At 41.7% G+C, this 72,089-nt stretch overlaps 1 protein-coding gene across 1 annotated transcript; it reads left to right on the top strand.

Annotated features, from left to right (window-relative positions):
• Nucleotides 1-40,638: 40,638 nt before the first annotated feature.
• LOC118486468 lies at nucleotides 40,639-70,507 on the top strand. Its single transcript, XM_035982944.1, has 8 exons — nucleotides 40,639-40,789; nucleotides 40,898-41,295; nucleotides 41,620-41,900; nucleotides 42,018-42,130; nucleotides 42,389-42,678; nucleotides 43,132-43,410; nucleotides 70,026-70,256; nucleotides 70,310-70,507. Exons 1-8 carry the CDS (start codon nucleotides 40,639-40,641, stop codon nucleotides 70,505-70,507), a joined length of 1,941 nt encoding a protein of 646 aa, XP_035838837.1.
• The last annotated feature ends 1,582 nt before the right edge of the window (nucleotides 70,508-72,089 follow it).

Here is a 72,089-nt window from a genome sequence, read left to right as displayed (position 1 = left end):
TATATACTGACAATCTAAGTGAATTGTTTAGAACTTAAAATGAAATGAAGCTTAACGGTGTTGGTGATTTGTCTCATAAACTGATATGATCCTCTTACACAAACTCACAAAAATATTGTTTGTAAATATTTCTTTTCATTTAAAAAAAATCAAAAAGATTTTTAGTGTGTTTTAGCATAAACTTTTAAAAAAGTCAAAAAGATTTTTGACAACTGGTGTTGAAAAGCTGATTATCAAAGTTCCAAGTGCTAAACATGATGAATTTTAGTGAGGGGATGTCTGTGGTTGAAAACAAATGTGTTTTGATCAAATCTTCAAGTAGTTCATCAAGATTATAGTTAAATTTGAGAGGGAATCTGAATACTTAAATTTTTAAAATTTTTAAATGTGTGAAATTTTACTTTGAGGTAGAGATTACGCAGGTTTGAAGAAGAGCCAGGTGACGATCCTGAGATGAAAGAGAACCAGGTCACGATCTTGAAACAACATCAAAGGAAGTTTGGATATAGCAGAGCCAGGTTAATCGACCCTGAGAAGCTTGTGATTAAAGAGCCAGGTTCCGATACCTAAGGATTCTGTGGACAAAGTTTGAACCAGGCAACGATCTTGACCTGTGAAAGCCAGATTACGATCGTGAAACTGATGATGCTGATGAACTTAAGGAATGCCAGCACATCATAAGGGGGAGTCTAAAGGTATTCGAGAGAAGATTAGAAAGAGTGAAGCCCAGAGACTGATCAAGATTGAAGACGTAAAGACTCGACACCAAAGACTCGTCAACATCTGAGGGGGAGTCTGTTAGTGCATGCATCTGTTGACTTCGTCTTGTATCGAGTCTTATGCTAGATATGTTAGATTAGGGCACATAGATCGAGAAAATAGGAAGTTTATGAATGTACTAGACCTGATTTCGCTTGAGGATGCTTATTCCGCTTGAAATGACATTGGTCATTTTCAAGCGGAATCACAACATTCCTTATTCCGCTTGAGATGCTCCTGTCTCTTTCAAGTGGAATCTCTAGGCTATATATAGGAGGTTCGAGCGAAATCAGTTAGAATAGTTCTGAAAAATCATACCGAGGTGCTGCCGGTTTGATTCTTGCATGTAATCAGTGTTATATCAATCAAACTAGTGTTTAAAGTGAATTTCGAGCTGTGTCTAAGTCAGTTTCTTAGTTTCCGCCTCTAAAACAGATCAAAACTTATCTGAACGACTCGTTTGGGTCAGCTACACGATCCTACAGAAACCCCCCCCCCCCTTTCGAGACATCAGCCTGTCGATCGAACCTTTTGGGTTAGTTGTTACATACTCATGCTAACTTTTAATTGATGATTGTGTTTATGTTTACTATATGTTGATCGTAAACGTGAGAAAAACTATGTTGTGTTCTTGTATGTTAATTAATGTGCCCTAGATAGGAGAATCGTTATGTCGATGATTGTATTAGGTGAAATTGACTGACTTAAAGCTCTCGTGAATCCACTTAGGTTAACCGCTTGACCTTTTGACCACTATCCCCATTTGTAATTGGGCCGATAACTGACTTTGATAGAAATCACAACAATATTCACATGCTAAATGCCCGACAATCTCATTCATTTCATGCAACCTACTTCAAAGCCTAATGATTCACATAAATTGATGGGTAATAATGACCAACAAACAAGCAATTCTTAGTTAAATGGGCTGCGAGAACTTCAATAGAATAGTAGGTAATGGTTTGATTAGTCAAAGGGACAACCTTGAACAAGTAAATGGGCAGCCATGTGTGTTGTCAGATTTATGAATCTGTTATTAATGTTATGAGACCTAAATGATGTGAATGTATTCATAAAAAGTATGTATTGTTTGATTGTGTTGTAAAGTGGGCAGCACAATTCAAAAATAATATGCAACGTGATTTGTGCTTAGGGATATTCATGAATGACATGTAAGTCTTGTTGTCACACCCCGACCACGTAAAACAACAAAACGTGGCGGAAACGTCGGGGAGTGTTGTAACAGAATCATTGTTTCACAACCATGGAATAAATAGTTTCGTTTTATTGAATTATTGAACTAAATGTTTTGATACAAATTAGATAAATACAACTATTATCCTCCAAGTTTTAAAGTCGCTAAGGCCTTGTCCATTCCTATGTGAGAATACACCAATATCATCATCAAATGCCATCAACTAATGTACCTGAAACACATGTGAAAATAGGTACGTCAGCATAAAAATGCCGGCGAGTACATAGGTTTTGTATGAGTTTCAGATTCATGGCTCGTTTTACATATTGCAATACTTATTTAAAAACCTTGTTTTGAAAAGTATAGTATTGCGACACAAATAACCAACTCAAATCAAATTGGTTATATTTCATAAAAAAAAAATCTCGTAGCCATGATTCTTAACCCCAAAACATTTGTTTAATTAAATCCAGATTTGTAAATCGTTTATGGAATAAAACTCGAATAGTATAATATATTGTTGGAAAACCTTGTATTACAACTTTGTTTTGTTTACCATTGCCCAAGTGATCTAGATAACGCAACGATATATAATGTATTAAAAGCACTTATATATAGGAAGTACCAGCGGCGTATCCACCATGCTTTTAACACATTATACCCGCCCCGTTACCTAATCACTTCCCTAACCCAACGGTTCAAACAGATTCAAACAGTTCGTGTCAATCAACGGTTACAAACGGTTCACATAGTCAAATAGTCACTAACGGTTCACATAGTCAAATGGTTACAAACGGTTCACATAATCCAACGGATCATCTAGTCAACGGTTATAAACGGTTCACATAATCAATGGTTACTAACGGTTCACATAGTCAAATGGTTACCAACGGTTCATATGATCAAATGGTTACAACGGTTCAAATGATCATATGGTTACAACGGTTCAAAATGTAAAACAATGTGTCCATATGCTGGATGAGCATATGCGACAAAATGTAGTATATGGAAATCAATGTGCTAGCATGTTACGTGAACATACATAGCAAAACACAATGAAATCGTGTACTAATAATGTACTATTGAACATAGTAAGTATATGATATAAAAACATGGGAAACATGAAAGTATCAAGTAGGTACATGTGTTCCACCCCAAAACAGTTTGAAAACAGTAAAAGAGGGGACTATGTACTCACCTGAGGGTGCTTAGAAGTCTTGAACAACAACCAAGCAAAGCTAGAGTGATCAGGGAATCAAACGGCACCCTATATAGGTAACTATGTAAATAACCGGACCTAAATCGGGAGATAGGATAGAATGAGGTTCTATAAATCAAATGAGTAATTGAACTCATATGGTATGATTTAATAGACCCTACATTCTGATTGAAAGGCCTACCTAAGTGCTTTTGACCCGTTTCGACACGTTATGGTAACATAAGCTACTATAAGGCGTCGTTAGCGTAAAACTATGTTCGGATGGTTAACTATGTGCTATGCCAAGTCTTACATGCCCAATTATCCCTAAACATGTTACTAAATCAGATTACTTGTCAAAAATATGTTCACATAGGCAAAATACGGATTTTAGCTTCAAAAGGGTATTTTGGTCATTTCCTATGGGCATACAAGCTAACAAGCAAATGACTAACCAATCCTATGTGATCATAAGGTATAACCTCAGTGGTTATTCCCTATGCAACTATGATCACTAACTAAGCTTGGTCGGATCCAAACGATCGACCAAACGGGTCGGGTTCGGAAGTATAAGCGGTTGTTTAGTCCGCTTATCTTACGACCCTAAACAAGCACAAACTAATAGTGTCGAGTTAGACATGTCAAAACATGTCTAACCTACTGATTTGGTATCAAAACAAAGTGTTTTGATACCCTAAAGTAGTTCCGAGGCAAAATGCGTGCTAAAACGCATTTTGACCGAAACTTTGACTCGACACTACAACTAGATAACGTGGTAATCAGCGGTTATAATCGCGAAGGATTATAACTATCGTGATTACAATCACGTTTCAAAGTTCAATTGAACTTTGACTTGACCAATTGATGGTCAAAACCGAAAGTCAAACTGTTGGCCAAACTGTTTGACTTTCTGCACTACATAAGGAAAAAGCAAGAAAAAGAATGAAAGAAGCTCACTTAAGGTCCTTGCTATCTTTTCTACAAGAAGACAAAGTCCCAAATGCTTGAGAGAGAGCTCCAAAGCAGATGTGAAGAGAGGAATGAGGTATGAGCATGGAATGAATGAAAGGCCTTGCTATTTATAGTTGTGGTAATGCTCTAGGATCATTACAAGTGGTTTTCTTGGTCATTAAGCATTAAATCACAACCATACATGTGTTTAGGGACAGCTAGCATGCCTTGGAGAGGTGGTAACTTGGTTACCACACAAAGAAATTGCAAGATTGGCCCCTGAATTTACAAACAGATGCTGAAAACACACTTTCTGCCCAGATGTGGCGCTCGCGTAGCGCGACTGCATAGGCCATAGGGCTCGCGCTACGCTACGGTGTGTCTGATTCAGCAAAGTTTCAAAAAATGGCAGAAATGGTCCCTGCACGTGTTTAAAGCCTTTTTCGATGCATTTAAACCCCGTTAACCTCATTTCAAGGCTCTAAAATGAAGTTAAAGCATAGGGGACTCAAAACATGCTCAAAAATATCTCGGATGTCGGTTCGTTTGGTCGTACGGTCACGTTGTTCGGTTATTTACGACGAAACTCGAACGGACGCGAAAACGATCCAAATTAAGCGACGAATGGAATTTTTGCATGGCGATCACTAAAACAAAAATATTTTAGTGTGTACAAAAATTTTGGATGTCCAGATGTGTCCAGAACGTAAGATATGCGCGAAAATGCAAACTTACGCCGTTTATGACACTTTTAGTCCCTGTAAGATAATATAAGCATGTTTTCACACACCGAACCTATCAAAGCTTATTTCTAAGCCATATTTAGGTTATATATGGTATGTTTAACTTATGATCAAGTTCCGGACTGTTCGACACCATACGAATCGGTATAGTTTCGCAGTTTGACACAAATAGTCCCTGCGATCGAATAAACTTGATTTCGGCATACCAAACCATCCAAAACTTATTACTAAGTTATGTAAAGGTTATTTAAGGTATGTTAAGCCTATGTCACTATTCCGGAGTGTTTGTTGCATTAAACTGGTTATATTTACGCATCAGATCGTGTATAACCTTCCAGAAAGCGACTTAAAGCCCGAAATCGAACAAGAATTGATATGTGCAAATGATACACATATTTTCACAATTCCCAAGTATGAAATACAAAATTTCATTGGTTTGGCATTTGTTTGACGGTCACAGTGACACAGGTGTCACAGCCTCCCCAACTTTAGGAAATTTCGTCCCGAAATTTATTCGTAGGAGTCTGTCTGTGACTTTGTGTCAAATAACCCCTAGAGATATGCAAAGCATAATCCTATCATTTCCTTAACGGACATTCTTCAGAAACGAAAATGAACAGACGGAGTCATTTTCAACAGACGTTTCCTCAGAAACGGAAATGAAAAGGATAATCAGACGGATATTCATTTCCTTCAACGGATATTCTTCATAAGCGAAAATGAATGGATGATCCATTTTCAACAGATGCTTCCTCAGATTCAGAAATGAAAAGGATACTCAAACGGATATTCATATCCTTCAACGGATATTCTTCAGAAGCGAAAATGAATGGATGATCCATTTTCCTCAACGGATTCTTCATCAGAACATAAATGAAAAGGATATTCAAACGGATATTCATTTCCTTCAACAGATATTCTTCAGAAGCGAAAATGAATGGATGATCCATTTTCCTCAACGGATTCTTCATCAGAACGGAAATGAAGGATTAAACAAACGGATATTCATTTCCATCAACGGATATTCTTCAGAAGCGAAAATGAATGGTTGATCCATTTTCTTCAACGGATTCTTCATCAGAACGGAAATGAAGGATTAAACAAACGGATATTCATTTCCATCAACGGATATTCTTCAGAAGCGAAAATGAATGGTTGATCCATTTTCTTCAACGGATTCTTCATCAGAACGGAAATGAAGGATTAAACAAACGGATATTCATTTCCATCAACGGATATTCTTTCAGAAGTGAAAAATGAGTAGCTAGTTCATTTTTCTTCAACGGGTGCTTCATCAGAATTGGAAATGAACAAGGTTCACTCAAGGCACATGACAAAACTCGCTGTGGTTTCTGTGCACTAAATTCCATAATTATGTAGGCCTCCATAATTACGTAATTCCTTGCACAGTCTGCACAGTTCATTTCATAATGTGTAGGGGAAGAAAAATCAAACTTGTGATGAGTGTGGCTAGACTACCATAGGGTCCTTTTAATTAGATCAACAAAAGATCTCTTTAATTAGACCACTCAAGGAGTCTTTTCAGCTATATCATCACATGATATTCCTAACCAGAATTTTGGATCAATCTGTTTAACTAGACCACTCAAGGGGTCTAATTATGGAATAGTACTTCATAACCCAAGGGACTCAACTCCAACGTAGAAGTCCATTAAGGATTTAAGATAGTACCTTTGGATATCCTACTATGAATCCCTTATACGAAGATATGGAAGATTCTACGAGGATTTGGATAACAAAATTGGATCACAAAAACATAAAAGGGAGAACATAAGCATATAATCACATAATTGTTTAATTTGGCCTTTAAATTGTTATCTTTGAACGCGGATACTTAAAGCATACCAGGAATCCAATCCGTGGATTTCATTTGGCACTTTAATCATTTTCAAGAATCTATCTATGAAGATAGGAAAATCTTAATAGGAATTCGGCTTTGTCCATATTGAATTGTAATGTACGTATTGAATCATACAAAGAATTCAATTAAGGGCTCCGATGAACGATACCCATCCACAAGGATCTAATTATGAGGATAGAAAGATCCTACATGGATTTTGGAATTTGTGTAACGAGAGGTGTTCCGACACCTTGCACTAGGCGTGCTTACGTCGATACACAAGGTAGAAAGTTCATGAGGTTGAGGCACTAGATATGCCAAGGCGACATATGAAGCAGAATTTGAAGGTTGAGTAGCACCAGGATTGGTAACAACTTTGCTTTGGATCGCAAAGCGGCAGATGTTAACCAAATGTCCCCATCGTCCACCGTGGGTACATTTGAAACAGGGTATTTGATTTGGGTGATGACGGTGGCATTGATTGCACCAAGGAGCAGTTCCCTTATACGGCTTCATCCCTGAGGCGAGTCATGGTGATAGCTAAAACAACGGTCCTCTGGAGTACGACGCCTACTTACTGGGTAGTTGCAGCACCTGGTTCGGACATTTGGGTGTTGTTGCGATGAAGAGGCATCTTGAAGACAATGGAAGGCATAGGAGGAAACAAGCAAAAGATAGCCAAAAGAGAATGACAACACATGAAGATTGTGACCATTTGTTTGTTACCAAAGGCAAACAAATGAGACAGTGACTAATCAAAGTAAGCGGGTCAATATAATGTATCGCGAAGACATGCTCGCCTATAAGTGGACACTCACCCCAAGAGTTCCCAGGTAAGAGTGACTGGTCCGATACTGCGGATTTGTACGAACACTCTAGCCTTAGACAGAAGACCCAGGGTACAGGCATCCACTCTTCCAGTTTGCACGTGTTCACATTATTTAGACCCAAACTTTGACGAGTTTGAAAACTCAAGAGGCACTAAGCCAAATATGAGTCAAACTGGAAGGGTTCAAAACCTTATAATAAATCATCCTAGAACAGATGATTAGTTTTCAAGGCAGATCAATTTATGTTCTTATTGTGGTTGTCACTTAAGGATAACTGACGGTATTGTTTTATGACTAAACGCAAGTAAACTCGCGTTAGGGTCCTAGGAAGGTTATAGTCTAGGTCAAAGCATTACTAATAACCTAATTCCCTATAACCATTGGCTCTGATACCAACTTTTCTGTCACACCCCGACCACGTAAAACAACAAAACGTGGCGGAAACGTCGGGGAGTGTTGTAACAGAATCATTGTTTCACAACCATGGAATAAATAGTTTCGTTTTATTGAATTATTGAACTAAATGTTTTGATACAAATTAGATAAATACAACTATTATCCTCCAAGTTTTAAAGTCGCTAAGGCCTTGTCCATTCCTATGTGAGAATACACCAATATCATCATCAAATGCCATCAACTAATGTACCTGAAACACATGTGAAAATAGGTACGTCAGCATAAAAATGCCGGCGAGTACATAGGTTTTGTATGAGTTTCAGATTCATGGCTCGTTTTACATATTGCAATACTTATTTAAAAACCTTGTTTTGAAAAGTATAGTGTTGCGACACAAATAACCAACTCAAATCAAATTGGTTATATTTCATAAAAAAAATCTCGTAGCCATGATTCTTAACCCCAAAACATTTGTTTAATTAAATCCAGATTTGTAAATCGTTTATGGAATAAAACTCGAATAGTATAATATATTGTTGGAAAACATTGTATTACAACTTTGTTTTGTTTACCATTGCCCAAGTGATCTAGATAACGCAACGATATATAATGTATTAAAAGCACTTATATATAGGAAGTACCAGCGGCGTATCCACCATGCTTTTAACACATTATACCCGCCCCGTTACCTAATCACTTCCCTAACCCAACGGTTCAAACAGATTCAAACAGTTCGTGTCAATCAACGGTTACAAACGGTTCACATAGTCAAATAGTCACTAACGGTTCACATAGTCAAATGGTTACAAACGGTTCACATAATCCAACGGATCATCTAGTCAACGGTTATAAACGGTTCACATAATCAATGGTTACTAACGGTTCACATAGTCAAATGGTTACCAACGGTTCATATGATCAAATGGTTACAACGGTTCAAATGATCATATGGTTACAACGGTTCAAAATGTAAAACAATGTGTCCATATGCTGGATGAGCATATGCGACAAAATGTAGTATATGGAAATCAATGTGCTAGCATGTTACGTGAACATACATAGCAAAACACAATGAAATCGTGTACTAATAATGTACTATTGAACATAGTAAGTATATGATATAAAAACATGGGAAACATGAAAGTATCAAGTAGGTACATGTGTTCCACCCCAAAACAGTTTGAAAACAGTAAAAGAGGGGACTATGTACTCACCTGAGGGTGCTTAGAAGTCTTGAACAACAACCAAGCAAAGCTAGAGTGATCAGGGAATCAAACGGCACCCTATATAGGTAACTATGTAAATAACCGGACCTAAATCGGGAGATAGGATAGAATGAGGTTCTATAAATCAAATGAGTAATTGAACTCATATGGTATGATTTAATAGACCCTACATTCTGATTGAAAGGCCTACCTAAGTGCTTTTGACCCGTTTCGACACGTTATGGTAACATAAGCTACTATAAGGCGTCGTTAGCGTAAAACTATGTTCGGATGGTTAACTATGTGCTATGCCAAGTCTTACATGCCCAATTATCCCTAAACATGTTACTAAATCAGATTACTTGTCAAAAATATGTTCACATAGGCAAAATACGGATTTTAGCTTCAAAAGGGTATTTTGGTCATTTCCTATGGGCATACAAGCTAACAAGCAAATGACTAACCAATCCTATGTGATCATAAGGTATAACCTCAGTGGTTATTCCCTATGCAACTATGATCACTAACTAAGCTTGGTCGGATCCTAACGATCGACCAAACGGGTCGGGTTCGGAAGTATAAGCGGTTGTTTAGTCCGCTTATCTTACGACCCTAAACAAGCACAAACTAATAGTGTCGAGTTAGACATGTCAAAACATGTCTAACCTACTGATTTGGTATCAAAACAAAGTGTTTTGATACCCTAAAGTAGTTCCGAGGCAAAATGCGTGCTAAAACGCATTTTGACCGAAACTTTGACTCGACACTACAACTAGATAACGTGGTAATCAGCGGTTATAATCGCGAAGGATTATAACTATCGTGATTACAATCACGTTTCAAAGTTCAATTGAACTTTGACTTGACCAATTGATGGTCAAAACCGAAAGTCAAACTGTTGGCCAAACTGTTCGACTTTCTGCACTACATAAGGAAAAAGCAAGAAAAAGAATGAAAGAAGCTCACTTAAGGTCCTTGCTATCTTTTCTACAAGAAGACAAAGTCCCAAATGCTTGAGAGAGAGCTCCAAAGCAGATGTGAAGAGAGGAATGAGGTATGAGCATGGAATGAATGAAAGGCCTTGCTATTTATAGTTGTGGTAATGCTCTAGGATCTTTACAAGTGGTTTTCTTGGTCATTAAGCATTAAATCACAACCATACATGTGTTTAGGGACAGCTAGCATGCCTTGGAGAGGTGGTAACTTGGTTACCACACAAAGAAATTGCAAGATTGGCCCCTGAATTTACAAACAGATGCTGAAAACACACTTTCTGCCCAGATGTGGCGCTCGCGTAGCGCGACTGCATAGGCCATAGGGCTCGCGCTACGCTACGGTGTGTCTGATTCAGCAAAGTTTCAAAAAATGGCAGAAATGGTCCCTGCACGTGTTTAAAGCCTTTTTCGATGCATTTAAACCCCGTTAACCTCATTTCAAGGCTCTAAAATGAAGTTAAAGCATAGGGGACTCAAAACATGCTCAAAAATATCTCGGATGTCGGTTCGTTTGGTCGTACGGTCACGTTGTTCGGTTATTTATGACGAAACTCGAACGGACGCGAAAACGATCCAAATTAAGCGACGAATGGAATTTTTGCATGGCGATCACTAAAACAAAAATATTTTAGTGTGTACAAAAATTTTGGATGTCCAGATGTGTCCAGAACGTAAGATATGCGCGAAAATGCAAACTTACGCCGTTTATGACACTTTTAGTCCCTGTAAGATCATATAAGCATGTTTTCACACACCGAACCTATCAAAGCTTATTTCTAAGCCATATTTAGGTTATATATGGTATGTTTAACTTATGATCAAGTTCCGGACTGTTCGACACCATACGAATCGGTATAGTTTCGCAGTTTGACACAAATAGTCCCTGCGATCGAATAAACTTGATTTCGGCATACCAAACCATCCAAAACTTATTTCTAAGTTATGTAAAGGTTATTTAAGGTATGTTAAGCCTATGTCACTATTCCGGAGTGTTTGTTGCATTAAACTGGTTATATTTACGCATCAGATCGTGTATAACCTTCCAGAAAGCGACTTAAAGCCCGAAATCGAACAAGAATTGATATGTGCAAATGATACACATATTTTCACAATTCCCAAGTATGAAATACAAAATTTCATTGGTTTGGCATTTGTTTGACGGTCACAGTGACACAGGTGTCACACTTGTGGGCTTCACACTATTAATCGGGCCAACAAAACATACAAGGTAACCCGGTGGCATTTGGGCCGTAGCTAGGTTGGAGAAGGGGGCAGCCGCATAAACAGTGTGGGTTGGGCTTAATGGGCAACACGCTCATGCAATCAGCTGGTTAGCGGTCTGTTATATTTGGGCTTGCATGTTCTTTGGCGGGCCTTAAGTAACCGGGGTCTCACAACTAACCCAATATAATAAATATAGTGACCGATGTATTCTTACAACTTGTGTCGATAAGATGTGAGGGCCATGTGCATGCCGCACGTGTTTGAAAATACATATGGGTTAGGTGCATATTGTTGTTGCGTGTTTTAGTGATCTATGAACATGTAGATATGGAGTTTGTGAATGCGGGTAAAGAAACCTTCTGTGGTAATTGTATTATATGGCAACCGTAGGGAACTCGCGTCTCGATATCCTAGTCGAGTGGGTTTTGATGAGAGATACTAGGAACTATAAATCTTACATGGGTGATCGGGCATGAAGGCCCACCTAGTTGTGTATGTAAATGATGTTTGACGTATGGGAAAGTCAAGGAGAAGAATTAACAACTAGAAACACCCATATGGAAAGGAGAACAGACTACTATGGATTCTGTCACTAGACTACTTACAACTCGGAATGAAAACAATATTACCTGAGTGATCGTTGATTGTGTCACGTTACCAACCCACTTTCTTACAATCAAGGGACTGACGAGTCTTCACAGCTTGTGAATATTCCTCTGAGAGAGGCGGTTTGAGGCACGAGGTGCCAACTTCTGTTACCTTTGATTTCCAGCTATGCATCATTTATGTCAGGCAATACACAACACCCTTGGCTCACATCAGGACCAGAGCATTGCTTATTGCCGTTTGGGCAAACGATCAGAGAAAACAAACTCTCCTGGGACTCGAAGACATGCTGCGAGCATGTGTGTGACTGGCTTTGGTGCAAATTTGAAGGACTCTTACCTATGGTTGAATACTACTGCGGCAGCTGTCATTCTGGTAACCAGACAGCTCTATTGAGGCAATACATAGACGATAAGGCCAACCTTCTTGGGAAGGTTGTTGGATCGGGAGTCGATTGGCGGCAACGCGTGACTGTCAGGAAGGCTGATAAACTTGGGGAAACGTTGGAAGATCGCTGTAGGAGATCGTATCATGTTGAAAGTCTCACCCTGGGAGGGTGTGGAATGCCTGGGAAGCATGGCGAGCTTAACTAACGTCACGATGGACTACTCAACAGTCTGGGAAGAATCGGTAGCATAACCTACAAACTCGAGTTACCTGACGAATTAGATAACGTACACGATGTCATTTATGTCTCGAACCTAAAGAAGCGTTTGTTCGACGCAACACTTGTGATACCCTTGTTAAGAAACCCACTGTTAACACAGTCAAATTTCAATTGTGAGAGTTCGTTGGAACTCAAGACGTGGACCGAAGTTCCTGTGAGAACGCAAAGATCAGATGAAGCTCTGTTATCCCCGATTGTTCAAACGGTGGGACCAACTTTTGTTAACATTGGCGAATTTCGAGACGAAATTTCTTTCAAGTTGGGGATGATGTGGCACCCAACTGACCTCGTAACCATGTTTTTACAATTTGGTTTACGTGATGTCCGTGCAGTTATCTGGATGCTTAGTGATTGCGTGTAATGCTTGATTATTATTGTGATTATTATTTGTGTAGTATTTCATATAGTTTAATTAGAGTTTCTATTGTTTCGCTCTTCTGTGCTTAGTTGTCAAATTTCGGGACGAAATTTCTTTCAAGTTGGGGATGATGTGACAACCCGAACTTTTACGGTTAGTGTTACCTCGTTCCACGATAGTTAAACGAGTATTGTTACGTGTGCTTATTGCGTGATTCTAATAAACGTGCTTGATGTGCTTAATTTATACTTGATTGGTTATATGAGACTTAATTCTATTATATGTGTGTGGGTGTTTGGCCATTTGTTATTGTCCGTATGGTTTCGTTGCCATTCCGCATGTCCGATATACATTACTCTTAGCAACCTTATATCAAAAATAAATCATTTTAAATACAACTTTGTGGGTATTAAAAATTATCTTAGAACATAGTGTATCACGTAATTGATTGAACTGGGCCCAAACGTGATATGTAACACCAATGAGTAAACCCTTAGACCCGGCCAAAATACTATTCCGCATTAGTGTCAAACTGGCCCAAACCACTGTTTTGATTAGCAGACTTAACCGGCCCAATATCTTGTCCATGTATCTACATGTATATGTAAATGATTAGGAACACAAAGTATAACAAACCCTACCCTCTCAAGTGAGCGTACGGCAGGAGAAACCCCCCCCCCTTCGAGACATCAGCCTGTCGATCGAACCTTTTGGGTTAGTTGTTACATATTCATGCTAACTTTTAATTGATGATTGTGTTTATGTGTACTATATGTTGATCGTAAACGTGAGAAAAACTATGTTATGTTCTTGTATATTAATTAATGTGCACTAGATCGGAGAATCGTTATGTCGATGATTGTGTTAGGTGAAATTGGCTGACTTATAGCTCTCGTGAATCCAGTTAGGTTAACCGCTTGACCTTTTGACCACTATCCCCATTTGTAATTGGGCCGAAAACTGACTTTGATAGAAATCACAACAATATTCACATGCTAAATGGCCGACAATCTCATTCATTTCATGCAACCTACTTCAAAAAGCAATTCTTAGTTAAATGGGCTGCGAGAATTTCAATAGAATAGTAGGTAATGGTTTGATTAGTCAAAGGGACAACCTTGAACAAGTAAATGGGCGGCCATGTCTGTTGTCAGATTTATGAATTTGTTATTAATGTAATGAGACCTAAATGATGTGAATGTATTCATAAAAAGTATGTATTGTTTGATTGTGTTGTAAAGTGGGCTGCACAATTCATAAATAATATGCAACATGATTTGGACTTAGGGATATTCATGAATGACATGTAAGTTGTGGGCTTCACACTATTAATCGGGCCAACAAAACAAACAAGGCCACCCGATGGCATCTAGGCCGTAGCTAGGTTGGAGAAGGGGGGCAGCCGCATAAACAGTGTGGGTTGGGCTCAATGGGCCACACGCTCACGCAATCGGCTGGTTAGCGGTCTGTTATATTTGGGCTTGCATGTTCTTTGGTGGGCCTTAAGTAACCGGGGTCTCACAACTAACCCAATATAATAAGTACAGTTGACCGATGTATTCTTACAACTTGTGTCGATAAGATGTGAGGGCCATGTGCATGCCGCACGTGTTTGAGAAATACATATGGCTTAGGTGCATATTGTTGTTGCGTGTTTTAGTGATCTATGAACATGTAGATATGGAGTTTGTGAATGCGGGTAAAGAAACCTTCAGTGGTAATTGTATTTGATGGCAAACTGTTTAAGTAGATGTGAATGCATTGTGACACCTGTGCCTTTGTGACCATAAAAAAAAACCAAATCAATGAAATATTGGGTTTCATACTTGGGATTTGTGTAAACATGTGTATCGTTTACACATGTCAATTCTTGTTCGATTTCGGGAAGGTTATACGCGATCTGATGCGTAAATATAACCAGTTTAATGCAACAAACACTCTGGAATAGTGAAATAGGATTAACATACCATAAATAACCTTTACATAACTTAGAAATAAGTTTTGGATGGTTTGGTATGCCGAAATCAAGTTTGTCCGCTTAGAGGGACTAAAATTGACAAACTGCGAAAGTATGCCGATTTGAACTGTAACGAACATTCTGGAACTTGATCATAAGTTAAATATGCCCTAAATATCTTTTACATAGCTTAGAAATATGCTTTGAGGTGTTTGGTGCGCAAAAATAAACTTTCTTGATCAATAGGGACTAAAAGCGTCAAAAAGGTGCATAAGTTTGCATTTTCGCGCATATCTTACGTTCTGAATACATCCGGACATCCAAAAATTTATGTAAGCATTAAAATATTTTATTTTAGTGTTTGGCATAAGAAAATTCCATTCGTCGCTTGATTTGGATCATTTTTGCGTTCGTTACGACTTCCGTCGTAATTAACCGAACAACGCAACCGTACGACCAAACGAACCGACATCCAACATATTTTTGAACATGTTTTGAGTTCCCTATACTTTCACTTCATTTTAGAGCCTTGAAATGAGGTTAACGGGTCTTAAACGTGTCAAAAATGAGCCGAAATGCAAGATTCTGAAGTTCAGGGACCAAAATTGACATTCTGCCATAGTTATCTTAGGAAGGGACCAAAATGAAAAATCTAAATTCCAGCTTGTTCCAGCTGCTCCCCTCATTTGCACATGGTTTTAATGAAACTATGGGCTCCCATGGTTTCACAAAACCATGGGCACATGTGTACGGATGAGATCGAAGCTCGTTTTACGATGAACCTCCTTTCACTTGCAAAACCCACAATGATCTGATTTTGGCTCTCTAAGTTGAAGTTTATGCTTCATACCTGAGAGTAGATCGGATCATAGCTTGCAGGGACCTTTTGTAAGTATTCTTTCGTTCTTTTCATTCGTTTTTATCGTTAAAGTCAAACTGCGTTTGACTTTCTGCTTTGACCAGTTAATGGTCAACGCGAAGTTCGTTTGAACTTCATAACGTGAGCGTAATCACGATGGTTATGGTCCCTAGTGACTATTCCTACTGATTACCATGTTATCTAGGCTTAGTGACGAGTCGTAGTTTCGACCAAAATGCGTTTTCTCGCGTATTTTGTAACCAAGCTACTTATAGGTATCAAAACCGTTTGTTTTGATACCAAACCTGTTTTCCAACTTAACTAAACATGTTTTAGCATGTTTAGCTCGTCACTTTTTAGTTTAGTGCTTGTGTAGAGTCGTAAGTCAAGCGGACTAAACACCCGCTTAGACTTTCGAACACGACCCATTTGGTCGATCATTAGGATCCGACAAAACATGTTTAGTGACCATAGTAGCATAGGGAATAACCTTCTGAGGTTATACCTTATGGTCACCTAGGTTTAATTAATCGTATGATAGGTAGTTTAAATGCCTTAGGGAATTACCAAAATACCCTTTTTACGCATAAATTCATTTTAAGCGTATGTAACCTAAATTTTGACATCTAAACTGATTAGACAATAATATTAGACATGATAAGGCATATATTACTTGTCATAGGACTAGTTAGGCGTTCCGAACGCGTTTTACGCGAATGAAGCGTTAAAGTAGCGTAAGCTACCTAAACGGGTCATATCGGGTCGTAAGCACTTAGGTTAGGTTTCATTTTAGTATGTAGGCTTTGTTAGACCATATCATATGAGTTCCAATACTCATTTGGTTTATGAAACCTCATACTATCCGATCTTCCGAGTTAGGTCCGGTTATTAATGTAGTTACCTATATTAGGTGTTGTTTGATTTCCGTGATCCCTCTAGCTTTGCTTGGTTGTTGCTCAAGACTTCTAAGCACCCTAAAGTGAGTATATAGTCCCCTCTTTTACTGTTTTTCAAACATTTTGGGGTGAAACACATGTGCCTTCGTGTTACTTTCATGTTTTCATGTTTTTATATCATATACTTTCTATGTTCATTTGTACACTATTAGTACATGATTTCATTATGTTTTTATGCTATGCTTGTCCATTGTGTGCATACTTAGTACATTGTTTTACATTACATTTTGTTGCATATGCTCATCAAGTATATGGACACCTTGATTTACATTTTGAGCCGTTGTAACTATTTGACTATGTGAACCTTTGTAACCATTTGATTATGTGAACCGTTTGTAACCATTGAATTATGTGAACCGTTTGTAACTGTTGAACCGTGTGAACCATTTGTATCTGTTGATTGACATGAACCGTTTGAAATCTGTTTGAACCGTTGGGTTAGGGAAGTGATTAGGTAACGGGGCGGGTGTAATGTGCTAAAAGCATGGTGGATACGCCACTGGTACTTCCTATATATAAGTGCTTTTAACACATTATATATCGTTACGTTATCTGGATCACTTGGGCAAGGTTATCAAAAACAAAGTTATACTACAAGGTTTTTCTAACAATATATATATACTATTCGAGTTTTTATTTCAAAAATGATTTCCAATCTGGGTTTAATTAAACAAATGTTTTTGTAGTTAAGAAGCATGGCTACGAGATTTTATAAATTATAATCAACTTGATTTGAGTTGGTTAATTATGTCGCAATGCTATACTTTTCAAAAGGTTTTTAAATAAGCATTGCAACATGTAAAACGAGCCATGAATCTGACACTCTCATAAAACCTATGTACTCGCCGGCATTCTTATGCTGATGTATTTTCACATGTGTTTTAGGTACAATAGTTGATGATATTTGATGATGATATTGGTGTATGCTCACATAGGAATGGACGAGGCCTTAGTGACTTAATAACAACAGAAGACTATTTGTTTATGTTTTGTTTCAATTTCTAATGTAATGTAATACATTTAATTCAATAAAACGAAATTGTTTAATCCATGGTTGCGAAACAATGATTCTTTTACAACACTCCCCGACGTTTCCGCCACGTTTTGTTGTGTTACGTGGTCGGAGTGTGACAGAAAAATTGGTATCAGAGCCAATGGTTTTAGGGAATTAGGTTATTAGTAATGCTTTGACCTAGACTATAACCTTCCTAGGACCCAATCGCCAGTTTACTTATGTTTAGTCATAAAACAATACCGTTGCCTATCTTTAGGCAACAACCACAATAAGAACACAAAATTCGAATCTGCTTTGAAAACTAATCATCTGTTCTAGGATGATTTATTATAAGGTTTTGAACCTTCAAAATTTTCAACATCCCGTCAAAGTTTGGGTCTCATTAATGTGAACACGTGCAAATTGGAAGGGTGGGTGCCTGTACCCTGGGTTTTCTGTCTAAGGCTAGAGTGTTCGTACAAATCCGCAGTATCGGACCAGTCACTCTTACCTGGGAACTCTTGGGGTGAGTGTCCACTTATAGGCGAGCATGTCTTCGCGATACATTATGAGGACCTATTTACTTTGATTCAGCCTTTGAGTGTCGTTTGTTTGCTTTGTGGTTCAAACAAATGACCATCACCCATGCTTTTGGTCGGTAACTGTAACATCCTATTCTTACCCAATACCATTTCACTTATTTCCTCTCTTGTTTCCCCTTTTAGAATGCATCCACGACACGAAAATCAGATACCTATTGAAGATCTGGCAGCTGTCATTACGCAGCAAATGACTACTGCAATACCGAACATCGTTGCTCAATGTAACTAAGCTCTCAACAACAACAATGCCCCTGCAACTTCAAGACGTTCAACTCGGCTATGCCTTCAAAGTTTTCTGGATCTCAAGGAGCGACTGCACTTCTACAATGGTTCGAGAGTCTAGAGAGCACCTTCAGACATGTTCAATGCCCAAACGAGCGAAAGGTAGACTACGCTTCTAGTGTCTTTGAGAAGCGAGCTTTGACGTGGTGGAACGGTGTGATGAGAGATAGGGGTGCCGATGTGGCACTGGCTCGAACGTGGGAAAAGCTTCAAGCTCTGATGATGAAGGAATTTTGTCCTCGTCACGAGATCAGGGCCTTGGAAAGGGAATTTGATGATCTTAAGCAAGATAGCGATGAGCATCGAGCCTACACGGATCGTTATGAGGAGTTAAGTCTGTTATGCCCAAACATGGTCACGCCTTTGGATAAGGCAATCGAAAAGTATATTGATGGCCTCCCTGACTCAGTACAAGACATTGTGACTGGTAGTAATCCCACTACAAGTAGACAAGCCATTGAGTTATCCGCTACCTTGACTGAATCTCAGATCAGCAAAGGTAAACTTTTTCGAAAAAGTGACAAGAAACCGATCGAGGAATCGCAACCCAAGAAGGAACAGACTGGATCCCCTAAGAAGTCAAAGAAGCGAAAGGCTTCTCAGAACTTTGTCGTGGTCACTCACAATGATCAAGCCGTCCCCAACCAACCGGCTCAACCCCCTGCTAGAAAGCCCTACAACGGAATTGCACCCTTGTGCAACCAATGTAAAGTGCCGGAAATGCCAAGCTTGTGGACTCATAGGCCATACAGCAAGAGTTTGCCCAGCTGCAGCTGCACCAAATCAAGCTGGCAACAATCCCGCTTAAGGTCGTTTTCCCCCAGGTTCTTGCTTCAATTGTGGCGAGATGGGCCATTTCCGAAGAAATTGCCCAAAGCTTGCTAATGCGAATCCAGCGCAGGGATGAGCATCTGACCAATTGGAAGACAACACTGTTAAGAATAATCAAGCCTTATGTATTATTTTCTTTTGTGGTCATGGTCCATGAAACAGTTATAATTGTTGTTTATAAATAAATCTTTTATTTTACATCGCAATATATATATATTGATGTGGTTGCATGTATAAACAACATATCCCCTACAATACCGACAATCAAGGAATCGTATTCCTTGAAGAACAGACTACCCCCAAATTTCTTCCATTTTATGATCTTTTGCGTTTTCCACGAAAATCCTAAGTACTCGTTTCCTCCAAGGAAAACGAAGTACAAGGCGCAAGTTACAACTCTGGATGAATACCCAATCCTTAATAGGGTACCAAAAGGTATTTCCGTAAGTCCTTAATTGTTGTATACCTTAATTCGAATGTGGTGATTCCTTGTAATCAAAAATCGAAATTTTGGAAGATCATCCTATCTCTTCAGATAGATGCTTGAGGACGTTGAAGTCCATCGACTAGGTTCCTGGTATACCTTGGATACCCATGTTCAAATCGTCGTGAAGTTAATAGCAATCAATGACAAGACAATAACAAGTTAAAGGTCAAGTTAAACTATTATGTGATTATGTGCTTATGTATGTTTTTGTGTGATCCAAATTTTTGTTATCCAAATCCTCGTAGAATCTTCCATATCTTCATATAAGGAAATGCATAGTAGGATACCCAAAGATACTAACTTAAATCCTTAATGGGCTTCTACGTTGTAGTTAAGTCCCTTGGATTATAAAGTACTATTCCATAATTAGACCCCTTGAGTGGTCTAGTTAAACAGATTGATCCAAAAATCTAGTTAGGAATATCATGTGATGATATAGCTGAAAGGACTCCATATGTGGTCTAATTAAAGAGATCATTTATCGATCTAATTAAAATGACCCTATGGTGGTTTAGTCGCACTCATCACAGGTTTGATTTTATTCCCCTACACATTATGAAACGCACTATGTGGACTATGCAAGGAATCACATAATTATGGACGCGTACATAATTATGGAATTTAGTGCACAGAAACCACAACAAGTTTTGTCATGTGTCTAGAGTTAACCCTATTCATTTCCATTTCTGATAAAGAAACCGTTGAAAATGACTCCGTCTGTTCATTTTCGTTTCTGAAGATTGTCCATTGAGGAAATGAATATCCGTTTGTTTATTCCTTCATTTCCGTTTCTGAGGAAGCAACCGTTGAAAATGACTCCGTCCGTTCATTTTCGTTTCTGAAGATTGTCCGTGGAGGAAATGAATATCCGTTTATTTATTCCTTCATTTCCGTTTCTGAGGAAGCAACCGTTGAAAATGACTCCGTCCGTTCATTTTCGTTTCAGAAGATTGTCCGTTAAGGAAATGAATATCCGTTTGTTCATCCTTTTCATTTCCGTTTCTGATGAAGCACCTATTGAAAATGACTCCGTCTGTTCATTTTCGTTTCTGAAGATTGTCCGTTGAGGAAATTAATCTCTGTTTGTTTATTCCTTCATTTTCGCTTCTGAAGAATACTCGTTGAGGAAAATGACCCCGTCCGTTCATTTTCGTTTCTGAAGATTGTCCGTTGAGGAAATGAATCTCTGTTTGTTTATTCCTTCATTTCCGCTTCTGTAGAATACTCGTTGAGGAAAATGACCCCGTCCATTCATTTTCGTTTCTAAAGAATGTATGTTAAGGAAATAACAGGATTATTCCTTGCATATCTCTGGTGGTTACTTGACACAAAGTTATAGACAGACTCCTACGAATAAATTTCGGGACGAAATTTCCTAAAGTAGGGGAGACTGTGACACCTGTGCCTTTGCGAACATCAAAAAAAAACCAAATCAATGAAATATTGGGTTTCATACTTGGGATTTGTGTAAACATGTGTATCGTTTGCACATGTCAATTCTTGTTCGATTTCGGGCCTTAAATCGCTTTCTGGAAGGTTATACGCGATCTGATGCGTAAATATAACCAGTTTAATGCAACAAACACTCCGGAGTAGTGACATAGGCTTAACATACCTTAAATAACCTTTACATAACTTAGAAATAAGTTTTGGATGGTTTGGTATGCCAAAATCAAGTTTGTTCGCTTACAGGGAATAAAATTGACAAACTGCGAAAGTATGCCGATTTGAACTGTAACGAACATTCTGGAACTTGATCATAAGTTAAATATGCCCTAAATATCCTTTACATAGCTTAGAAATAGGCTTTGAGGTGTTTGGTGCGCAAAAATAAACTTTCTTGATCAATAGGGACTAAAAGCGTCAAAAAGGTGCATAAGTTTGCATTTTCGCGCATATCTTACATTCTGAATACATCCGGACATCCAAAAATCTATGGAAGCATTAAAATATTTTATTTTAGTGTTTGGCATAAGAAAATTCCATTCGTCACTTTTGGATCGTTTTTGCGTTCGTTACGACTTCCGTCGTAATTAACCGAACAACGCAACCGTACGACCAAACGAACCGACATCCGACATATTTTTGAACATGTTTTGAGTTCCCTATACTTTAACTTTATCTTAGTGCCTTGAAACGAGGTTAAAGGGGCTTAAACGTGTCAAAAATGAGCCGAAATGCAAGATTCTGAAGTCCACGGACCAAAATTGACATTCTGCCGTAGTTATCTTAGGAAGGGACCAAAATGAAAAATCTAAATTCTAGCTTGTTCCAGCTGTTCCCCTCATTTGCACATGGTTTTATTGAAACTATGGGCTCCCATGGTTTCACAAAACCATGGGCTCATGTGTACGGATGAGATCGAAGCTCGTTTTACGATGAACGATCCTAACGGTTCTAGATTTCCTATATATACCCACCTCCTTTCACTTGCAAAACCCACAATGATCTGATTTTGGCTCTCTAAGTTGAAGTTTATGCTTCATACCTGAGAGTAAATCGGATCATAGCTTGCGGGGACCTTTTGTAAGTATTCTTTCGTTCTTTTCATTCGTTTTTATCGTTAAAGTCAAACTGCGTTTGACTTTCTGCTTTGACCAGTTAATGGTCAACGCGAAGTTTGTTTGAACTTCATAACGTGAGCGTAATCACGATGGTTATGGTCCCTAGTGACTATACCTACTGATTACCAAGTTATCTAGGCTCAGTGACGAGTCGTAGTTTCGGCCGAAATGCGTTTCTCGCGTATTTTGTAACCAAGCTACTTATAGGTATCAAAACCGTTTGTTTTGATACCAAACCTGTTTCCCAACTTAACTAAAAATGTTTTAGCATGTTTAGCTCGTCACTTTTTAGTTTAGTGCTTGTGTAGAGTCGTAAGTCAAGCGGACTAAACACCCGCTTAGACTTTCGAACACGACCCGTTTGGTCGATCATTAGGATCCGACCAAACATGTTTAGTGACCATAGTAGCATAGGGAATAACCTTCCGAGGTTATACCTTATGGTCACCTAGGTTTAATTAATCGTATGATAGGTAGTTTATATGCCTTATGAAAATTCCAAAATACCCTTTTTACGCGTAAATTCATTTTAAGCATATGTAACCTAAATTTTGACATCCAAACTGATTAGACAATAATATTAGACATGATAAGGCATATATTACTTGTCATAGGACTAGTTAGGCGTTCCGAACGCGTTTTACGCGAACGACGCGTTAAAGTAGCGTAAACTACCTAAACGGGTCATATCGGGTCGTAAGCACTTAGGTTAGGTTTCATTTTAGTATGTAGGCTTTGTTAAACCATATCATATGAGTTCCAATACTCAATTGGTTTATGAAACCTCATACTATCCGATCTTCCGAGTTAGGTTCGGTTATTAATGTAGTTACCTATATTAGGTGCTGTTTGATTTCCATGATCCCTCTAGCTTCGCTTGGTTGTTGTTCAAGACTTCTAAGCGCCCTCAAGTGAGTACATAGTCCCCCCTTTTACTGTTTTTCAAACATTTTGGGGTGAAACACATGTGCCTACTTGTTACTTTTATGTTTTCATGTTTTTATATCATATACTTGCTATGTTCATTAGTACACTATTAGTACATGATTTCATTATGTTTTTATGCTATGTTTGTCCATTGTGTGCATACTTAGTACATTGTTTTACATTACATTTTGCTGCATATGCTCATCAAGTATATGGACACATTGAGTTACATTTTGAACCGTTGTAACTATTAGACTTTGTGAACCTTTGTAACCATTTGATTATGTGAACCGTTTGTAACTGCTGAAACGTGTGAACCATTTGTATCTGTTGATTGACATGAACCGTTTGAAATCTGTTTGAACCGTTGGGTTAGGGAAGTGACTAGGTAACGGGGCGGGTGTAATGTGCTAAAAGCATGGTGGATATGCCGCTGGTACTTCCTATATATAAGTGCTTTTAACACATTATATATCGTTACGTTATCTGGATCACTTGGGCAAGGTTATCAAAAACAAAGTTTTACTACAATGTTTTTCTAACAATATATATATATATATATACTATTCGAGTTTTTATTTCAAAAATGATTTCCAATCTGGGTTTAATTAAACAAATGTTTTTGGAGTTAAGAAGCATGGCTACGAGATTTTATAAATTATAATCAACTTGATTTGAGTTGGTTAATTATGTCGCAATGCAATACTTTTCAAAATAGGGTTTTTAAATAAGCATTGCAACATGTAAAATGAGCCATGAATCTGACACTCACCTAAAACCTATGTACTCGCTGGCATTCTTATCCTGATGTATTTTCACATGTGTTTCAGGTACAATAGTTGATGATATTTGATGATGATATTGGTGTATGCTCACATAGGAATGGACGAGGCCTTAGTGACTTAATAACAACGAAAGACTATTTGTTTATGTTTTGTTTCAATTTCTAATGTAATGTAATATATTTAATTCAATAAAACGAAATTGTTTAATCCATTGTTGTGAAACAATGATTCTGTTACAACACTCCCCGACGTTTCCGCCACGTTTTGTTGTGTTACGTGGTCGGGGTGTGACATGCATACATATATATATACATATATCATTGCATGGGCACTATTGTGTGACAACTTGTTAACTTGGTTCGCTTAAATCGTGAGTAATGTGGAAGCACTAGGGTATTGCATGATCCTACATATGTGTACTTACGTTTTATATACATTAGGTTGCGTGCAACGGACTTAACATTTAACACGTAAAAGTAACTAATCTTACCGAGCAAACCAAAGGTGAGCTCACTACTTTGAGCATGTGTCCCGGTGGTTGGGACAGTCAGTGGGTATCCCGGAGAGGGATAAATCTTTTAGGTAAAACTGGGATGTTGGATAATATTCTCACTCTCTATCTTTTAAGTCCCATCTTTTGCTATCGTGGGTGGTAGCGGGGTATTAGTTGGTAGCACTACTTAGGTTTGGCACCCTCACCCCGTTCCTGAGAGAGGGCGGGTGTGAACTAATGACCCAGTCGGGCCCAGTGCTTTGATAGGAGCACTGGGGAACGGGCAAAACATACATCAGGAGCCGTCTTGTTCAGCATCGAGATATTATCAACATTACTTTTGGAATTGTAATCAACGAACTGAACTAAACACTTGGTAACAAACGCTTTCATAAAACTATGAACTCACCAGCGTTGTCTGATACACTTGTTGCATGCTCGCAGGTCGTTAGATGTCTTGGATTTGGAACTTGCTGTCTAGAGTAGCTGGAGTGGTCATGCGTCGACTGGAGGGGTTCATGTGCTTGTACTATTTACATCATACAATGGTTTCAGAAACAGTTTAACATTGAGTTACTATTTGCTTCCACTGAACGTATTGGTTTTCATTTAAACTTGTTGATGGTATTTATTAATGATTGAGAACTCGATTTAGAAACTTGTATGGGTTCAACGTAATTAGTGGCTCACTGTTGGTATGTCACACGCCTAACAGGGATACTTTCTAAGTGGTATTTTGGGGGGTTGACAGTTTCCAAGGTCTTTCCTCTACGTATCACTTGTCCACACGGGTTGTTGTTCACGTGAGTATGACCAGTTTCTTGGGCTGAGATCCAACATCATTCACATGAAAATTTCTAAAATTTGTAATTAATGGATAGGCAATGAATGAAAATAATTGGGCCACTTGATATATTGAACTAACACATAATATATCGAATTAACACATAACATCTAGACCTGACAACCATGTGCGTGAGTTTATGTAAGTCATCTTGTGGTTGAATCAATATATAGTTGATTGTCAGTTCATAATCACATGAAGGTTGTTAGTAGTGGAGTGTATCCATACATGATTGTCAGTTCATAATCACGTGAAGGTTGTTATTAGTGGAGTGTATCCATATATAAGCTACGTATTATAATAACACAATTATACCCCAAATCCTAGACTCCTCTAATCGCACATGGCAGTGGTAGAACCCCCCTCGATCGAGACATCACCCTATTGATCGTGGATCTTGGTTAGTAAATCTATATTCGTATTAATATCTATTTGATTGTTCCTTATGTGATCTTGATTTGCTAAAGTATTATAATATGTTGATTACTCGTTGATGATGACCATGCTATACGAATATTGTATTAGGTTGAAAGAACGTTATTAGAATGTATGTGTTGATGGCTGATTGACATGTTAACGAGAGATAGGGATATATATATTTGAGACAGATGAATGCGAGCACGTTGTATGTGATCGAGAGGCTTGTGTTTGGATTTAGGGTATGTCATAGATGCTTGATAATCTGGTCATGATTGTGCTAGTGATTTAATATTGAAAAGGGGTTGGTAATGGGTCATGTAAATTGTGAAGTAAGACTACAAATCGTTCCGGATGTCATTGTGTTTGCTAAACTAATAACTTTTTATTGTATGAAACTAAGAAAGCATGATTGGTTACCCTTTAGAAAAAGTTAGGTGAATATCCATTAAGTTTATGATTTGGAACTTCCTGATTGTTTAATGGGCCGAAATATTAGTGTATGTGGGCCTAAATAACCAGGTTGGTATTTGTGTATGGTTGATTAACGGATCAGGTTATAGGGTTTTAAGGGTTTAACGTATGGGCCGAGCATCAACATTTAACATATTGGACTGATTTTGTTATGGGCCGATTAGCATGCTAAAGGGTTGGGTTGTTTATACATGATAGTGATTCTAGTTGGTGTGACATGAACCAATGTAACTAGGGTTGAGTATAGAATAATTAAGCATGTGTAAATGATCGAATAATTGGTTGATCAATTATTGTGATACGTATGGCTATAATGTTCATTAGCTGAAATATATGAGAATTGTGAGTCATGATTGTACACAAACAGAATGTATACTAACTGGATCACATATAATCACACACATGCTAGAGGTTGCACATTCAATTGGGCCGGTATGTTTATTTGGGATGCGAAGTTAATTAAATTAAGGGGTTTAGTAAAGTCTTGGGCTGTGCATGAGTTTAGGTCGCAAGAAGTTGTTTATGTGTGGGACACAGGGAAGCAATCACGAGTTGGGCTGAATAGAAACAGTTATTATATTGGGCTGTACGCAGCCGTATACATTGTTGGGAGGGGACGATTGTGCCACATGCAACTAGGCCCGCATAAGTCACGGCCTACTCGCATATCTTGTTGGGTCTTTGACTGTTCGGATTGTAAGTGGACGATGCACTAACCGCTCATCTACTCGTACATTGTACACTTTCACTTTGAGTCTTGTGTTGAATGAAGCATGGAATGTTGGGCTTTAGACTAGAAACGTGAATCTGTAATGTGTATTAACATTGTAAACTGAATGCTTTATGTGTATAGATGATGTGTGTGAATTATGAAATGTGTTGTGGTATGGTTTATGCGTATGTGAAACTGATTGAGTATGATAATCATAATAGGCCTTGATTGACTACGTGTGAATAAGTAATTAATCTTACCGAGCAAACTGTCACACCCCCAAATTCCACCTGCGGATAACACCCGCTTCGAGGGCGTGACCGACCAGGATCCAGCCACCAATTATACTAAGCATTGGTTAATAATAAAGTAATTGCTATCTAAAGTAGTTAGCAGCATCGTAGTTTAAGTTCGATAGTAGGTTTAAACAAAACAGCGGAAGCATAAGCCAAATAGTTTTAAAAGATAGTTCATGGTTCAAGATAAATAAAACCCAACACATGGGTTTTTGACGAACACTACACCTCCCCAAGCAGCAGCTCCTCAGTCACTGGTTACCTGCAAAGCATGCAGTAAGGGGTCAACAATAATGCTGAGTGAGTTCACTAGTTGTCCAGTTTTTAATTACCAAAAACTTGTTTCACCAGTTAATTTATCCGTTTATACATGCCATGGGGAGCTACCCCAAAAGTTAGCGACTAAACTGTTTTTCCAATACCGAACACTAGGTAACCGTTTGCGTTTCCGCAGGATGCCCCGATGTCAATGTTCTATCATCATTGACGGATGCCTGAGTACATTAGTTCACGACCGATCCCATGCCATGGCACGGTGTGAGGTTGGTAAAACCTAAATAGCGCTATCAACTAATAACCCGTTCGCCTGGCCCCGGCGACTAATCGGTATTATGTAGTAGGGACTTGAGTGATAGAGTTGCGTTTAGTGTCGTTTGGTTGCATTCCGTATAAACAGTAATTAACTATAAGGTTTCCCAATGCAAGGGAAGGACAAGTAAGTTTGTTCCCAGTAACTAGGGAAGGAAAGTGAATGGTATCCCCTTTACAAGGGGATAGGGTTGTTTTAGTCTCGTGTCCCAAACCACCGGGACGCATGCTTTTAAGTTGTGAACTCACCTCGGGTTGCTCGGTATGTATTTTTACTTGGTTAAGTATGTCGGTCACCACGTCCTAGCATGGTTACCAGTATAGGTCAGGTTGGGGTACAAGTAGTCATGTATAGTAACACGTATAAACACATTTAGCATACAAGCATACAAACAGTTGGGTTATTGGGCCTGCCTAACATCTACACAACAAACAGTAACAGATACACATGCAGTCCAGTCATCAGTTAGCCCAACAAGTTACGGCCCAATAACACTAAGGCAGCCCAGTCGAGACAAGGGGGGTTTCGACTCGTAATGCATGGTTTCGAGTCGTAACCGGGGGATTCCGACACGCAACCCTGGTTACGGTTCATCATGCCTGGTCTCGAGTCGCAACCAAGGAATGCTGACTCGCAACCCTGGTTTCGGTTCATCATGCCTGGTCTCGAGTGTGCTGCTTGCGAGTCGCAATCTCGAGTCGCAACTAGGAGATTTCGACGGATCACGTTCTGGTCTTGAGTCGCAGCCAAAGGTTCCGACTCGCAACCACGATTTCGTGCACAGAAATGTTTCTAGAACCTGTGCAGATGTACTATCCAATAATATTGCATTTTAATGAGACAAAATGTACTATCCAGTAACATTTCACTAACATGTTTTGTTGTCTAACCCTTGTCTAAAATGGATTAAACACACATATTTTTGAACATTCAAACCATCTTCAAACTGTTCATCATAGATCATAATACATATTCATCATCAACACATTTAATTCTTCATGCAATAATCTCACTTAACAAGAATCTATGTATGCTATTTTCTGTCCGAATATATATCATGGTCATAACATTATCAAAATCCTAATCTAACATCATTTACTAACAATGTTAATCATCAAGTTTGCATATTCATCCATATCCTTCATTTAAGAACAAGCAAAGTTACATGTTCAAAACAACAATTAACCGAGGACATTATTAGTCAACATACGGTTTCATTTTTGATTTCTAACAACATACACATCATCAAAGACATTACTCATTTACAAAAACAATCAAGAAACATAATAATCATCTAAGATCCACTAACCGGTTAATGAGGTTCAAGGGTGAGAATGAAGCTTCTAAACGGGTGCACGTGAGAGTCGATCCGAGAGCTTGGTTCCGAGTAGAAGGAAGAAGATGATGGTGGATGTTGGTGTTTGTAGGGTTTTGGAGAGGAAGGATGAGAGTGAGTGAGAGGGGTGGGAGTGTTTGCAAAAAGGGTGTGAAGGTTTGCCATTCCATCGGGTTTTATAAGGTTCCAATGGGGCTTAGGGGTTCCGACTTTGGGCTTCTCGGTCTTCTCGGTCACAAGGCCCAAACTGACCCATGGGTTACTGTTCACTCGAGACCGGGTGGTCTCGAGTCGGGCTTGGGATCTCCGGTTGGTTGTGGTTTCGGCTCACTAGTAATATACACCTATATATATATATATAACGTACATACATACAACACATAATCACAGAAAATCCATAGTTTCCATTTAATAATATACGTACACGCTAAGTTACATCAAGAAGGTTTCCCGGGAAAATCCGAAGTGTCACATTATCCCCAAGTTTTAGGAACTTTCGTCCCGAAAGTTAAGGCAGTCACTGTCAAGCTAGTATAAGTGAGAATGTTTCAACGGGGTGTCACATCATCCCCCCGTTAGTTTGGAATTTCGTCTCGAAATTCGGCTGTAGCTTCAGTGCTGGGGTTTTCGTTTGGGAACAACTGGGGATACTTGTGCCTCATCTGGTCTTCCCGCTCCCAGGTAAACTCTGGGCCACGTCGCGAGTTCCAACGGACTCGTACAAGAGGTATCTGGCTACGTTTGAGGATTTTGATCTCTCGATCCGTGATCCCAATCGGTTCCTCAGTAAAGTGTAGCTGTTCATCAATAGTTAGTTCCTTGAAAGGAATTACAAGCGTTTCATCTGATAGACACTTCTTCAGATTAGATACGTGAAATACGTTGTGTACCGCACTCAGTTCTTCAGGCAGGTTCAATCTATAAGCAACCTTACCGATTTTCTCGGTAATTTCGAATGGTCCGATATATCGCGGATTTAGCTTGCCCCGTTTACCAAAGCGAACCACACCCTTCCAGGGTGAGACTTTAAGTAGAACCCGGTCACCGACCTGGAATTCCAATGGTTTCCTACGCTTATCAGCGTAACTCTTCTGACGGTCACGAGCTGCCGCCATGCGTTGTCTGATCTGGGCAATCTTTTCCGTTGTATCTACCACCATCTCTGGGCCTGTGATTTGACTATCACCGACTTCCGCCCAGCAGAGAGGTGACCGGCATTTACGACCGTACAATGCCTCAAAAGGTGCTGCCTGAATACTAGTGTGGTAGCTGTTGTTATAAGAGAACTCTACTAGCGGTAGATGCTTCTCCCAATTCTTGCCAAAATCGATCACACACGCTCTAAGCATGTCTTCTAGAGTCTGAATGGTGCGTTCGGACTGTCCATCCGTTTGCGGGTGATAAGCGGTGCTCATGTCTAAACGTGAGCCAAAGGATTTGTGCATAGCTTGCCACAATTCCGAAGTAAAACGAGCGTCTCGGTCGGAAATAATCGAGGTTGGCACTCCGTGCCTCGAAACTACTTCCTTTAAGTAAATCTCCGCCAAGGTAGAAAACTTGTCTGTTTCCTTAATAGCCAGAAAGTGCGCGGACTTGGTCAATCGATCTACTATTACCCAAATAGTATCATTTCCGCGTTGAGACCTAGGTAGCCCTGTAACAAAATCCATGGAAATTTGCTCCCATTTCCATTTCGGGATTTCTGGTTGTTGGAGTAGGCCTGCTGGCTTCTGGTACTCTGTCTTGACTCTTGCGCAAGTCAAACATTTGCTGACGTATGTTGCTTTGTGGGCCTTCATGCCAGGCCACCAATATGTAGTCTTCAAATCGTGGTACATCTTGTCCGAACCAGGATGTACTGAGTAGCGGGACTTGTGGGCTTCGTCCATCACGAGTTCACGTAAATCTCCATAGAGTGGAACCCAAATGCGCCCTGTTACGTAGTAAGCGCCATCTTCTTTCAGTTCTAATCGCTGTCTCGATCCTCGCAGAGATTCAGCCCTGATGTTTTCCGGTTTCAATGCTTCAACTTGAGCATTGCGGATTTGGGTAGGGAGGTTAGACTGGATGGTAAGTTGCAGTGCTCGCACGCGCTTTGGTATAGTGTCCTTTCGGCTGAGGGCGTCTGCCACGACATTGGCCTTGCCTGGGTGGTACTTGATGGCGCATTCATAGTCATTTAAAAGTTCGACCCATCGACGCTGTCGCATATTCAATTCCTTTTGCCTAAAGATATGCTCGAGACTCCTGTGATCGGTGTAAATAGTGCACTTGGTACCGTACAGGTAATGTCTCCGTATCTTAAGAGCAAAGATCACTGCTCCCAGTTCCAAATCATGCGTAGTGTAGTTTCTTTCATGCGTCTTGAGTTGTCGAGAGGCGTAGGCAATAACTTTCTCGCGTTGCATCAACACGCAACCGAGTCCATGGATAGACGCATCGCAGTAAACCACAAAGTCGTCAGTGCCTTCAGGCAACGAGAGAATAGCAGCGCTACAGAGGTTATCCTTTAGCCTTTGAAAGGCCGACTCCTGAGCTTCATTCCACTTGTAAACAATGCCTTTCTGAGTAAGAGTCGTGAGGGGTTGTGCAATCCTTGAGAATCCCTTGATGAATTTGCGGTAGTATCCTGCCAATCCCAAGAATTGGCGAACTTCGGTTGGGGTCTTGGGTGTAGGCCAATTCTTGATCGAGTCGATCTTAGCGGGGTCGACGTGAATACCGTCCTTGTTGACCACATGCCCAAGGAAATGGACCTCTCGAAGCCAAAAGTCACACTTCGAGAATTTGGCGTACAATTGCTCCTTGCGTAAGAGTTCGAGGATGAGGCGTAGGTGTCGTTCATGCTCTTCCTGACTTTTCGAGTAGATCAAGATGTCGTCGATAAACACAATCACGAATTTGTCGAGGTAAGGCTTGCACACTCGGTTCATGAGATCCATGAAAACCGCAGGTGCGTTAGTCATTCCAAAAGGCATAACGAGGAACTCGTAATGACCATAACGAGTCCTGAATGCAGTCTTAGAGATGTCTTCATTACGAACTCTCAGCTGATGACAGCCTGATCGCAGGTCAATCTTTGAATAGTAGCTCGATCCTTGCAACTGATCGAATAGGTCGTCGATGCGCGGGAGAGGGTAACGATTCTTGATGGTAACCTTGTTCAGCTCACGATAGTCGATGCACATTCGGAATGTGCCATTCTTCTTCTTGACAAAGAGTACTGGGGCTCCCCAGGGTGATGAACTAGGACGGATAAATCCTTTATCCAATAGTTCCTGTAGTTGCGTAGAGAGTTCCTTCAGTTCTGCAGGGGCTAGACGGTACGGCGCACGAGCTATGGGTGCTGCTCCGGGAGCTAGCTCGATTTGGAACTCGACCTGACGGTGGGGAGGGAGTCCGGGTAGTTCCTCAGGAAACACCTCGGGATAGTCACGTACCACAGGAAAATCTTCAATCCTCTTTTCCTTTTCGTGGGTGTCGGTGACAAGTGCTAGGATAGCGGTGTGCCCTTTTTGTAAACATTTCTGGGCTTTTAAAAGCGAGATAATGCCTGTGACTTCTCCACCTTTGTTGCCTTGAACGATGAGGGGTTGGCCAGAACGACGAGGTATACGAACTGCTTTCTCCTGACAGAGGATCTCAGCGCGATGTTTGGATAACCAATCCATACCGATGACGACGTCGAAGCTTCCAAGTTTGACAGGGAAAAGATCGATACTAAACGTGTGACCAAACAATTCTAGTGTGCAGTCGTGGATCACGTGCGTGGCCTTGATGTTCCTACCATTAGCTATCTCGACGACGTGCTTAGAACTTAGTAATGCAGGCGAGTGCTTAAGTTTCTTACTAATGCGAAGGGATACATAACTGGCATCGGCACCGGAATCAAATAACACAGAAACATAACGATCATCAAGTAGGAACTTACCCGCCACGACGTTGGGGTCGTTCCTTGCTTCTCCAGCTCCAATCACGAAAGCTCTTCCCCTTGCACCATTCCCAGCATTGTTGTTTTGCTCATTGTTCCCAGCTCCCTGGTTGTTGTTGCGATTCTGATTTAGTTCAGGGCAATCCTTTCGCATGTGTCCTGTTGCCCCGCATTTAAAACATGCTCGGTTGTTTCCCTGCTGCGGTTGCTGTTGAGGTTGTTGCTGATTCTGCCTTGCTGGGAACTGACTTCTACAATCCTTGGCTTCGTGCCCCATCTTGTGGCATCGCTGACACTGACCCTTGTTACATGCCCCATTGTGGTGCTTGTTACACTTGTTGCACTTAGGGTAGCTTCCCCAGTAGCCACCCTGTTGCTGAGTGCCCTTGTTGTTGTCAGTTTTCCTCTGCTGAGCTGGGGCCTGAGTAGAGTTAGCATCTTTGCCCTGATTTCCATCCCACTTTCGCTTGCCATCACTAGAAGTTCCTTCCGCGGCACTGATCCTTTTGGGCAACCTGCCCTCCTCCACAGCCTGGTTAGTGAGTTTGTGAGCAAGACGGACCACAGGCTGTATGGTAGTGAGGTTGGCCGAGGTCACATGGCTCCTGATTTCTAGGGCTAAGCCCTTGATGTACAATTCGATCCTTCGGTACATGGGTCGGGACATGTTTGGGCAAAGAGCAGCATAGTCGTTGGACAGCTTGGTGTAGGTCTCAATCTCTGACCCAACCATCTTGAGTTCATAATACTCGTCCTCGAGTTTGTGGATGTCATCCCTGTGACAGTACTCTTCCTTGATCATATCCTTGAAATCTTCCCATGCAGTAGCGTTAGCAGTCTCCAAACCAAGCATTTGAATTTGCGCCTTCCACCACGAAAGTGCGCTTCCCTCAAGAGTACCAGTAGCAAACTTCACCCAATTAGCAGGGGGACACTCGCAGACAGCAAAAACAGCTTCGACTTTCTCGATCCAGTGCAGAAGACCTATGGCACCCTCAGTGCCACTGAATGGAAGAGGCTTGCAATCCATGAAGGTCTTGAAGGTACAGACACGTGGTTGCACAGGCGCATGCTGACCTCCTGGGTGAGCTGCGAAAGCTGCAGCCACCGTGTTGATCAGGTTAGTGAACTGAGCCTGAGTCATGTTGACGTTTCCTTGTCCGCGTCCACTCATTGTCTTCATAACCAGAAAACATAGTATGAGTGTGGTGTCGTAACATAGCGAGAATGAGATAGAAGAGGGGAGGCGTATCTATCTTAATCAGGCAAACTAGTACGTATAGTAAAGCAGAAAGCATAAGACAAACAAGCAAGTAAATATGGGTCCGAGCTATGAGGTTAGATAAGTCGAGCCTTGCACTTGGAGTGTAGTGTCGTCACGAGTCACGGGTTATAGTCTGGTTTTTCTCAAAAAGATTTTCCCCTTTTTAAAACCAAGTTCACTATAACCAATGGCTCTGATACCAATCTGTCACACCCCCAAATTCCACCTGCAGATAACACCCGCTTCGAGGGCGTGACCGACCAGGATCCAGCCACCAATTATACTAAGCATTGGTTAATAATAAAGTAATTGCTATCTAAAGTAGTTAGCAGCATCGTAGTTTAAGTTCGATAGTAGGTTTAAACAAAACAGCGGAAGCATAAGCCAAATAGTTTTAAAAGATAGTTCATGGTTCAAGATAAATAAAACCCAACACACGGGTTTTTGACGAACACTACACCTCCCCAAGCAGCAGCTCCTCAGTCACTGGTTACCTGCAAAGCATGCAGTAAGGGGTCAACAATAATGCTGAGTGAGTTCACTAGTTGTCCAGTTTTTAATTACCAAAAACTTGTTTCACCAGTTAATTTATCCGTTTATACATGCCATGGGGAGCTACCCCAAAAGTTAGCGACTAAACTGTTTTTCCAATACCGAACACTAGGTAACCGTTTGCGTTTCCACAGGATGCCCCGATGTCAATGTTCTATCATCATTGACGGATGCCTGAGTACATTAGTTCACGACCGATCCCATACCATGGCACGGTGTGAGGTTGGTAAAACCTAAATAGCGCTATCAACTAATAACCCGTTCGCCTGGCCCCGGCGACTAATCGGTATTATGTAGTAGGGACTTGAGTGATAGAGTTGCGTTTAGTGCCGTTTGGTTGCATTCCGTATAAACAGTAATTAACTATAAGGTTTCCCAATGCAAGGGAAGGAAAAGTAAGTTTGTTCCCAGTAACTAGGGAAGGAAAGTGAATGGTATCCCCTTTACAAGGGGATAGGGTTGTTTTAGTCTCGTGTCCCAAACCACCGGGACGCATGCTTTTAAGTTGTGAACTCACCTCGGGTTGCTCGGTATGTATTTTTACTTGGTTAAGTATGTCGGTCACCACATCTAGCATGGTTACCAGTATAGGTCAGGTTGGGGTACAAGTAGTCATGTATAGTAACACGTATAAACACATTTAGCATACAAGCATACAAACAGTTGGGTTATTGGGCCTGCCTAACATCTACACAACAAACAGTAACAGATACACATGCAGTCCAGTCATCAGTTAGCCCAACAAGTTACGGCCCAATAACACTAAGGCAGCCCAGTCGAGACAAGGGGGGTTTCGACTCGTAATGCATGGTTTCGAGTCGTAACCGGGGGATTCCGACACGCAACCCTGGTTACGGTTCATCATGCCTGGTCTCGAGTCGCAACCAAGGAATGCTGACTCGCAACCCTGGTTTCGGTTCATCATGCCTGGTCTCGAGTGTGCTGCTTGCGAGTCGCAATCTCGAGTCGCAACTAGGAGATTTCGACGGATCACGTTCTGGTCTTGAGTCGCAGCCAAAGGTTCCGACTCGCAACCACGATTTCGTGCACAGAAATGTTTCTAGAACCTGTGCAGATGTACTATCCAATAATATTGCATTTTCATGAGACAAAATGTACTATCCAGTAACATTTCACTAACATGTTTTGTTGTCTAACCCTTGTCTAAAATGGATTAAACACACATATTTTTGAATATTCAAACCATCTTCAAACTGTTCATCATAGATCATAATACATATTCATCATCAACACATTTAATTCTTCATGCAATAATCTCACTTAACAAGAATCTATGTATGCTATTTTCTGTCCGAATATATATCATGGTCATAACATTATCAAAATCCTAATCTAACATCATTTACTAACAATGTTAATCATCAAGTTTGCATATTCATCCATATCCTTCATTTAAGAACAAGCAAAGTTACATGTTCAAAACAACAATTAACCGAGGACATTATTAGTCAACATACGGTTTCATTTTTGATTTCTAACAACATACACATCATCAAAGACATTACTCATTTACAAAAACAATCAAGAAACATAATAATCATCTAAGATCCACTAACCGGTTAATGAGGTTCAAGGGTGAGAATGAAGCTTCTAAACGGGTGCACGTGAGAGTCGATCCTAGAGCTTGGTTCCGAGTAGAAGGAAGAAGATGATGGTGGATGTTGGTGTTTGTAGGGTTTTGGAGAGGAAGGATGAGAGTGAGTGAGAGGGGTGGGAGTGTTTGCAAAAAGGGTGTGAAGGTTTGCCATTCCATCGAGTTTTATAAGGTTCCAATGGGGCTTAGGGGTTCCGACTTTGGGCTTCTCGGTCTTCTCGGTCACAAGGCCCAAACTGACCCATGGGTTACTGTTCACTCGAGACCGGGTGGTCTCGAGTCGGGCTTGGGATCTCGGGTTGGTTGTGGTTTCGGCTCACTAGTAATATACACCTATATATATATATATATAACGTACATACATACAACACATAATCACAGAAAATCCATAGTTTCCATTTAATAATATACGTACACGCTAAGTTACATCAAGAAGGTTTCCCGGGAAAATCCGAAGTGTCACACAAACCACATGTGAGTTCACTACTTTTGAGCATGCGTCCCGGTGGTTGGGACAGTCAATGGGCATCCTGGGGAGGGATAAGTCTTTTGGGTAAAACTGGTATATTGGATAATATTCTCATTCTATCACTCTTAAGTCCCATCTTTTGTTACCGGGGAGGTAACGGGGTATTAGTTGGTAGCGCTACTTAGGTTTGGCACCCTCACACCGTACCGGGGAGGACGGTTGTGAACTAATGACCCAGTCGGGCCCAGTGTTTTGATAGGAGCACTGGGGAACGGGCAAATCATACATCAGGAGCCGTCTTGTTCAGTATCGAGATATTATCAATATTACTTTTGCATTTGTTAATGAATAGTAATAATCACTTGGTAATAAACGTTTTCATAAACTGTGAACTCGCCAGCTTTGTCTGATACACTTGTTGCATGCTCGCAGGTCGTTGGATATCTTGGATTTGATAACTTGTTGTCTGGAGTAGCAGGAGTGGTCATTGGTCGATTGGAGGGATTTATGTGATTGAACTAATGATAACATACATTGGTATTTGAAATAGTTTAACATTGGTTTATTATTTGTTTCCACTGAACATGTTGGTTTTCATTTAAACTCGTTATTGGTACTTTTCTTTAATAATTGAGGATTTCATTTTGAAGCTTGTATGGGTTCAATGTGATTAGTGGCTCATTATTGGTATGTCACACGCCTAACAGGGACTTTCCCTAGGTGGTATTTGGGGGGGGGGGTGACAGTTTGGTATCAAAGCCGCTGGTTATAGTGAACTTGGTTTTAAAACGTTTTTTATAAAACTAGACTATAACCGAACAGATCCGAAATCGACCATGACACTCAGCTCCAGACTGCAAGGTTCGTTTCTCGTTTACTATTGCATAGTATATCTAGTGTTTTCTTATGAACAACATCTCACGTTAATGCACACTTAGCACGATAGTATGAACTTCTATGTTACCAACCCATGTTACGTGTTTTAAGAGTGCGACTCTTCCTGAACTTTCATGATCTATGTTGTGGCGTCATCTGTCTTATTGCTCGAATTCGAGGAACCTTTTAGCGCAAGTTAAGAGGCACTGAGATAAGGATTATGGGTGCACACATAATAATAATGTGGGGTGCAAGTGAGTCCCAGTGAGGCTTAACGAGTGTGAGAGGGGTTCCGCTCTGTTAATTGATGTTATGTTAGAACTCAGCAGTCTATAGGAGTCATAACAGTGATTGTCTCCTACTCGAACATGATCTTTTCACCCCTTTCTGAATCCTTACGAATCTCGATGCTATCGAGTATCACCTGATCACACATCTGAACGCCTAGCGAACTGTGTAGAATGTTAGGTGCTAGTACGTGTCACACCCTGGCTTTTGCGGAAGCGTGGATTATTTTGGTGTGACTTCTTAATACCATAGCAACCATCATAACAATGCTATATGAAAATAAAACACAAGATGTTCATCCATTCATTAAGTTAAACAATACCACAACATCATTGTTTTGAAAATTGTCGACACATAAGACAAATTACAAACCATACTTGTTTAAAACGTGTTCATAAGACACCACAAAAGACTTAAAATAAGACGTGGTTTAAGGACATGTAACCCGTCCAGGTAAGGGTTACACCTCCTAAACCAACTACCCTGGATGATATCTTTATTCAACGTAGCTTGACATGTGTAGACACCTGCCAGATCCTTTAGTTTCCTGAAATACATGTAGTTTGAAAAATCAACAAAAGTTGAGCGAGTTCATGTGTAAGTGTGTATGTATAAATCTTTAAAATATGTCTGTAAGTACGAAAATCCCTGGTATGTAGCAATTAAGGAAAAACTGATCACCAATGGGTTGCAAAGCCAATGGTATGTGTGAAATTGGTGCAGGAAGACTCAAACCTAGCAAATTTGTCTCCGGTATGAAGACCTAGTCACCACTATGGGCCGCCCCGGCCTCACGGGTGTGGGCTCGCTACACCAAAATAGATCTATCACTCATGTCCCTTGGTCCTACAATGAGGATTAATGGCCTTAAGTGCCATGCCCACCACTCACATGATCGCGTAGTAAAAACCCTCCTTAAGCTAACCATACCATGTAAATAAATGTCTGTAATAATTGTAACGTCAACTCAAACTTTTTAAGAGAAAAGGGGGACATGAACTCACTGAAGTGCGTCTCCTGTATCGTAACATCAACTCAAACTTGATCAGCTACCCGACGACCTACAACGTACTAATCTCTATTAGACGAACGGGCCATGCCTTGGTAATTTCATTATGAAGTCCATAGAAATCTGTTGGTGCACGAATGTCTAAAGCCAGCGTCTTAGTCTTAGTTGATCAATGTATAGGGTCTAGATGTGTTAATTATGTAATGCATAGGGGGTTGAAGTGTAAATGTTTGGTTTTCATGTCATGATTTCGCTTTTATGAACATGTGTCATATGAGCGAAATCCCAACTAGTTGATTTCGCTCATATGGACATGTCATATAAGCGAAACCCTCACCCCTATAAATAGTTGTGTTGTTTTCTCATTTTGCACGTTCATGTCTCCCGTGTAGCCGAACTGCTGCTCGTGTATTTTGTGAAGATTTAATGAGAAAAATGTTTTTAAGTGAATCATTTCTGTTTCTACACCATTTCTGCTTTGATTCATGCCGATTTTGTATTTCCGCTGCATTTTCGGTAGTTGCTAGCTCTGATTAACTCAAACGACTGTCAAATATAGTCCTACAATTGGTATCAGAGCCAGTTGTGAGCTAGTTGACCCGAATCAAAGCCTTTTTCTAGCACATTTTGAGTTTCTGGACTTTCCGACGGACAAAATGGACTGAAATTTGAACACATTGTGTAAAATTGTCTAATAACAAACCCTTGAGAAATTCAGACCTAAAATCAGCTTAAAAGTGACCTAAAATGGCTCGTGAATAGGTTTCGCTCATATGGTACTTGAGTGATTTCGCTCATACGGCATAAGCGAAATCAGGGGTTTCGCTCTTAGGGTTTCGCTTATAGTGTCATATTGAGGTTTCGCTCTTGAGGTTTCGCTCTTGAGGTTACGCTCTTGAGGTTTCGCTCATAGTGTCATTTTTGGTTCCAATTTAGAGGTTTCGCTCTTGAGGTCATATTTGGGTTTCGCTTTTGTGGTTTCGTTCAAGTGGACACTTTGATTTCGCTCATATGGTCTTTGTGTGATTTCGCTTTTGTGAACATATACTGATTTCGCTCATAACATCATTTAAAATCTGATTTCGCTTATTAGGCCTGTTTTTGTGTAAAAAGTCATGTTTTGAGCGTTTAGTCCATTTCGTACGTGATCGAGTGTTGGAAACTCAGTCTGTGTTAAAAGTTTTTGATAAAAACAACCTGTTAATCAAAAAGTTAAACATTTTTGGAAATTTGTCACTAAAATGGAACATCAAGATTTTTATAACTTGTTTGCGGGGAGCGGCATGTCGGTTACGCAAAGTCCGGCGAGTATAGTTCAGAACGTTAACATGGAGAATGAATTAGGGACGATGCAAAAGCCTCCGAAGCTCATGAGTTTGGATGAATATGCGGGTTGGTCAGGACGTTTCAAAAACTGGGTGCAAGCCAATCACTTCGAGTGTTAGATGAAAATAGAGGCAAAGTATGTACCACCAGTTAACGGTATGGGATTGGAAAAAGGCATTGGGAGTTTGACAGAATCTGAACAGATTGACTTCAAGGTTGAAAAGAAGATGGTGAGCATTCTGCAACAGGCCATCAAAGAAGATATTCTTGTTTTACTACAACATGAAGATAATTCGCAGTCGATGTGGCAAGCGTTGAAGCTGAAATTCCAAGGCAGTGTTTCAATGATTAAAAGCAAGAAGGCTTTAATCAAGAAGGAATTCGACATTTTTACCGGGATTAAAGGAGAAATGACAAAGCAGTTAATCGAAAGATACTGTCATCTTGTAGTGGAAATGAAGCGGTTAGAGATCACCAAAACAAATGAAGAATGGATTGATAAACTATGTGATGCACATCCGTATGATGAGTGGGGCACATATCTAACGATGTTGAAGAATAATTCTGATTTTGTGAATCTCAACCTCAGCTCATTCATCGAGAAGATTGAAGCTCACGAGCTGGAATTGCTGAAAATCAAGAAAATGAACTCAGCGAGTGTGCAGTAGGATGTATCGTTGTATTACAAAGGCAATCCTACAGTTTCAACAAATCAAAGCCCAAAAATACAGACATGGTTCATTGCTGACAACACCTCCAGTGTTTCTTCAAACACTCCGCAATCCGGAAATTCTTCACCATTCGCGAATTTTGAACCAAATGTCAAAGCTCAGGAACAACCTTCACCTTAAAGCTCAACAGGATCAAATCATCAGGCGTACGTTTCTGGGGTACAGTGCAATATTGCGGAAAACATAAAGAATGGAAACGAGATAACTGAAACAGCCGCAAAACAGAACATAGCACTGCTTGCTTCCGTTCTTGAGGCTTATGAGGGCTTAGTCGCAGGGAGGATCGGTAATCCTGACATGACGAAGGAGGATTACGACCAAATCGATCCCGAAGAACTTGAATTGATCGACATCAAATGGTGCATGGCGATTTTGGTGCGTAGGGCTCAACATTTCATGGAAATTACAGGCCGGAACAGTCTATCAGGCCCCGATCAAAAGTTAGGGTTTGATAAGTCGAAAGTTACATGCTTTAAATGTAAAGAACGTGGTCACTTCAAAGGAGAATGTCCCAACCGTGAAGTAAACAATCATCAAAACCCGTTCACCAACGACTACTACAGGCAAGCGATCTATCACCGACCAAATCAACAGCCAACTGTTCAGAGGCCACAGATTGAAAATAAACCGGAAAAGGCGCTGATCGTGAATCAAGACGACGAAAAGGTTGCTGCAGGTTTCAGCTGGGATAAATATATCCCCGGTAGCGATGGCCAGGCAATGATGGCAGAAGTTGTTGAAATTTCTGAGACAGTGTCTTAACCAGAAATTGTTTCTGAAGATGTTTCTGCGGTTATTGAAGAGGTTTATGCTGATAATGCGGTCAATATTTAAGAAATAGCTGCTGAAGTGTATTACTATCAGTCAGAGCAGGAAGTTTTGGGAAGTTTAATGAAATCTGTATTGCCTCCTAACATTTTTGAATCTTTTGCAGGTTACTTTGAAGAACCAAGGACTGGATCATGCCCAAGGTTTGAAGAGAAGAAAGAAGTCGTTGAAGAATTGATCGATGTGTCGAAAGAAATGACTGGAGAAGCTTTGAAAGACATAGCTGACAAAGCTCTAATGGGAAAACTCAAAGGGGTAGACTCAGAATCCGAGGAGTCAAAGTCTGTTAGTAGTGTGTCTGTCAAACGAGAGGAATCTGGAGTTCAGGAGATCAAATCAGTCGAACTGTCTGAGTCTGAGTCAAACAATGTCGGTAAAACTGATTATGTAGAGCAGGTTGTTGAAAAGGTTGTTTCAATCCCTGAAACATCGTGCAAACAGTGTTTAGAACCATGCATGGAGTGTCTTGAAAAAGACACCAAGTATCAGGAATTGAAACACCACGCTGATATGATTAAGTTTGACCTTAGCCAAGTTAAAGAGGCGTATGATACTCTTAAAAGGTCAATCAAGATGATCCAAAAGGAACGTGTCGAAAACGATAAAGCTACAAAATTGGCTAAAGCAACATTATTTGATAAACAAAATGAAGTCAATTTTCATTTAGACACGATCATATTACTTAAAAAGGAACTCGAATTGGTTGAAATTGAAAACGATCGGATTGATAAAAAGTTAATGAGTTATGTGGCTTCATCGTACGTTCTTTAACAGATTGTCCCCCAACAGCCACATACTGCACCAGTCTTCAAGAGCGTTCCACCCCCAATGTGGAATCATTACACACAGAAATATCCAGATGGGGTGGAAGCAGCTTTGAATCTCAAATTGAGATCGATAGAAGATGATTTGCCTGAGAACATAGATATCACATTTTCCACATCCGATACCGACAATGAATCTCAGGTTATCAAAACAGTTGTCGATCAGGTGTTGGATGAGGAGAGTGAGAAATCTGAAAAAGCTCTATCTGAGAAGGTTGTTGGTGATTCTGAAGAGGAAGGGAATTTCTTAGATCAATACATACCGAAATCGAAAAAGAGTGTGAATGATGATCCGATCATGGTGGTATACACTATGGTTGGAACAGACAAACTTTATTCCGATTACGAGTATCCACTTCAGAATGTGAAAATCGAGAATGTCGAAAAAGTGTTTAAACTGGTTGAAATGAACATTAACGAAGTTAATAACAATGGATTCTTTTCGAAACCCAAAAAGTGGTTTGTTATTTCACGTCCCACAAGTTCGAAAAAGAAAGAAGGGGTTGGTAAAGGTCAAAACAAGAAAAACAATCTTAAAAACAAAGGAATCGGGTTTGAAAAGAAAACGGCTAAACATGTGTTGAAACCGAAAGAGAATGTCACACCCCCAAAATCCCACACGCGGAGTACCACCGCTTGGGAGCGTGACTGACCAGGATCAAGCCACCAATCATATTGAACATGTAATTAGTATCAAGTAAAATAAATGTAAACCAAACATCCAATACGATAGGTGTTCAAAACATAACCATAGTTTCAAGGTATAGCGGAAGCATAGTAATTAATCCAACATTAGTTAATAGTTTTAAATGTCATAACAGTCCAACGTAGAAACCACGATCCTTGCCCACAACGACCCGCTGCTCCAGTGCAAGCTCCATAAGTACCTAAGGTCCTGCAAGGCATGCAGCAGAAAGTCAACAACTAGTTGAGCGAGTTCACAGTTAACAGTTCAGTAATAATATGGTATGAGTAATAGTAAGTTCGTTCGTTTATATCATGTTTCATATTTCCATCGCGGCCTCCCAGGCAGGTGTGCGAAGATATTAGGGGATGTTCTTCCCAAGTATTCTAGACTAGGTTTATTTGTATCGCGGCCTCCCAGGCAGGTGTGCGAAGGTTAGTAAGTTTAGTTCGCGGCCTTCCAAAGGCAGGTGTGCGAAGATGTCATAGTATCGCGGCCAACCCGTGGCAGGTGTGCGAAGATCAGTTCAATAAGTGTTACTAGTCTAGTAGGTTCGTATCCGTTAAGTTCTACAATCTGAGTGTACACAACAATCCATCAAATCCCATTCCCCACCCGGGAACCCATGCCTTGGCTGTGTGAACTCACCTTGGGTTTGCTCGGTATGCTAAGTATGTGCTCAAATAAATCAGTCACGTCCTAGAGTATGCACGTATACACAATCAGTTTATATCCAAGTTGAGCACGTATAGATAATCATACAAGTACCAGCATGTAGTCGTTATCACATAAGTTATGTACAACACTTAACAGCAGTTAAATATTCCCGTTAACTTTTAACAGGGTTAAATCATGTTACTGTGTAAAAATAACTAAGTTGGCGAAACAAGGATTTTTTTTGGCGAAACACAGGTTGACGAAACAAACTACCCTTTGACTAATCAAATTTCTATTTCGTTAACATCCTTGGCGAATCACATTTTCTATTTCGTCAAGCATCCTTGGCGAGACACTTTCTGTTTCGTCAAGATCCCCTTTGGCGAAACACACTGTTGTTTCGTCAAAGCCAAAACTGTTTTACTAATTAATCATGTTACAAGACTCAAGTGGCCGACATGAGTAACCACCGCCAAATGCTATAGGACCGAAAATTATATAAGTCAAATGACTTAGAGACGTGAGGGACTAGCCGACACCCACCAAATTCGGTTCTCTAGCCTTATTGGGCCAATAATGTGACAACTTGAATTTCTGACTTTCACTTTCGCATTAAATGCGTGTTGACTTTGACTGTCTAGCTGTTTGAATTATGGACTTGTAATTGTACTCGTTGTGTTTTAATGAGACATATCGTCAAATAATATTGGAATTATTATTAGAATTATTATTAAACACTTAGTCTAGATCGAAACATAGTTCGAAGGATTCGAAGGACTCGAAGGACCACGAAACATATCCTTCGAGCACGAAACATATCCTTCGACATCATTCGGCCCGAAGGATCACGAAACATATCCTTCGATATGTTTCGGCCCAGTCTTTCAAATGGGCCTTGGCCCACTGCCGATTTAATATAAGTTGGATTAGAAACTTTACGTAATAACATTTTTGATCGGCAAAACCCTAGAGCTTTCGGTTCCCTTGTATGTGTGACGGCATATAGCAGACCTACACTCTGTTCAAAGGATTTCATTACGTAATCCAGATTTCCGGTTAGTATGTGATGCTTTATGTGTATATGATCTCGTGATTTTTCCAGTTGTCTTGCAATATGTTTGTATGTTAACCAGACACGTATGTTAATCGAATATGAATGTTAATCGGATATAGATGCTAATCGGATATATTGTGATGATGTTGATTATGGTAAACGAAAACGAAACAAGTGAACACGGTATGGTTAGTTTAAACGCAAAGATCTAAACCTGCTATCAATTAGGATCTTTGGTATTCTGTTCGGATTATTAATCAATATTATAGATCGATTGTAGTGAGGAATCGTGCTTGTATGATACTCGTTATGTAGATGTACTGTTAAGATTTGGTACTTGTTGTGATTTGTTTGGACATGCATGATAGATGATGATTGTTATGATGATGACGGCTGTAGATGATTAGGGTTTCTGTTTCTGTATTTGGCTGCATGATATCCGTAACTGATGGTGATCAAACGTAACTGTTAATTGTCGAAAGATGTTACTACTCGAAACATAGTTGTTGTCGAAGGATGCTTGTTAGTCGAACCATAACTTTGACCGAAAGATACTAGTTGGACCGAACCATTATTGGACCGAAAGATAGTTGGACCGACAGATAGTTGGACCGAAAGATAGGTTGGCCGAAAGATGACATAGGATTCGGAACATAACATTGGTCCGAAGGATAATTGTGATAATTGTTTCCGAAAGATAATTGTGATTACTGTTGTCGAAAGATAGTGACTGGATTCGAAGGATGTTAGGGATTATGAACATACTTTGACTGATTGATTATATGCTGGATTTAATTGGCATGCCATGCTTAGAGATGAATGTTAGCATCTGTATTCGTGCAAGGTGAAATAATACGTGTGTGCTGTTATGCAACTGACTGTTATGTGAACATTAAACTGCTTGCGTACAATTGCGAACATGAACTGATTTGTTATACGTGCAAACACTAGGACGTGATTAATTACTTGTGAGTGCATAACTTAGCATACCGAGCAAACCAAGGTGAGTTCACACTCCTACTAAGGCATGGGATTCCCGGGTTGTGGGAATGGGTTAAAGGTTATTATTGAAAGGAACGTACAAATGCTTTACTAGACTATCACCTATCATGTCCTCGGATGTCAGGACGGTTACGTAGGTTGGGATAACACCTACGGGTTCACATGCCATTCTATCCTCGGTTACGAAGGATACGCACGTAAAACCTACGTGTACGCATTACTTACTTCTATCCTCAGGTTACGAAGGATACGTGCGTAAAACCTACGCACACTTTATACACACTTCTGTTCTCGGACGAAGAACAGGGATAATAATACGAATAGTCTAGTGGTCACTTAACATGGGAAGCCCCCACCAGCATAACTTACTATCGGCCCTGTAGAGCCACCTGTTACTTACTGTTACACATTTACTTACTGTGAACTCGCTCAACTAGTTTGTTGACCATTCTGTTACATGCCTTGCAGATCGTTAGGTACTTGGAGCTTGCACTGGAGAAGCGGGTCGTTGTGGACAAGGATTCGTGGTTTCTATGCTGAACTATTATAACATTTGAACTATTTACTATTGTTGGATTATTACTATGCTTCCGCTACACTTTAAAACAATAACATGTTTTGAACACCTTTTGTATTGAACGGATGGTTTTCCTTTATCTTACTTAATACTATATGCATGTTCAATATGATTGGTGGCTTGATCCTGGTCAGTCACGCTCCCAAGCGGTGATACTCCGCAGGTGGATTTTGGGGGTGTGACAGATTGGTATCAGAGCCATTGGTTATAGAGAACTTGGTTTTGATATGGGAAAACGTTTTTATTAAAACCAGACTATAACCAGAACAGTGCTCTCAACGATCCACAACGACGCTTCGCTCCACGTGCAAGACTCAACTTCCTAGGTAATAAGGTTTATGTTTATTGCCTACATGCTAGGATTTGCATAGAACTTTGCTCGTAGTATGCTTACATTACTTTGCTCACAACTTGACATTGCATGAGAATACTTATGTGCTTACACTCTTCTGTCATCGCACTATTCGCGAACCTTTCTCACTTATGTTGCCTTTGATGTGAAGATCAATGGCCGCACGAATTACCATGACTCAAGCCCAGCTAGAGGCTCTCGTTGCTGCGGCAGTTGCAGCCGCACAAGCAGGTAGTATACCTTGCAGTATAGACACTAGGATCTTTAGATCCTACATTAATTCTCGTACTTAACTTTGCCCTATTCGTACACAATAGGTCAACCCGCTCAGCAACAACCTGCGTGTACCTTCAAGACTTTCATGGACTGTCGTCCTAGCTCGTTCAGTGGCACGGAGGGGGCAGTCGGACTCCTCCACTGGTTTGAAAAGATCGAGTCGGTTTTCGAAATGTGTGAATGCCCTGAGGCTCGCAGGGTGAAGTTCGCCACTGGCACACTTGAAGGGATTGCGCTCACTTGGTGGAACGCACAAGTGCAGATCTTAGGGTTGGCAGCTGCTAACGCCACACCCTGGAATGATTTCAAAGAATTGATCAAGAGGGAATACTGCACTAGAGAAGACATTCACAAGTTGGAGGACGAGTTGTATAACTTGAAAATGGTTGGTTCGGAAATCGAAGCCTACACCAAGAGATCGAATGAGTTGGCTGTGTTATGTCCAACTATGGTGGACCCTCCATACAAGCGAATTGAGTTGTATCTCAAAGGTTTGGCACCAGAAATACAGAGCCACGTTACCTCGGCTAACCTCAACAACATCCAGGAAATCCAGCGTCTCGCTCATCGCATCACAGATCAGGCAGTAGACCAGGGCAAACTGCCAAAGCGTATCAGTGCTACCGATACCGCTACTGCTGCTACTACACTTGCTACTCCCAGCGAAAGTAAGAGAAAATGGGAGGGGGATTCTAGCAAGGGATCAGCATCGGTACAATCACAGTCTCAGCAGCGAAAGACGGATAGTTACCAAAGTCCCAGTCCACACTCATCGAGCAGCCACAGGCAGGGAGGGTATCGAGGAAACCTTCCAAAGTGTAACAACTGCAACAGGCATCACAGCGGCCAGTGCAATAAGGGCCGTTGTCAAAGGTGTTTAAAGATGGGTCACGAGGCCAAAGATTGTAGAAGCGCTCGCCCTGCAAATCAGAATCAGCAGCCTCAGCAACCAGCTCCACAGAATCAGCAGAATCAGCAACAGGGCAACAGGGGGTGTTATAAGTGTGGGGCTGAAGGTCACTTCAAACGCGATTGCCCACAGTTGAACCAGAACCGCAACAACAACCATCAGGGCAACGGGAACCATAACAACAATAATGGGGGCAACAACAACAACAACAACGGCAATGAAGCTCGTGGTCGAGCATTTGTGTTGGGTCGAGGAGATGCAGTGAATGATCCTAACGTAGTTATGGGTAAGTTCCTTCTCGACGATATTTACGTTACTGTCTTATTTGATTCGGGTGCTGATACAAGTTATATGTCCATGAAAATGAGTAACTTATTAAAACGTACACCAACACCTCTAGACACTAAACACGTCGTAGAACTAGCGAATGGTAAAAGTGTAGAAGCCGCTCATGTAGTCAAGGGTTGTAGCATTGTTCTAGCGGGTCAGACTTTCACGATTGATCTTATACCCATAGTCTTGGGTAGCTTCGACGTCGTCATCGGCATGGATTGGTTATCTCAACATCACGCAGAGATCTTATGCAAGGAAAAAGTTATTCGTATTCCTCGCTCCAGTCAAGAACCTCTCGAAGTTCAGGGCGACAAGAGTGGTGCTGTGGTTGGCATCATCTCTTACTTGAAGGCGCAGAAATGTTTACGAAAGGGGCATACTGCCATTCTGGCTCTCGTTACTGATGCATCAGCAAAGGAAAAGAAGCTGGAGGATATCCCAGTTGTACGTGACTTCCCTCAGGTGTTTCCTGAAGATTTACCAGGCTTACCGCCTCATCGCCAAGTCGAGTTTCAGATCGAATTGGCACCTGGAGCAGCACCAATAGCCCGCGCACCATATCGTTTAGCTCCAACCGAACTGGAAGAACTGTCGAAACAGCTGCAAGAGCTCTTGGAAAAGGGCTTTATTCGTCCAAGCTCTTCGCCTTGGGGAGCTCCAGTGTTATTTGTGAAGAAGAAAGACGGTACGTTCAGGATGTGCATCGACTACCGTGAACTCAACAAGGTGACGGTGAAGAACCGTTATCCTCTTCCGCGCATAGATGACCTATTCGACCAGTTGCAAGGGTCGTGTTACTATTCCAAGATCGATTTGAGGTCAGGGTATCATCAGCTGAGAGTCCGGGATGAGGACGTCTCCAAAACTGCTTTCAGAACTCGTTATGGTCACTACGAGTTTCTTGTCATGCCATTCGGGCTTACGAACGCGCCAGCAGTCTTCATGGATCTTATGAACAGGGTGTGCAAACCCTATCTCGACAAGTTTGTTATCGTCTTCATCGACGACATTTTGATTTACTCCAAGAGTCAGGAGGAGCATGAGCAGCATCTACGTATTATCTTGGAACTTCTTCGAAAAGAGCAACTGTACGCAAAGTTTTCAAAATGCGACTTCTGGCTTCGTGAAGTCCACTTCTTAGGCCATGTGGTAAACAAGGATGGGATTCATGTCGATCCATCCAAGGTTGATTCAATCAGAAACTGGCCAGCACCACGTACACCGACTGAAATACGCCAATTCTTGGGTTTGGCGGGTTACTACAGGCGATTTATTAAAGACTTCTCAAAGATCGCGCAACCACTTACTATGCTTACACAGAAAGGTGTCGTTTACAGATGGGGTAATACGCAAGAGACCGCTTTTCAGTACTTAAAGGATAGGCTTTGCAGCGCGCCTATTCTCTCACTGCCCGAGGGCACGGATGACTTCGTGGTTTATTGTGACGCATCGATACAAGGGCTTGGTTGTGTATTGATGCAACGGGATAAAGTGATCGCATACGCCTCTCGGCAACTCAAGGTTCATGAACGGAACTACACGACGCACGATTTAGAGCTGGGAGCTGTTGTTTTCGCGCTTAAGATATGGCGACACTACCTGTACGGTACCAGGTGCACGATTTACACCGATCACAGGAGTCTCGAGCATATCCTTAAGCAAAAGGATTTGAATATGCGTCAACGGAGATGGGTTGAACTTCTGAACGACTACGAATGCGCCATCAAGTATCATCCAGGCAAGGCCAATGTTGTGGCTGATGCCCTCAGTCGGAAAGACACTCTACCTAACCGCGTGCGAGCGCTACAGCTTACCATTCAGTCCAGTCTTCCTGCACAGATACGAGCTGCTCAGATAGAAGCACTAAAACCCGAAAACGTCAAGGCTGAAGCCTTGCGCGGTTCAAGGCAACAAATGGAACAAAAGGAAGACGGCGCCTACTATGTAACGGGGCGTATTTGGGTCCCACTTTATGGCGGTTTACGCGAACTTGTGATGGATGAAGCGCACAAGTCTCGCTACTCGGTACATCCAGGGTCGGATAAGATGTACCACGATATCAGAACAACTTATTGGTGGCCAAACATGAAAGCTCTTATCGCAACTTACGTCGGCAAGTGTTTAACTTGTGCAAGGGTTAAAATCGAGTACCAGAAACCATCAGGCCTACTTCAGCAACCAGAAATACCACAATGGAAATGGGAGCAAATTTCCATGGATTTTGTTACTGGCCTACCTAGATCCCAGCGTGGGAATGACACTATCTGGGTGGTCGTTGATCGGCTCACAAAGTCCGCTCACTTCTTGGCTATCAAAGAAAAGGATAAGTTTTCTACCCTAGCCGACATCTACATGAAAGAAGTTGTTTCGAGGCACGGAGTGCCCACCTCTATTATTTCGGATCGCGATGCACGATTCACGTCAGAGCTTTGGCAAGCGATGCACAAATCCTTCGGCTCACGATTAGACATGAGCACAGCATATCATCCTCAGACGGATGGGCAGTCTGAGCGAACTATTCAAACTCTAGAAGACATGCTTCGAGCGTGTGTTATCGATTTCGGCAACGGCTGGGAAAAGCACCTCCCTTTGGTGGAGTTCTCGTACAATAACAGTTACCATACCAGCATTCAAGCCGCTCCATTTGAGGCATTGTACGGACGTAAATGCCGGTCACCTCTCTGTTGGGCAGAGGTGGGGGATAGTCAAATTACGGGTCCAGATATTGTAGTGGACGCCACAGAAAAGATTGCACAGATACGACAACGCATGGCGGCAGCACGCGACCGTCAGAAAGCCTACGCGGACAAGCGTAGAAAGCCATTGGAATTTGAGGTCGGGGACCGGGTTTTATTGAAAGTTTCACCCTGGAAGGGTGTGGTTCGATTTGGCAAACGAGGCAAACTGAATCCGCGGTACGTCGGACCATTCGAAATCTTAGAAAAGATTGGCAAAGTAGCCTACAGATTAAACCTACCAGCTGAACTCGGTGCAGTTCACAATGTATTTCACGTGTCGAATCTGAAGAAATGCCTATCAGATGAGACCCTCATAGTTCCTTTTAAGGAACTCACTATCGACGAGCGGTTGCAGTTCGTCGAGGAACCAGTTGAAATCACGGACCGGGATGTTAAGGTCCTCAAACACAAGAGAATCCCTCTTGTTCGAGTTCGTTGGAACTCCCAGCGTGGCCCGGAGTATACATGGGAACGCGAAGACCAGATGAAAGAAAAGTACCCCCAGCTATTCGAAACCAATGCATCCACTTCTGAGGCTGAAGCTACTACTACTGAATTTCGGGACGAAATTCCAAATCAACGGGGGGATGATGTGACACCCCAGGAAAACCAGTGAACGATGTAACTTACCTAGCTTCATCAGTGAGTGCGTACCAAATTTCGGGACGAAATTTCTTTTAAGTTGGGGATAATGTGACAACTTGAATTTCTGACTTTCACTTTCGCATTAAATGCGTGTTGACTTTGACTGTCTAGCTGTTTGAATTATGGACTTGTAATTGTACTCGTTGTGTTTTAATGAGACATATCGTCAAATAATATTGGAATTATTATTAGAATTATTATTAAACACTTAGTCTAGATCGAAACATAGTTCGAAGGATTCGAAGGACTCGAAGGACCACGAAACATATCCTTCGAGCACGAAACATATCCTTCGACATCATTCGGCCCGAAGGATCACGAAACATATCCTTCGATATGTTTCGGCCCAGTCTTTCAAATGGGCCTTGGCCCACTGCCGATTTAATATAAGTTGGATTAGAAACTTTACGTAATAACATTTTTGATCGGCAAAACCCTAGAGCTTTCGGTTCCCTTGTATGTGTGACGGCATATAGCAGACCTACACTCTGTTCAAAGGATTTCATTACGTAATCCAGATTTCCGGTTAGTATGTGATGCTTTATGTGTATATGATCTCGTGATTTTTCCAGTTGTCTTGCAATATGTTTGTATGTTAACCAGACACGTATGTTAATCGAATATGAATGTTAATCGGATATAGATGCTAATCGGATATATTGTGATGATGTTGATTATGGTAAACGAAAACGAAACAAGTGAACACGGTATGGTTAGTTTAAACGCAAAGATCTAAACCTGCTATCAATTAGGATCTTTGGTATTCTGTTCGGATTATTAATCAATATTATAGATCGATTGTAGTGAGGAATCGTGCTTGTATGATACTCGTTATGTAGATGTACTGTTAAGATTTGGTACTTGTTGTGATTTGTTTGGACATGCATGATAGATGATGATTGTTATGATGATGACGGCTGTAGATGATTAGGGTTTCTGTTTCTGTATTTGGCTGCATGATATCCGTAACTGATGGTGATCAAACGTAACTGTTAATTGTCGAAAGATGTTACTACTCGAAACATAGTTGTTGTCGAAGGATGCTTGTTAGTCGAACCATAACTTTGACCGAAAGATACTAGTTGGACCGAACCATTATTGGACCGAAAGATAGTTGGACCGACAGATAGTTGGACCGAAAGATAGGTTGGCCGAAAGATGACATAGGATTCGGAACATAACATTGGTCCGAAGGATAATTGTGATAATTGTTTCCGAAAGATAATTGTGATTACTGTTGTCGAAAGATAGTGACTGGATTCGAAGGATGTTAGGGATTATGAACATACTTTGACTGATTGATTATATGCTGGATTTAATTGGCATGCCATGCTTAGAGATGAATGTTAGCATCTGTATTCGTGCAAGGTGAAATAATACGTGTGTGCTGTTATGCAACTGACTGTTATGTGAACATTAAACTGCTTGCGTACAATTGCGAACATGAACTGATTTGTTATACGTGCAAACACTAGGACGTGATTAATTACTTGTGAGTGCATAACTTAGCATACCGAGCAAACCAAGGTGAGTTCACACTCCTACTAAGGCATGGGATTCCCGGGTTGTGGGAATGGGTTAAAGGTTATTATTGAAAGGAACGTACAAATGCTTTACTAGACTATCACCTATCATGTCCTCGGATGTCAGGACGGTTACGTAGGTTGGGATAACACCTACGGGTTCACATGCCATTCTATCCTCGGTTACGAAGGATACGCACGTAAAACCTACGTGTACGCATTACTTACTTCTATCCTCAGGTTACGAAGGATACGTGCGTAAAACCTACGCACACTTTATACACACTTCTGTTCTCGGACGAAGAACAGGGATAATAATACGAATAGTCTAGTGGTCACTTAACATGGGAAGCCCCCACCAGCATAACTTACTATCGGCCCTGTAGAGCCACCTGTTACTTACTGTTACACATTTACTTACTGTGAACTCGCTCAACTAGTTTGTTGACCATTCTGTTACATGCCTTGCAGATCGTTAGGTACTTGGAGCTTGCACTGGAGAAGCGGGTCGTTGTGGACAAGGATTCGTGGTTTCTATGCTGAACTATTATAACATTTGAACTATTTACTATTGTTGGATTATTACTATGCTTCCGCTACACTTTAAAACAATAACATGTTTTGAACACCTTTTGTATTGAACGGATGGTTTTCCTTTATCTTACTTAATACTATATGCATGTTCAATATGATTGGTGGCTTGATCCTGGTCAGTCACGCTCCCAAGCGGTGATACTCCGCAGGTGGATTTTGGGGGTGTGACAAATAAAGTGGCCAATAACCCCTTTTTAGCCGCCCTATCCCACCAATAGGAGCCCTTGGCCGCCTAAAGCCACATGACCCCTTTTGCAACCTACTGACAAATGATCTTGAAGCCTAGGTACATTACTAGCCGCCATTTCATGTGCATTACCCCATACAATCACATGGCTCATGCTAGTGATTTACTTTTCATGGAATGTGTGCACCCCAAATACATATATACTAGCCGTCGTTTGACTTATACATATCATCTCAAGATTTTATTGGACCAAAATATCCACCCATGTGAATTATCAAATCCATAACAAACATTATCATACAAATCGGCGGCATATATATACAAACAATTTACAAGAGAATCTTGACTAACATATCCTGACAACACTCACATGGGGGATCTCATGTTACTAACAATTACACATGCAAATATAAATCAAATGGGTGTCATCACAAAGTAATCATCATTCACATTGTTGCACTAGACATAATAAACAATCGAGACATTACTAACCGAACACAAGGAAACTGATGAAATTCTTGAGAGAGGTGGAGGGAGTGGGGCCTGCCGTCGCCAATAGGAGGAGGAGTAGGGTTTCTTGTTTGAGTTTTCTTTTTGTAACCGATTTATGTGCACCTCCTAAATTAATATAAATCACGTACAAGGGTTGGGCCTATGTTGGGCTTGGCGAATCAGATGGGCCAGCGAATCTAATCTATTTCGTCAAGGTTAGGTTTGGCGAAACACACTTGTGTTTCGTCGAGTCCTTGTTGGCGAATCAAAACTCTGATTCGTCGAGCTGGTTTGATGGCAAATGAGTCTAAGGGTTTTATATCGATCCATGCTATATACACAACAACAATAAATCATATAATTGCACAATCGTGTCACATTTCATTATAACATAACATGTATGGTTGCAATTCAAACAAGTCAACTACTAAACAGTCAAAGTCAATGGTCAAGGTCCACGTGCATTTAAAGTCGAAAGGTCGAGTTGTCACATTATCCCCAACTTAAAAGAAATTTCGTCCCGAAATTTGGTACGTACTTACTGAGGAAGCTAGATAGGTTGCATCGTTCACTGGTTTTCCTGGGGTATCACATCCTCCCCCCGTTGATCTGGAATTTCGTCCCGAAATTCCGTGGTAGTAGCTTCAGCCTCAGCAGTAGTTGTATTGGTTCCGAATAACTGGGGATACTTTTCTGTCATCTGGTCTTCGCGTTCCCAGGTGTACTCTGGGCCACGACGGGAGTTCCAACGAACTCGAACAAGAGGGATTCTCTTGTGTTTGAGGACCTTCACATCCCGGTCCATAATTTCAACAGGTTCCTCGACGAACTGCAACCGCTCGTCAATAGTGAGTTCCTTAAAAGGAACTATGAGGGTCTCATCTGACAGGCACTTCTTCAGATTCGACACGTGAAAGACATTGTGAACTGCACCGAGTTCAGCTGGTAGGTTCAACTTGTAGGCTACTTTGCCAATCTTTTCTATGATTTCGAACGGTCCAACGTACCGCGGGTTTAGTTTGCCCCGTTTGCCAAAACGAACCACACCCTTCCAGGGTGAAACTTTAAGTAAAACCCGGTCCCCGACCTGAAATTCCAATGGCTTTCTACGCTTGTCCGCGTAGGCTTTCTGACGGTCGCGCACTGCCGCCATGCGTTGTCGTATTTGTGCAATCTTTTCCGTAGCGTCCACTACAATCTCTGGACCTGTAATCTGACTATCCCCCACCTCTGCCCAACAGAGAGGTGACCGGCATTTACGTCCGTACATTGCCTCGAATGGAGCGGCTTGTATGCTGGTGTGATAACTGTTATTGTATGAGAACTCCACCAAAGGGAGATGTTTTTCCCAGCCGTTGCCGAAATCGATAACACATGCCCGAAGCATGTCTTCAAGAGTTTGAATCGTTCGCTCAGACTGCCCATCCGTCTGAGGATGATATGTTGTGCTCATGTCTAATCGTGAGCCGAATGATTTGTGCATTGCTTGCCATAGCTCTGACGTGAATCGTGCATCGCGATCCGAAATAATAGAGGTGGGCACTCCGTGCCTCGAAACAACTTCTTTAAGATAGACGTCTGCGAGAGTGGAGAACTTGTCCGTTTCCTTAATCGGCAGGAAGTGTGCAGACTTGGTGAGTCGATCAACCATGACCCATATTGTATCGTTTCCACGCTGAGATCTAGGTAGGCCTGTAACGAAATCCATGGAAATTTCTTCCCATTTCCATTGAGGTATCTTAGGCTGCTGAAGTGGACCCGCTGGTTTCTGATATTCCACTTTGACCTTTGCACATGTCAAACACTTGCCGACGTAAGTAGCGATGTGGGCCTTCATACTAGGCCACCTGTATGTAGTTCTGATGTCGTGGTACATTTTATCCGACCCTGGATGTACCGAGTAGCGGGACTTGTGAGCTTCATCCATTACTAGCTCGCGTAATCCGCCAAAAAGTGGGACCCAAATACGCCCCGTTACATAGTAGGCGCCGTCTTCCTTTAGTTCCATTCGTTGCCTTGAGCCGCGTAAGGCTTCAGCCTTGACGTTTTCGGGCTTTAGAGCTTCTATCTGAGCAGTTCGTATCTGTGCAGGAAGACTGGACTGAATAGTGAGCTGTAAGGCTCGTACGCGTCTAGGTAGAGTGTCTTTCCAACTGAGGGCGTCAGCCACAACATTGGCCTTGCCTGGATGGTACTTGATAGCGCATTCGTAATTGTTCAGTAGTTCGACCCATCTTCGTTGACGCATGTTCAAGTCCTTTTGCTTAAGGATATGCTCGAGACTCCTGTGATCGGTGTAAATCGTGCACCTGGTACCGTACAGGTAGTGTCGCCATATCTTAAGCGCGAAAACAACAGCTCCCAGCTCTAAATCGTGCGTCGTGTAATTCTGTTCGTGAACCTTGAGTTGACGTGAAGCGTAAGCAATAACCTTATCCCGTTGCATCAATACACACCCAAGCCCCTGTATCGATGCGTCACAATAAAGCACGAAGTCATCTGTGCCCTCAGGCAATGAGAGAATAGGCGCGCTGCAAAGCCTATCCTTTAGGTACTGAAAAGCAGTCTCCTGGGGCTCTCCCCAGCGATAGGTGACACCTTTCTGTGTCAGTAGCGTAAGCGGCTGTGCGATTTTGGAGAAGTCTTTTATAAATCGTCTGTAGTAACCCGCCAAACCCAAGAATTGGCGTATTTCTGTTGGTGTACGCGGTGCAGGCCAGTTCTTGATCGAATCCACCTTGGATGGATCAACATGAATCCCATCCCTGTTCACCACATGGCCTAAGAAGTGGACTTCACGAAGCCAGAAGTCGCATTTAGAAAACTTGGCGTACAATTGCTCCTTTCGAAGGAGTTCCAAAATAAGACGTAAGTGCTGCTCGTGCTCCTCCTGACTCTTGGAGTAAATCAAAATGTCGTCGATGAAAACAATGACGAACTTGTCAAGATAGGGTTTACACACCCTGTTCATAAGATCCATGAATACAGCAGGCGCGTTCGTTAATCCGAATGGCATGACAAGAAACTCGTAGTGACCGTAACGAGTTCTGAATGCGGTTTTGGAGACGTCCTCATCCCGGATTCTCAGCTGATGATAACCTGACCTTAAGTCTATCTTGGAGTAATAGCACGACCCTTGCACTGGTCGAATAAGTCGTCAACGCGTGGAAGAGGATAACGGTTCTTCACTGTGACCTTGTTCAGTTCACGGTAATCAATTCCACATCCTGAGGGTGCCATCCTTCTTTTTCACCGATAATTGGTATCCAATAGTCCTTGTAGCTCCCCAAGGCGAAGAGATAGGTCGGGCAAATCCCTTACCCAAGGTTTCTTGTAGTTGCGTCGATAGTTCTTCCGATTCTGATGGAGCTAAGGGATACGGTGCTCGAGCTATGGGTGCTGCTCCTGGAGTGAGCTCGATTTGAAATTCGACCTGACGATGAGGCGGTAGACCAAGTAAATCTTTAGGAAACACCTGAGGAAAGTCGCGTACAACTGGATGGTCTTCCAACTTCTTTTCTTTCGCTGATGCGTCAGTAACGAGAGCCAAAATTGCGGTGTGGCCCTTCCGCAGACATTTCTGAGCCTTCAAGAAAGAGGTGATGCCAACCACAGCACCACTCTTGTCGCCTTGAACTTCGAGAGGTTCTTGACCAGAACGAGGAATACGAACAATCTTTTCTTTTCATAGGATTTCTGCTTGCTGTTGCTGCTGGCGATTCCGATTTGCAGGCCGTGGGCTCCTGAATCCTTAGCTTCATGGCCCATCTTGAGACACCTCTGGCAACGTCCCTCGTTGCACTAACAGCCGTGGTGTCTGTTGCATTAGTTACACATTGGGTGAATTCCCCGATATCCACCCTGCCCCTGACCACCAGAAGTTGGCTGACTCGGCTCTGGTGATCACTATTCATGCGCTGCCGCTGTGCTTGAGACCGAACGGTAGCTGAACCCTTGCTGGAATACCCATCCCATTTCCGCTTGTGTCACTGGGAGTAGCGGGAGTAGCAGAAGTGATAGCGGTAGTAATAGCGCTGATACAACTAGGCCGTCTGTTCTGTTCCACTGCCTGATCCATGAGGTGATGAGCAAGACGCTGAATGTCTTGGATATTGTCGAGGTTAGCCGATGTAGCATGGCTCTGAATCTCTGAGGCTAGACCCTTGAGGTACAATTCGATACGTTTGCTTGGAGGGTCCACCATGGTTGGACACAAGATGGCCAATTCGTTCGACCGTTTCGTATAAGCTTCAATTTCTGACCCCGTCATTTTCAAATGGTAAAGCTCCACTTCCAACTGGTGGATGTCATAACGCGTGCAGTATTCCCTTTTTAATGCGTTCTATGAATTCGTCCCAAGGAGTGGCGTTAGCAGCTGCCAGCCCTAGTATCTGTACTTGCGCGTTCCACCATGTTAGCGCGATTCCTTCCAAGGTACCAGTGGCGTACTTGACCCTGCGAGCCTCAGGGCATTCACACATCTCGAACACTGACTCGAGCTTCTCAAACCGATGGAGTAGTCTCACTGCTCCTTCCGTGCCACTGAATGTGCTTGGACGACTGTCCATGAAGTTCTTGAATGTGCAGACAGGTTGCTATGCGTTCTGACCCGTTGCGCGAGAAAGGTAGGTCAAGGTTAAGCGCGAGAGTTGGGTCACGAGAGTAGGATCTAACATCCTAGAATAGGTTTGGAATAGCAGGTTATACCTCCTGCTTGTGCGGCTGCAAGCGCCGCAGCAACTTGTTCGTTAATGAGAGCCGTCAACTGGGCTTGAGTCATGTCAACAAGTCCAGACATGATCGAGTAGTAAAGGTAGCATAAGTATAAATGGTTCGCGAGTAGTGCGATGACAGAAAAGTGTAGGCATATAGGTGTTCTCAAGCAGTAACAAGTAGTGAGCAAAGTAATGTAAGCATACTACGAGCGAAGTTCTAAGCAGTTCTAGCAAGCAGGTAATAAACATAAACCTTATTACCTAAGATGTCGAGTCTTGCACGTGGAGCGAAGCGTCGTTGTGGATCGTTGAGAGCACTGTTCTGGTTATAGTCTGGTTTTAATAAAAATGTTTTTCCATATTAAAACCAAGTTCTCTATAACCAATGGCTCTGATACCAATCTGTCACACCCCCAAAATCCCACACGCGGAGTACCACCGCTTGGGAGCGTGACTGACCAGGATCAAGCCACCAATCATATTGAACATGTAATTAGTATCAAGTAAAATAAATGTAAACCAAACATCCAATACGATAGGTGTTCAAAACATAACCATAGTTTCAAGGTATAGCGGAAGCATAGTAATTAATCCAACATTAGTTAATAGTTTTAAATGTCATAACAGTCCAACGTAGAAACCACGATCCTTGCCCACAACGACCCGCTGCTCCAGTGCAAGCTCCATAAGTACCTAAGGTCCTGCAAGGCATGCAGCAGAAAGTCAACAACTAGTTGAGCGAGTTCACAGTTAACAGTTCAGTAATAATATGGTATGAGTAATAGTAAGTTCGTTCGTTTATATCATGTTTCATATTTCCATCGCGGCCTCCCAGGCAGGTGTGCGAAGATATTAGGGGATGTTCTTCCCAAGTATTCTAGACTAGGTTTATTTGTATCGCGGCCTCCCAGGCAGGTGTGCGAAGGTTAGTAAGTTTAGTTCGCGGCCTTCCAAAGGCAGGTGTGCGAAGATGTCATAGTATCGCGGCCAACCCGTGGCAGGTGTGCGAAGATCAGTTCAATAAGTGTTACTAGTCTAGTAGGTTCGTCTCCGTTAAGTTCTACAATCTGAGTGTACACAACAATCCATCAAATCCCATTCCCCACCCGGGAACCCATGCCTTGGCTGTGTGAACTCACCTTGGGTTTGCTCGGTATGCTAAGTATGTGCTCAAATAAATCAGTCACGTCCTAGAGTATGCACGTATACACAATCAGTTTATATCCAAGTTGAGCACGTATAGATAATCATACAAGTACCAGCATGTAGTGGTTATCACATAAGTTATGTACAACACTTAACAGCAGTTAAATATTCCCGTTAACGTTTAACAGGGTTAAATCATGTTACTGTGTAAAAATAACTAAGTTGGCGAAACAAGGATTTTTTTAGCGAAACACAGGTTGACGAAACAAACTACCCTTTGACTAATCAAATTTCTATTTCGTTAACATCCTTGGCGAATCACATTTTCTATTTCGTCAAGCATCCTTGGCGAGACACTTTCTGTTTCGTCAAGATCCCCTTTGGCGAAACACACTGTTGTTTCGTCAAAGCCAAAACTGTTTTACTAATTAATCATGTTACAAGACTCAAGTGGCCGACATGAGTAACCACCGCCAAATGCTATAGGACCGAAAATTATATAAGTCAAATGACTTAGAGACGTGAGGGACTAGCCGACACCCACCCAATTCGGTTCTCTAGCCTTATTGGGCCAATAAAGTGGCCAATAACCCCTTTTTAGCCGCCCTATCCCACCAATAGGAGCCCTTGGCCGCCCAAAGCCACATGACCCCTTTTGCAACCTACTGACAAATGATCTTGAAGCCTAGGTACATTACTAGCCGCCATTTCATGTGCATTACCCCATACAATCACATGGCTCATGCTAGTGATTTACTTTTCATGGAATGTGTGCACCCCAAATACATATATACTAGCCGTCGTTTGACTTATACATATCATCTCAAGATTTTATTGGACCAAAATATCCACCCATGTGAATTATCAAATCCATAACAAACATTATCATACAAATCGGCGGCATATATATACAAACAATTTACAAGAGAATCTTGACTAACATATCCTGACAACACTCACATGGGGGATCTCATGTTACTAACAATTACACATGCAAATATAAATCAAATGGGTGTCATCACAAAGTAATCATCATTCACATTGTTGCACTAGACATAATAAACAATCGAGACATTACTAACCGAACACAAGGAAACTGATGAAATTCTTGAGAGAGGTGGAGGGAGTGGGGCCTGCCGTCGCCAATAGGAGGAGGAGTAGGGTTTCTTGTTTGAGTTTTCTTTTTGTAACCGATTTATGTGCACCTCCTAAATTAATATAAATCACGTACAAGGGTTGGGCCTATGTTGGGCTTGGCGAATCAGATGGGCCAGCGAATCTAATCTATTTCGTCAAGGTTAGGTTTGGCGAAACACACTTGTGTTTCGTCGAGTCCTTGTTGGCGAATCAAAACTCTGATTCGTCGAGCTGGTTTGATGGCAAATGAGTCTAAGGGTTTTATATCGATCCATGCTATATACACAACAACAATAAATCATATAATTGCACAATCGTGTCACATTTCATTATAACATAACATGTATGGTTGCAATTCAAACAAGTCAACTACTAAACAGTCAAAGTCAATGGTCAAGGTCAACGTGCATTTAAAGTCGAAAGGTCGAGTTGTCACATTATCCCCAACTTAAAAGAAATTTCGTCCCGAAATTTGGTACGTACTTACTGAGGAAGCTAGATAGGTTGCATCGTTCACTGGTTTTCCTGGGGTGTCACATCCTCCCCCCGTTGATCTGGAATTTCGTCCCGAAATTCCGTGGTAGTAGCTTCAGCCTCAGCAGTAGTTGTATTGGTTCCGAATAACTGGGGATACTTTTCTGTCATCTGGTCTTCGCGTTCCCAGGTGTACTCTGGGCCACGACGGGAGTTCCAACGAACTCGAACAAGAGGGATTCTCTTGTGTTTGAGGACCTTCACATCCCGGTCCATAATTTCAACAGGTTCCTCGACGAACTGCAACCGCTCGTCAATAGTGAGTTCCTTAAAAGGAACTATGAGGGTCTCATCTGACAGGCACTTCTTCAGATTCGACACGTGAAAGACATTGTGAACTGCACCGAGTTCAGCTGGTAGGTTCAACTTGTAGGCTACTTTGCCAATCTTTTCTATGATTTCGAACGGTCCAACGTACCGCGGGTTTAGTTTGCCCCGTTTGCCAAAACGAACCACACCCTTCCAGGGTGAAACTTTAAGTAAAACCCGGTCCCCGACCTGAAATTCCAATGGCTTTCTACGCTTGTCCGCGTAGGCTTTCTGACGGTCGCGCACTGCCGCCATGCGTTGTCGTATTTGTGCAATCTTTTCCGTAGCGTCCACTACAATCTCTGGACCTGTAATCTGACTATCCCCCACCTCTGCCCAACAGAGAGGTGACCGGCATTTACGTCCGTACATTGCCTCGAATGGAGCGGCTTGTATGCTGGTGTGATAACTGTTATTGTATGAGAACTCCACCAAAGGGAGATGTTTTTCCCAGCCGTTGCCGAAATCGATAACACATGCCCGAAGCATGTCTTCAAGAGTTTGAATCGTTCGCTCAGACTGCCCATCCGTCTGAGGATGATATGTTGTGCTCATGTCTAATCGTGAGCCGAATGATTTGTGCATTGCTTGCCATAGCTCTGACGTGAATCGTGCATCGCGATCCGAAATAATAGAGGTGGGCACTCCGTGCCTCGAAACAACTTCTTTAAGATAGACGTCTGCGAGAGTGGAGAACTTGTCCGTTTCCTTAATCGGCAGGAAGTGTGCAGACTTGGTGAGTCGATCAACCATGACCCATATTGTATCGTTTCCACGCTGAGATCTAGGTAGGCCTGTAACGAAATCCATGGAAATTTCTTCCCATTTCCATTGAGGTATCTTAGGCTGCTGAAGTGGACCCGCTGGTTTCTGATATTCCACTTTGACCTTTGCACATGTCAAACACTTGCCGACGTAAGTAGCGATGTGGGCCTTCATACTAGGCCACCTGTATGTAGTTCTGATGTCGTGGTACATTTTATCCGACCCTGGATGTACCGAGTAGCGGGACTTGTGAGCTTCATCCATTACTAGCTCGCGTAATCCGCCAAAAAGTGGGACCCAAATACGCCCCGTTACATAGTAGGCGCCGTCTTCCTTTAGTTCCATTCGTTGCCTTGAGCCGCGTAAGGCTTCAGCCTTGACGTTTTCGGGCTTTAGAGCTTCTATCTGAGCAGTTCGTATCTGTGCAGGAAGACTGGACTGAATAGTGAGCTGTAAGGCTCGTACGCGTCTAGGTAGAGTGTCTTTCCAACTGAGGGCGTCAGCCACAACATTTGCCTTGCCTGGATGGTACTTGATAGCGCATTCGTAATTGTTCAGTAGTTCGACCCATCTTCGTTGACGCATGTTCAAGTCCTTTTGCTTAAGGATATGCTCGAGACTCCTGTGATCGGTGTAAATCGTGCACCTGGTACCGTACAGGTAGTGTCGCCATATCTTAAGCGCGAAAACAACAGCTCCCAGCTCTAAATCGTGCGTCGTGTAATTCTGTTCGTGAACCTTGAGTTGACGTGAAGCGTAAGCAATAACCTTATCCCGTTGCATCAATACACACCCAAGCCCCTATATCGATGCGTCACAATAAACCACGAAGTCATCTGTGCCCTCAGGCAATGAGAGAATAGGCGCGCTGCAAAGCCTATCCTTTAGGTACTGAAAAGCAGTCTCCTAGGGCTCTCCCCAGCGATAGGTGACACCTTTCTGTGTCAGTAGCGTAAGCGGCTGTGCGATTTTGGAGAAGTCTTTTATAAATCGTCTGTAGTAACCCGCCAAACCCAAGAATTGGCGTATTTCTGTTGGTGTACGCGGTGCAGGCCAGTTCTTGATCGAATCCACCTTGGATGGATCAACATGAATCCCATCCCTGTTCACCACATGGCCTAAGAAGTGGACTTCACGAAGCCAGAAGTCGCATTTAGAAAACTTGGCGTACAATTGCTCCTTTCGAAGGAGTTCCAAAATAAGACGTAAGTGCTGCTCGTGCTCCTCCTGACTCTTGGAGTAAATCAAAATGTCGTCGATGAAAACAATGACGAACTTGTCAAGATAGGTTTTACACACCCTGTTCATAAGATCCATGAATACAGCAGGCGCGTTCGTTAATCCGAATGGCATGACAAGAAACTCGTAGTGACCGTAACGAGTTCTGAATGCGGTTTTGGAGACGTCCTCATCCCGGATTCTCAGCTGATGATAACCTGACCTTAAGTCTATCTTGGAGTAATAGCACGACCCTTGCACTGGTCGAATAAGTCGTCAACGCGTGGAAGAGGATAACGGTTCTTCACTGTGACCTTGTTCAGTTCACGATAATCAATTCCACATCCTGAGGGTGCCATCCTTCTTTTTCACCGATAATTGGTATCCAATAGTCCTTGTAGCTCCCCAAGGGGAAGAGATAGGTCGGGTAAATCCCTTACCCAAGGTTTCTTGTAGCTGCGTCGATAGTTCTTCCGATTCTGATGGAGCTAAGGGATACGGTCCTCGAGCTATGGGTGCTGCTCCTGGAGTGAGCTCGATTTGAAATTCGACCTGACGATGAGGCGGTAGACCAAGTAAATCTTTAGGAAACACCTGAGGAAAGTCGCGTACAACTGGATGGTCTTCCAACTTCTTTTCTTTCGCTGATGCGTCAGTAACGAGAGCCAAAATTGCGGTGTGGCCCTTCCGCAGACATTTCTGAGCCTTCAAGAAAGAGGTGATGCCAACCACAGCACCACTCTTGTCGCCTTGAACTTCGAGAGGTTCTTGACCAGAACGAGGAATACGAACAATCTTTTCTTTTCATAGGATTTCTGCTTGCTGTTGCTGCTGGCGATTCCGATTTGCAGGCCGTGGGCTCCTGAATCCTTAGCTTCATGGCCCATCTTGAGACACCTCTGGCAACGTCCCTCGTTGCACTAACAGCCGTGGTGTCTGTTGCATTAGTTACACATTGGGTGAATTCCCCGATATCCACCCTGCCCCTGACCACCAGAAGTTGGCTGACTCGGCTCTGGTGATCACTATTCATGCGCTGCCGCTGTGCTTGAGACCGAACGGTAGCTGAACCCTTGCTGGAATACCCATCCCATTTCCGCTTGTGTCACTGGGAGTAGCGGGAGTAGCAGAAGTGATAGCGGTAGTAATAGCGCTGATACAACTAGGCCGTCTGTTCTGTTCCACTGCCTGATCCATGAGGTGATGAGCAAGACGCTGAATGTCTTGGATATTGTCGAGGTTAGCCGATGTAGCATGGCTCTGAATCTCTGAGGCTAGACCCTTGAGGTACAATTCGATACGTTTGCTTGGAGGGTCCACCATGGTTGGACACAAGATGGCCAATTCGTTCGACCGTTTCGTATAAGCTTCAATTTCTGACCCCGTCATTTTCAAATGGTAAAGCTCCACTTCCAACTGGTGGATGTCATAACGCGTGCAGTATTCCCTTTTTAATGCGTTCTATGAATTCGTCCCAAGGAGTGGCGTTAGCAGCTGCCAGCCCTAGTATCTGTACTTGCGCGTTCCACCATGTTAGCGCGATTCCTTCCAAGGTACCAGTGGCGTACTTGACCCTGCGAGCCTCAGGGCATTCACACATCTCGAACACTGACTCGAGCTTCTCAAACCGATGGAGTAGTCTCACTGCTCCTTCCGTGCCACTGAATGTGCTTGGACGACTGTCCATGAAGTTCTTGAATGTGCAGACAGGTTGCTATGCGTTCTGACCCGTTGCGCGAGAAAGGTAGGTCAAGGTTAAGCGCGAGAGTTGGGTCACGAGAGTAGGATCTAACATCCTAGAATAGGTTTGGAATAGCAGGTTATACCTCCTGCTTGTGCGGCTGCAAGCGCCGCAGCAACTTGTTCGTTAATGAGAGCCGTCAACTGGGCTTGAGTCATGTCAACAAGTCCAGACATGATCGAGTAGTAAAGGTAGCATAAGTATAAATGGTTCGCGAGTAGTGCGATGACAGAAAAGTGTAGGCATATAGGTGTTCTCAAGCAGTAACAAGTAGTGAGCAAAGTAATGTAAGCATACTACGAGCGAAGTTCTAAGCAGTTCTAGCAAGCAGGTAATAAACATAAACCTTATTACCTAAGATGTCGAGTCTTGCACGTGGAGCGAAGCGTCGTTGTGGATCGTTGAGAGCACTGTTCTGGTTATAGTCTGGTTTTAATAAAAATGTTTTTCCATATTAAAACCAAGTTCTCTATAACCAATGGCTCTGATACCAATCTGTCACACCCCCAAAATCCCACACGCGGAGTACCACCGCTTGGGAGCGTGACTGACCAGGATCAAGCCACCAATCATATTGAACATGTAATTAGTATCAAGTAAAATAAATGTAAACCAAACATCCAATACGATAGGTGTTCAAAACATAACCATAGTTTCAAGGTATAGCGGAAGCATAGTAATTAATCCAACATTAGTTAATAGTTTTAAATGTCATAACAGTCCAACGTAGAAACCACGATCCTTGCCCACAACGACCCGCTGCTCCAGTGCAAGCTCCATAAGTACCTAAGGTCCTGCAAGGCATGCAGCAGAAAGTCAACAACTAGTTGAGCGAGTTCACAGTTAACAGTTCAGTAATAATATGGTATGAGTAATAGTAAGTTCGTTCGTTTATATCATGTTTCATATTTCCATCGCGGCCTCCCAGGCAGGTGTGCGAAGATATTAGGGGATGTTCTTCCCAAGTATTCTAGACTAGGTTTATTTGTATCGCGGCCTCCCAGGCAGGTGTGCGAAGGTTAGTAAGTTTAGTTCGCGGCCTTCCAAAGGCAGGTGTGCGAAGATGTCATAGTATCGCGGCCAACCCGTGGCAGGTGTGCGAAGATCAGTTCAATAAGTGTTACTAGTCTAGTAGGTTCGTCTCCGTTAAGTTCTACAATCTGAGTGTACACAACAATCCATCAAATCCCATTCCCCACCCGGGAACCCATGCCTTGGCTGTGTGAACTCACCTTGGGTTTGCTCGGTATGCTAAGTATGTGCTCAAATAAATCAGTCACGTCCTAGAGTATGCACGTATACACAATCAGTTTATATCGAAGTTGAGCACGTATAGATAATCATACAAGTACCAGCATGTAGTGGTTATCACATAAGTTATGTACAACACTTAACAGCAGTTAAATATTCCCGTTAACGTTTAACAGGGTTAAATCATGTTACTGTGTAAAAATAACTAAGTTGGCGAAACAAGGATTTTTTTAGCGAAACACAGGTTGACGAAACAAACTACCCTTTGACTAATCAAATTTCTATTTCGTTAACATCCTTGGCGAATCACATTTTCTATTTCGTCAAGCATCCTTGGCGAGACACTTTCTGTTTCGTCAAGATCCCCTTTGGCGAAACACACTGTTGTTTCGTCAAAGCCAAAACTGTTTTACTAATTAATCATGTTACAAGACTCAAGTGGCCGACATGAGTAACCACCGCCAAATGCTATAGGACCGAAAATTATATAAGTCAAATGACTTAGAGACGTGAGGGACTAGCCGACACCCACCCAATTCGGTTCTCTAGCCTTATTGGGCCAATAAAGTGGCCAATAACCCCTTTTTAGCCGCCCTATCCCACCAATAGGAGCCCTTGGCCGCCCAAAGCCACATGACCCCTTTTGCAACCTACTGACAAATGATCTTGAAGCCTAGGTACATTACTAGCCGCCATTTCATGTGCATTACCCCATACAATCACATGGCTCATGCTAGTGATTTACTTTTCATGGAATGTGTGCACCCCAAATACATATATACTAGCCGTCGTTTGACTTATACATATCATCTCAAGATTTTATTGGACCAAAATATCCACCCATGTGAATTATCAAATCCATAACAAACATTATCATACAAATCGGCGGCATATATATACAAACAATTTACAAGAGAATCTTGACTAACATATCCTGACAACACTCACATGGGGGATCTCATGTTACTAACAATTACACATGCAAATATAAATCAAATGGGTGTCATCACAAAGTAATCATCATTCACATTGTTGCACTAGACATAATAAACAATCGAGACATTACTAACCGAACACAAGGAAACTGATGAAATTCTTGAGAGAGGTGGAGGGAGTGGGGCCTGCCGTCGCCAATAGGAGGAGGAGTAGGGTTTCTTGTTTGAGTTTTCTTTTTGTAACCGATTTATGTGCACCTCCTAAATTAATATAAATCACGTACAAGGGTTGGGCCTATGTTGGGCTTGGCGAATCAGATGGGCCAGCGAATCTAATCTATTTCGTCAAGGTTAGGTTTGGCGAAACACACTTGTGTTTCGTCGAGTCCTTGTTGGCGAATCAAAACTCTGATTCGTCGAGCTGGTTTGATGGCAAATGAGTCTAAGGGTTTTATATCGATCCATGCTATATACACAACAACAATAAATCATATAATTGCACAATCGTGTCACATTTCATTATAACATAACATGTATGGTTGCAATTCAAACAAGTCAACTACTAAACAGTCAAAGTCAATGGTCAAGGTCAACGTGCATTTAAAGTCGAAAGGTCGAGTTGTCACAGAGAAGATGAATGAAATTTTTGTCGCTGGTCCAAGTGTTGACGATGAGAAAGATTATATTTTCAGTCAAAAAGTTGTGGACGATTTCAATGCAGCAAAGAAGTTGAAAGAAGAGTCAGTCAAATCTACTTTTGTCGAATATGACAAAAGGGTGTGTTACCGCTGCAATGAGATCGGCCACATGGCGAAACAGTGTCAGAAAGTGATTGAGAAACCTGTTGTTGTAAAACCGGTTCAAAAACAAACTGTTCAAAAACCAAGTGTTCAAAAACAAACTGTTTCTAAACCAACTGTTCAAAAGTCAAACATTCAAAAAACTCGACCTAAATCTCCAACTGACACAAAAGGTAAAAAGCCGATGGTTTCTCCGATCCGAATTTTGAAAGGAGGTGAATCTTTGAAGTCGGAGGACAAGCCGAAATCGACTTTCGAGATTGGCGAATCCTCTAAGACTCGAAAGACTTCAAAACTATACCCTAAGACAAAAATTTTTGAAAATCAATCTTGGGTCGCGAAGTCAAAACCGTCGGTTGAGTTCAAAAAGAGGGAGAATGCTTTGAAAATTGATTCAAACATTTTTAAAGATGACATTGTTGAGTTTGAAAATGAAGTTGATAAGTTTCTTGATGAATTTCCACCGATAATTAACAAAGTTAAAACGATACTGAAAGAAGAGGTTCCATATGTCACATTTGATTTTCCGAAAACAAATGAGAAGTGTGATGTTGTGTTCGGAAGTGTGTCGGAAGTGAAGAAATCCTGGGCTTCAGTGTTTGAATAAATTTGATTTAATGTTTGCAGGGGCTGCCCAAGTCTGTACTATCAAAGTGGATTATGGATAGCGGCGCTTCAAGGCATATGACTGGGACACTTGCTCTACTCTATGATGTCAAATCCATAAACGGAAATTGTGTTGGATTTGCCGGGAATCAAGGTGGAAGGATCGTTGGTCAAGGAACGCTGTCAAATGGCGTGATTTCGTTTGACAAAGTGAACTAGATAGTAGAGTTAACAAACAATTTACTAAGTATTTCACAAATTTGTGATAAAGCGTTTAGTGTACACTTTACTAAAACTGAATGTGTTGTGTTGAAACCAGGGTTTAAAATCCCTGATGAGATGGTGCTGTTGCGCGCTCCGCGGGAAAATGATCTTGATATACTTGATATGAGTGTCGCAACGCCAACATCTCATCAGAAACAGTGTTTTGTGTCAAAGACTAAAGCGACAGAAAAAGATTCGATAATGTGGCATCGAAAAGATAGGCCACATTCATGTTCGCAAAATGAACTTTTTAGTACATAATGATTTGGTTGATGGTGTAAATCTGAAAAATTTTCACTTGAATGATGATTGTATAGCGTGTAAAAAGGGAAAGCAGACTCGGAAGTCACACCCATTGAAGATCCTGAACACAATCAGGTTACCTCTTGAGAGATTGCACATGGATCTCTTCGGGCCTGTCAACGTAAAGAGCATCAGCGGAGACTTATATTGCTTGGTGGTGACTGATGACTTTACGAGATTTTCTTGGGTAGTGTGTTTGGAACGAAAAGATCAAACTTTTGAGTCATTGATGGTGCTTTTCAAGAAGATGGAAGCGGTGTATAAACTGCCAATCCGAAGGATTCGGAGTGACAACGGAACGGAATTCAAAAACAACAAGATGTACGAGTACTGCAACGAGAAGGGAATTCTTCATGAATTCAGTGCACCATACACACCACAGCAAAACGGCGTAGCTGAACGAAAGAATCGAACCCTGATCGAGACAGCCCGTACAATGTTAGCGGATTCCAAGCTACCAATCTTCTTTTGGAGTGAAGCAATATCAGCAGCCTGTTACACATTGAATAGAGTTCTCACTGTCAAGAAGTATAAAAAGACTTGCTTTGAGCTGCTGCACCGTTATAAGCCGAATCTTGAGTTTTTGGAGCCATTCGGGTCTCCTTGCACTTTTATTGATGAAAACGGTAAATTTGGCGCTAAATCTAATGAGGGTTTCTTTGTAGGTTACGCAAGCCCGCTGAAGAGGGTGTTCGTACCATCCCGGACAAAGATTCCTTTTCGATTACGATAAGCTCTCGGAGTCGTTTCATCTGCCGGTCGAGCCGAGAGATGAGGAACTAGCTCTTATGTACCTGTATCAGCAAAATATGTCACAGGAGCCAGTGTCTAGACCGAGTGGAACAACTCACGAACCACCGTGGAACCCGCTCCATCTTTTGACGAATCTGACGACTCAAAAGTGGAACCCGCTCCGACTTTTGACGAGGATCCAACGGAAGCTGAGGATCAAACAGTTGATCTTGACATATCGAGCTTGGAATCGGAAGTGAATGTGCCTGAAAATGTTATGCCACGGACGTTGTCTTACCATCCTTCAGAACAAATTATTGGCGACCTGCAAAGTGGTGTCAAAACCCGACATCAAATAGACCGAGCTCTTACATGTTTCTATTCATCTATTGCTGATATGCAGAAAGAAGTCTCATTAAAATGTTTTATTTCGTAGATAAAGCCCAGAACTTACAAAGAGGCATTGACCGAGGATAGCTGGGTGAATGCAATGCAGGAGGAG

Source organism: Helianthus annuus, chromosome 14 (assembly GCF_002127325.2).
Source record: "Helianthus annuus cultivar XRQ/B chromosome 14, HanXRQr2.0-SUNRISE, whole genome shotgun sequence".
Taxonomy (NCBI): Eukaryota; Viridiplantae; Streptophyta; class Magnoliopsida; order Asterales; family Asteraceae; genus Helianthus; species Helianthus annuus.
Note: the sequence above shows the minus strand (reverse complement) of the source record. Positions and strands in the feature narration are given on the sequence as shown.

Bases quoted from the DNA above. Each gene is read 5' to 3' on its own strand.
- LOC118486468 (XM_035982944.1), top strand. From the start codon at position 40,639: ATGGAACATCAAGATTTTTATAACTTGTTTGCGGGGAGCGGCATGTCG. The intron at 42,679-43,131 runs GTTGTTGAAAAG...CATTACACACAG, and splicing joins AAACTGATTATGTAGAGCAG to AAATATCCAGATGGGGTGGA. The intron at 43,411-70,025 runs GTATACACTATG...TGGGTCGCGAAG, and splicing joins ATGATGATCCGATCATGGTG to TCAAAACCGTCGGTTGAGTT.